The sequence below is a fragment of the Zingiber officinale genome, chromosome 11A, assembly GCF_018446385.1.
Source record: "Zingiber officinale cultivar Zhangliang chromosome 11A, Zo_v1.1, whole genome shotgun sequence".
NCBI lineage: Eukaryota > Viridiplantae > Streptophyta > Magnoliopsida > Zingiberales > Zingiberaceae > Zingiber > Zingiber officinale.
In genome coordinates, this window is record NC_056006.1 from 69582715 (window position 1) to 69654803 (window position 72089).

The following is a 72089-nucleotide window of genomic DNA, read 5'->3' on the forward strand; positions in this document are numbered from 1 at the left end:
AGAAAATTTAGCCAAACGTGACGTGGTGCATTGCGTTGTAACGGGGATAAAGTTTTATCCCCCTAGAGGTGCCTGGAACCCTTCCAGGTGCCCCGACCATGGCTATAAATACAGCTCTAGTCCCAGAAGGTCAGAACAACACTTGTAATTTATTTCTTTTCAATCTTGTTCTATAACTGAGCGCTTCAACTGTTGTAAGAGGCTTCTCCGCCTGAAGGAGACGTTAGTGCGCTTTCAACTTCCTTGGATTAACAACTTTTCCGATTGTAACCAAGTAAACTCTTTTGTGCTTCTTCCTTTCTTTATCTAGTCTCTTATTTATTTTATGCAAGTGTTAATTCTTGTAAAGCTATAAAGTTCAAGGAAGGTTCATTTTTTTTTTGTAGGGCTATTCACCCCCTCTAGCCGGCTGCCAAGGGTCTAACAGTTCACAACCTCACTCGTTGTTCACAACACTACAATGAAGGTCTCATACCCTTCATTGTTTCCAATGCTCGCTCACTCTTGAGCATTAACCACTTTACAATGCTCATCCTATGACATTCATCACTATGAAGGTTTTACTCCCTTCCAAAGTTTTGTGAAAAATAATTTTCATGTCTTTAAAGAGTGGCTCCCCATAAACACATGCTCCAAACTTCTGTCATTGTACCAACAATGACTTGGAATTCCTAAGACTTTAGGAAACCCAAAAATTTGAAGTTTTGAGGTTCAAATATCAATATTTGACTACAAACCTCAACCTAAACTCCAACTTAGTCTTCCTTAATCAATTCAATCTTGTTTTCATCAAGAAAACCACCCCTATATATATATATATATATATATATATATATATATATATATATATATATATATATATATATATATATGTATGTATGTATGTATGTATGTATTTTAAGGGGTTATGAATGGTTAACATGACTAAAAATGACTTAGTGTGCTGAAATTAGACATTTTCAGTTAAAATCAACCTTTTCAATCGATTGAAGTTGGGATGCAATCGATTGAAGTCATTCAATCGATCTACTGATCGATTTCATAAGCTTCTGTTCATAGAAAATGCCCTTGAATCGCAATTGGTTGATCCAGGCATAGTTGAATCGATAGGCTGATCGATTCCATGAGCTTCTGCTCATGAGAAAACCCAGTTCAATCGATTGACTGATCGATCGAACTTTCCCAATTGATCGGCTGATCAATTAGATTTCTAAATTTCTGAAGTCAAATTTCAACCAAAATTCGGAAATGCCCCAATAATTCTACAAAATTTTAAAAATCATGAAAATTCTTGTAGACATTATTTAAGACATATACTATCAAGGAAAATTCATCAAAGTTGGGTTAACTACCCTTCCAATTTGAGTTGACACTCTCTAACCCATCTAGGTGTAGAGAATATACTCTTAGGAATCCAAAATCTATTGGTGCTCCTTGAGTATTCTAGGTACTCACTAGAGATAACTTTCCTAAATACCTTCCTAATGACCTTTCTAGTCTTCGTAGAAGCCTTAGTCATACTCGACTCCTCTAGGTCAATTCTAGGGATAGCTTCCCTTGTAACCTTCTTAGTGACTTTCTTAGGCTTCTTATAAGCCTTAGTCATGTTGGTCTTGGCAAAAATACTTCTAGAGATAACTTCCCTTTTATTTTTGACTTGACCCCTAGACCTAGGGTTGGTTTTATAGCTATATGGAACCCTATGATAAGAGGTCACATCCTTCTTTTCCTTAGGCTTGTATCCCAAACCTCTATGGTCAATGGATGACTCTTGATATCCTAAACCTAGGTTTTGCTCATTTGACCCCTTAAGGATATTTTCCATTCTTTTTAGGTCTTTTCTAATTTATCAAGCCTTGACCTCGATGCTTGATTCTCTATCCTTAAATCCTTATATTTTGATTTTTCATTTAGTCCTTGAGCATTTCTATTTCTAGGCATATATCTAAAATTCTTATAATTTTTACCTATATTATTATCTACCTTCCTAACCTTAGGCGAGGTAGTCGTGGTATGAAGAGCTATATATTTTTCTTTGATCCTATCATGCCTTCTATTCACATGATAGATAGCATTAAAATGATATAAATTATTTCTAGCATGCTTTCTATTATTATTCAAAGGAATTGACTCAATAAATGACACCTTGGGTTTCCCTTTAGAAGCTCCCCCTTTGACTCGAACTTCCTCCTTTGAGCTTGGTCGGTTTCTTTACCTCTGGACATTGGCTCTGGTAATGCCCATTTTGTTTGTACAAGAAGCACACAATGTGCTCCTTGCCCTTGCATACCATGGGGCCGACATTCTTGGGCTTCTCCTTTCCCTTTGGTGTCACTTGGCCCTTCTTCTTGGCCAATTTGGGACACTTTCTCTTATAGTGCCCATGTTCCCTACACTCAAAGAAAATTATATGATTTTTATTATTTACAATTAAAATTGTTATACCTTTGCTTGTAGGGGTGGCACATGATCCTCCATTTGATTTTTCTTGACTTGTGGAGATAACATCCTACTCCTCTCCATTTAACCCAGAAGTAGAAGCTTCTTCTTGCCCCGGAGTCAATGAGTGACGTGAAGGCGCTGGAATTCCGTTCTATTTTAATTTACCCTGTACAAAAATTGTATAAGTACAGAACTTTTTCTAGCAACCCACATGTTCGATCAAACATGTGTTTAACCAATCAAGCAAGTTCTTGACGGATCAAAGAACACCTTGATCGAAGCACAAGATCGATGGCCTCTTGTGTTGGTATTCAGGATCCATACAAAGAAAACTAAACTAATTACACAACGGAATTAAAGAACTAGTTGTACCTTTCCTTTGTAGCCAAAGACCTTTTGATCTTCTGCTGTATTCCTCTCCTCTTCTTGGACGTCGTGTGGGTGACGATCTACCAAGACAAAAACCACCCTTCTCTTCTTTGTTTCCAAGTTGCCAGCTACCAAAAGAGAAGCTCTAGGATGGGGCGCCTCTTCCACTTCTTCCTCTCCTCCAAGCCGCCGACCACAACTAGGTGAGGAAGAACTTGCCGCCGCCCCTAGCTAGGGTTGGAATCCCTTTGTTGCCGCTGGCCCTAGCAATGGGTGGAGGAAAATTGTGGAAAGTTATATTTAGGGGGCGCCACCTTCCCTTTGTATAACCCTTGCCGTCGGTTACAAAGAAAGAAAAAATAACAAAATTCTGTTTTGAAAAAATCTCCCTTTTATAACCAAATTCTGTTGGGGTGGATGCGAGGCTTTACATAGAGCCTACAATAGGAACCTAGAGGAGGAATTGGTTTAGGCCTCCTGATGGGCTTGGGCTTCCTGTGTTGGGCCCAAACACCCAACTTAAGTCCATCAATAATAACCTATACCACTAAAGGATTATTATTGAACTACCGCACCAATCCCATATTACAATATGGGCTTATTCTTATCATGAGTGCATTAATCTCTCTGTGTTTAAGATATCGTATGTCCATTAATTAAATGAGTTACTGACAACTCAATTAATTAACATCTGATTCCAAGAGTAGTATCACCCAACTTTATTATCATGCCGGACTAAGTCCACCTGTAGGGTTTACATGATAATCCTTATAAGCTCCTCAAGGGAACATCATCAGCCTAAATAATTAGGACACAAATTGCTTCTATAATCAACAATATACCATATAAACAGTATTATCTACCAACTCATCGGGCCTATTGATTTAATGAATAAATCTCACCCATTGATAAGTTAAAGAAATAAATACTTAGTATACGTGCTTGTTATTATATAGGGAATAAGAGGACGTACATCCATAATAACAGAGGTTATGTTCTTTTATGTAGTCAGTATAAATCGAACAACCTCAAATGGTCATTCTCAATACACACATAGTGTACTAGTGTAATTTTATAGTCAAGACAGACTAATACCAAATTACACTATAACCATTCCAATGGTTTATCCCAATCTATCTTGGTTGTGAGCTATTATTTATAATTTATAAGGAACTGATAACATGATCTTCTATGTGGCACCACACACCATATTATCTATAATATAAATTAAATGGACAACTGCATTGACATATATATAAATATAAAATGTAAACATTTGACCAAAATGATTCTCATTTCAAAATATTTCAAAAATAGATGTTCATACAAAAGTTAGGCTTATAGTATGCATCTCAACAATCTCCCACTTATACTAAAAGACTATGTTGTCATAAATGTTGCCATACATCTGATTCCCATCCCCTCAACATGCCTATCAAAAGCTCTTGCCGGAAGGGCTTTAGTGAAAGGATCTTCCAGGTTATCTGCTGATGTAATCTTAGCGACAATAACTTCTCCTCGTTTTACGATATCTCGTATCAGATGGTACTTGCGCTCAATATGTTTACTTGCCTTATGGGCTCATGGCTCCTTCGAGTTTGCTACTACATCACTGTTATAATAATAAATTATGATAACTTTGGGCAAACTAGGAATCACATCTAAGTCCATCAAGAAGTTTCTAAGCCATACAGCTTCTTTGGTTGTCTCAGAGGCTGTCATACACTCAGCTTCCATGGTGGAGTCTGAAATGCATTTCTGCTTAACACTCCTCCATGTTATAACTCCACCTCCGAAAGTAAACACATATCCCGAGTTTGATTTACTATTGTCCCTATCTGATTGGAAGTCAGAATCCATGTAACCCACATGGAGCAAATCATCTGCCTGGTAAACCAGTATATAATCTCTAGTTCTTTTCAGGTATTGTAATATATGCTTTACGACAGCTCAATGTCCCTGTCCTGAGTTACTTTGATATCTGCTAACTATTTCTACGGCAAAATAGATATCCGGTCTCATACATAGCATCGCATACATTAGGCTTCCTACAGCTGAAGAATAAGAAACTGCCTTCATCTCATATATCTCTTTTGGTGTCTTAGGACACATATCTTTAGATAAAGGTACTCCATGCTGAAAAGGTAGAAAACCTTTCTTGGAATTTTGCATGCTAAAACGAACTAGGATAATATCGATGTATAAAGCTTGGGATAAGCACAACATCCTTTTCTTGCGATTCCTTATTACTTTGATCCCAAGAATATGTCCACATTCTCCCAAGTCCTTCATATCAAACTGCTTGGATAACCATACCCTTACGTCTGACAACACTTTGACATTGTTGTCAATGAGCAAAATGTCATCTACGTATAGTACAAGAAATATCACCACGTTTCCGTCACTTTTCTTGTATACACAAGACTCATCCGGATACTGAATGAATCCATAATATTAGGATGTATACTAAAAACCTAGCTTTTGGTATAAACATTTATTTTGAAATTAGAATTACATTGGTTAAATGTCTGCATTTATGATAAATGTAGTTGTCCATTTTAGTTTATATTGTAGATAACATGGTGTGTGGTGTCACACACAGAAGATCATGTTATCAAGTTCCTTATAAATTATAAATAGTAGCTCACGACCAAAAATGGAAAGGGACAAACCATTGGTACGGTTGTAGTGTAATTTGATATTAGTTTATCTTAGCTATAAAATTACACTAGCTAGTATACTCTGAGTATATTGAGCAGGACCATTTGAGGTAGTTTCTTTTAATACTGACTAAATAAAAGAACAAGACCTCTGTTATTATGGAAGTGTGTGCTTTAATCCTAATATAATAACAAGCACATATATTTAGTATTTATTTCTTTAATTTATCAATGGGTGAGATTTAGTTTGATAAATCAATAGGCTCGAAAAGTTGGGAAATAATATTATTTATAGTGTGTGTTGTTGATTATAGAAGGAAACTGTGTCCTAGTGATCTAGGTCGATAATGTCCCCAAGAGGAGCTCATAAGGATTGTCATGTAAACCCTGCAGGTGGACTTAATCCGACATGACGATAAGGTTGAGTGGTACTACTCTTGGAGCTAGATATTAATTAAGTGAGTTGTCAGTAACTCATTTAATTAATGGGCATTCGATATCTTAAACACAGATAGACTAACACACTCATGATAAGAAGGAGCCCAAAATGTAATTTGGGATTGGTGCGGTAGTTCAATAATAATTCTTTAGTGGTATGAATTATTATTGATGAAATTAAGTTGGGTGTTTGGGGTGAACACGGGAAGCTTAATTTCATCGGGAGACCAAAATCAATTCCTCCTCTAGGTCCCTATTGTAGCCTCTTATTTATAAAGAATTATACCCACCAAATACCCAACCTCCTACCTACCCTTAGGTGGCGGCCAAGCAAGCTTGGAGCCCAAGCTTGGGCCAGCCAAGCCAAAGGATGAGCCAAGTAAAGGTTGCCGACCCTAGCTTGGAGCCCAAGCTTGGTGTGGCCAACCATATAAAAATTAAAGGGATTTTATTTTAAAATCTTTCATTATGTGGAAGCCATGATTTTAAAAGAAAGTTTAAAATTTAAATCTTTCCTTTTATAGATTTCTACAAAATATTAAGAGAAAGATTAGATATCTTTCCTTATTTGTAGTAAAAAGGAATATTTTAATTTTGGCGAAAACTTTCCTTGTTTGTAAATTATCCACATGTTTTAAAAGAGATATTTTAATTTCTTTTATAACCAACCATGAAGGGAATTAAAAAGAGAAATTTATGTTTTAAAATTTTCCGGAAACAAATAAGGAAGTTTAATTTTGTGTTCAAAATTTTCCTTATTTGGAGCTCTTGTAGGGGGGCGGCCATAGCATGGTTAAAAGGAATTTTTTAATTAAATTTTCCTTATTAACCAATGGCAAGGAAAATAAGGAAGTTTTAATTATAATTAAATTTCCTTATTTGTCATGACCAAGGATATAAAAGAGAGGGTAGGGGTGCCTTCAGGAGATAACAACTCTTTTCTATTCCTCTCCTCTCTTCCTTGGTGGTGGCCGACTCTCATATTTCCTCTTCTTCTCTTCTTTGGTGGCCGGCGGCATCAACAACTTCTTGGAGCTTGTGGTGGCCGGATCTTACTTGGAGAAGAAGGAGAGAAAGGAGGCATAGTTTCTAGAATCCCTTGGAGCTTGGAGCTTGGAAGTTGGTGGCCGAAACTTGCAAGGAGGAAGGTGGCTTGGTGATTCTCATCTCGGTAGATCGTCGCCCACACAATGTCCGAGATAAGAAGAGGAATACGATAGAAAATCAAGAGGTTGTTGCTTACAAAGAAAGGTATAACTAGTAATTCTATTCCGCATCATACTAGTTTTCTTTGTATGAATACCAAACACAAGAGGCTTATGATTCTAGGTTTTGAATTTACGATTCGATTTTGTGTTTCTTTTTATTTTCGATCTTGTGATTTGATTGTTCTTAGTGGTTAAACCTAGGGTTACTAGAAGAAGGTTAAATATTAAATTTCTTTGAAAGTCTTTGTCTAGGCAGTGGTGGATGATCTCATATCCAAGAAGGCCAAGTGTCTCGTCACGTTTGTCCTGGGAGCCGATCCTTGAAATTAATATTTGATCAACTTTGTAACATGGGGTTGACTTGGATCAATAGTGTTAAGTTCTGCTTGCGATCCAAGTCTAAACCTCTAAGAACAGATAAGTTAAACTTAGAATCAATAGTGTTAAGTTCCGCTTGCGATACAAGTTTAATTTCTAAAGAACACATGGTAGCTAGGAAAAGGTTCAGACCTTGTACAAAATTTTTGTACAGGGGAACCAGTAGGTATTCCGAGTAGCAACAAACACATAAGACTGGATCACTTCATCAAACGGGATGTTCCAAGATCTCGAATCTTGCTTTAGTCCATAAATGGACCGATTTAGCTTACATACAAGATGCTCTTTGCCCTTCGCAGTGAAGCCCTCTAGTTGCTTCATATAGATGTTTTCTTCAAGACTTCCATTAAGAAAAGCTATCTTGACATCTATTTGCCAAATCTCATAATCCATATGAGCAGCAATAGATAAAAGAATTCGGATAGACTTAAGCATGCTACCGACGAAAAAGTTTTCTCATAATCGATTCCCTCTTTCTGACTATACCCCTTCGCAACAAGCCTTGCTTTAAAAGTTTCCACCTTCCCATCTGCTCCACTTTTCCTTTTGTATACCCGTTTACATCTAATAGATTTTACACCATTTGGTGGTTCTATAAGCTCCCAGACCTGATTAGAATACATAGATTCCATTTCAGAGTTCATTGCACTTTGCCAAGATGCTGCATCTTTATCTTGTAGTGCTTCATCATATGTCCAGGGATCAGCTTCACATTCACCGGGGATCAAGTCCGAGGACTCTCCCAAAAACATGAAGGCACTACCTGTAATTGTGAATCATTTGTGACACGTGTTGCAGTTACTTGTGGTATCTCATCTTGTACCGTTGGTACTGAAGTAGAAGTGTCCTCTCTTATTTCCTCAAGAATAATTTTACTCATGGGCTTGTGGTTCATTACATAATCCTCTTCTAAAAATTGGGCTTTGGTGCTAACAATGACCTTCTGATCTTTAGGACTATAAAACAAACCACCTTTCGTTCCCCTAGGATAACCCACAAACAAGCAAACTTCTATACGTGATTCCAACTTATCAGCATCTCCCTTCAGTACATGTTCTGGACTACCCAAATCCGAATGTGTTTCAGACTAGGCTTACGCTCATTCCACAATTCTGTGGGAGTAGAGGGTTACTGACTTAGAAGGTACCAAGTTCAGAATGTACGCCGCCATTTCCAGAGCATATCCCCAAAATGAATTTGGTAATTCTGAATAACTCATCATTGATCTAACTATTTCCATAAGAGTTCTATTCCTTCATTCCACTACACTATTCTGTTGGGTGTACTAGGTGCAAACAATTGAGATTGAATCCTAGCCCCTGATAAGTAATTCCTAAACTCTCCTAAGAGGTACTCTCCACCACGATCTGACCGTAGTGTCTTGATATTTTATCATGACGTTTCTCCATATTAGTCTTGTACTCTTTGAACTTATCAAAGCACTCAAACTTGTGGCGCATCAAGTAAGTGTACCCATATCTCGAATAGTCATCTATAAAAGAGATAAAATATTTGAAACCGCCTCTTGCCTGGATAGTCATAGGCCCACACAAATCAGAATGAACCAATTCCAACACTTCTTTGGCTCTATACCCCTTTACCTTAAAAGGCCTCTTGGTCATTTTTCCTTCCAAGCAAGACTCGCAGGTTAGAAACTTTTCCACCACCAATGAACCCAAAAGTCCATCAGCTATTAACCTTTGAATCCTACTCAAGTTAATTTGACTCAACCTTAAATGCCAAAGATATATTTGGTTCATTTTTGAAGGTTACTTTCTCTTATTAGAATCAGAAAATGTGTTATTAATTTTCATTTGTTGCATCGTGGGAGTTATTGGATTAAGAGTATATAAATTTCCAACCAACGCACCAGAACAGATAACCACCCTATTTTTCTTGACAACCACTTTATCATCAAAAGAAACAGAATATCCATCCATAAATAATTTAGAAACTGAAATCAAGTTCTTTCTAAAACATAGTACGTAAAGACAATTTCTCAAAATCAAAGTTTTATTCCTATCAAAAGATAAATAAATATCTCCCACTACAACAGCCGCCACTTTCGTAGCATTGCCCATGTAGACAATGATCTCCCCTTCATGTAGTCGTTTGGTTTCCTGGAACCCTTGCAATGAATTGCAGACATGATCAGTGGCTCTCATATCTACACACAAAGTACCGGTAGATAACACCACTAAACATGTCTCAACAACTCCTGAATAAAATATACCTTTATTGTTCTCCTTTCTGCGAGGACAGTCCACCTTCCAATGTCCAGACTGCTTGCATGTGAAGCACTTGCCCTTCGGCTTCTTCACACCTCCTTGCAGCCCAGTCCCTTGAGGTCGAATCACTCACTTTCTTTGCTGAACCAATTTGTTTCTTCTTCATCTTTCTGCCTTTCGGCTTAGAAGCAGAAACGTTTTTAGCAATGTGAACTTGAGAACTTTGATGAAATAGCCCTTCTACCGTTTGGAGTTATGTTAGAAGATCCGCCAACAAATAAACTCTTTTGTTCATGATGTAGTTCAGGTGAAACTGCTCAAAACTCTTGGGTAGCGTTTGCAGAATGATATCGACTTGAGTTTCCCCATCGATTTCAGCTCCAAGGACTTTCATCTCATTCAAATGAGACATCATCTTAAGGATATGATCCCTAACGGGTGTCCCCTCAGTCATGGTGGTCGTCATTAAGTTTCTCATGGCCTCTTGCCTGGCAGCCCGATTCTGGTGTCCGAAGAGTTCCTTGAGATTGAGCATCATGTCATAGGCAGCAGGTATGACCTGATGTTGATGTTGCAACACATTTGACATAGAAGCCAAAATGTAACACCGTGCCATCTCATCTGCCTTGACCCATTTCCTATGTCTCTCTTTCTCCTCTTCACTAGACACACTATAAATAATATCATTTCCCAACTTATCGGGCTTCTTGATTTATCGAACTAAATATCACCCATTAATATGTCAAAGAAATAAATATTAGATATATGTGCTTGTTATTATATCAGGATTAAGAACACACACTTCTATAATAACAAAGGTCTTGTTCTTTTATTCAGTCAGTATAAAAAGAACTTCCCTTAAATGATCCTGCTCAATACACTCAAAGTGTACTAGTGTAACTTTATAGTCAAGATAAACTAATACCAAATTACACTATGACTATTCCAATGGTTTGTTCCTATCCATCTTAGTCGTGAGCTACTATTTATAATTTATAAAAAACTGATAACATAATCTTCTGTGTGTGACACCACACACCATATTATCTACAATATAAATTAATTGAACAACTACACTTAGAATATAAATGTAGACATTTGACCAATGTGATTCTTTATTTCAAAAATAAATATTTACAAAAAAGCTAGGCTTTTAGTATATACTCTAGCAATCTCTCACTTATACTAAAAGACTATGCTGTCATATACCTTGACATACATCTGATTCCCAACCCTTCAACATGTCCATTAAAAGCTCTTGCCTTAAGGGCCTTAGTGAAAGGATCTCCTAGGTTATCATCTGATGCAATCTAGGCAGCAACAACTTCTCCTCGTTATACGATGTCTCGTATTGGGTGGTACTTGCGTTGTATGTGTTTACTTGCCTTATGGGCTCGTGGTTCCTTCGAGTTTGCTACTGCATCAATTATTATCACAATACACTTAATAATTTTGGGCAAACTAGGAATCACGTCTAAATCCATCATGAAGTTTCTGAGCCATACAGCTTCTATGATTGCCATAGAGGCTGCCACATACTCAGATTCTATGGTGGAGTCCGAAAAAATACCTATGCTTAAGACTCCTCAATTGTTACGGCTTTACCTCTTAAAGTAAACATAAAACCCCGAGGTCGACTTACTATTGTCCCTATTTGATTAGAAGTCAAAATCCATGTAACCTATAGGGAGCAAATCATCTGCTTGGTAAACCAGCATATAATCTCTAGTACTTTCTCAGGTACTTCAATATATGCTTTACGACAGTCCAATGTCCCTCCCCAGGGTTACTTTGATATCTGCTAACCATGCCGACGGTAAAACAGATATCCGGTCTCGTACATAACATAGCATACATTAGGCTTCCGATTTGGCGAAGCATAAGGAACTGCCTTCATGTCCTCTATCTCCTTTGATGTCTTCGGAGACATCTCTTTAGATAAAGCTACTCCATGCCTAAAAGGTAGAAAACCTTTCTTGGAGTCTTGCATGCTAAAACGAGCAAGGATTGTTTTGATATATGAAGCTTGGGACAAGCACAACATCCTTTTCTTGCGATCCCTTATTACTTTGATCCCAAGAATATGTGTGCATTCTCCTAAGTCCTTCATATTGAATTGCTTGGACAGTCATACCCTTACTTCCGACAACACTTTGATATTATTTCCAACTAACAAAATGTCATCTACGTATAGTACAAGAAATACCACCACGTTTCTATCACACTTCTTGTATATACAAGACTCATCCGAGCACTGAATAAATCCATATGACTGGATTACTTCATTAAACCAGATGTCCCAAGACCTTGAAGCTTGCTTCAGTCCATAAATAGACCGATTGAACTTACATACTAGATGCTCTTTGCTCTTTGTAATAAACCTTTCTGGTTGCTTCATATGGATGTTTTCTTCAAGACTTTCCTTAAGGAAAGTTGTTTTGACATCCATTTGCCAAACCTCATAATTCATATGAGTAGCAATAGATAAGAGTATCCGGATAGACTTAAGCATGACCACTGGGGAAAAAGTTTCCTCATAATCGATTCCCTCTTTCTGAGTATATCCTTTCGCAACAAGCCTTGCTTTGAAGGTTTCCACCTTCCCATCTGTCCCTCTTTTCCTTTTGTAGATCCACTTACATCCAACGGCTTTTACACCATTTGGTGGTTCTACAAGCTCCCAGACCTTCTTAGAATACATAGATTTTATTTCTAAATTCATTACTTTTTGCCAAGATTCTACATCTATATCTTGGAGTGTTTCGTCATATGTTCGGGGATCAGGTTTATGTTTACCTGGGACCAAGTCCGACGACTCTCCCAAAAACATGAATCTCTCAGGTTGCCTTACAACCCTCCCACTACGATGAGACACTGTCTGTGGTTGTGTATCATTTGTGATACGTGTTGCAGTTTCTTATGATATTTCATCTTGCACTGTTGGTACTAAAGTAGGCGTGTCCTCTCACATTTCTTCTAGAACAATTTAACTCATGGGTTTATGCTTTATTACATAATCTTCCTCTAAAAATCGAGCATTGGTGCTAACAATGATCTTCTGATTTTTAGGATTATAAAACAAACCACCTTTCGTTCCCCTAGGATATCCTACAAACAGACAAACTTCTGTACATGATTCCAACTTGTCAGTATCTCTCTTCAGCACATGTGCTAGACTACCCCATATCCGAATATGACTCAGACTAGGCTTACGCTCATTTCATAATTCCATGAGAGTAGAGGGTATTGATTTAGAAGGTACCATATTCAGAATGTACACTGTTGTTTCCAGAGCATATCCCCAAAATGAATCTGGTAATTCTGAATAACTCATCATCGATCTAACTATTTCCATAAGAGTCTTATTCCTTCATTCTGCCACACCATTCTATTGGGGTGTACCCAACCTCTGATAAGTAATTCCTAAACTCTCCAAAGAGGTATTCGCCACCATGATCAGATCGTAGTGTCTTGATACTTTTACCATGACATTTCTCCACATCAGCCTTGTACTCTTTGAACTTATCAAAGCATTCAGACTTGCGGCGCATCAAGTAAATGTACCCATATCTTGAATAGTCATCTATAAAATAAACAAAATATTTGAAACTACCTCTTGCCTGGATAGTTATAGTATCACACAAATCAGAATGAACCAGTTCCAATACATCTTTGGCTCTATATCCCTTGGCCTTAAAAGGTCTCTTGGTCATTTTTCTTTCCAAGCAAGATTCGCAAGTTGAAAAGTTTTCCAGCACTAATGAACCCAAGAGTCCTTTGAATCCTACTCAAGTTAATATGACCAAGCCTTAGATGCCAAAGATGTCTTTGGTTCATTTCCGAAGGTTCCTCTCTCTTTTTAGATTTAGAAGATGTGTTATTAATTTTCATTTGTTGCATCGTGGGAGTTTATTGGATTTAGAGTATACAAATTGCCAACGAACGTACCAGAACAGATAACTTCCCTATTTATCTTGATAACACCTTTGCTATCATAAATAGACAGAATATTCATCCTTGTATTATTTAGAAACTGAAATTAAGTTCTTTCTAAAACTTGGTACGTAAAGATAATTTCTTAAAACCAATATTTTATTCCTATAAACATCTCCCACTGCAATAGCTACTACTTCTGTAGCATTGCCCATGTAAATAGTGATTTCTCCTTCGTGTAGTTGTCGGGTTTCCTGGATACACGCCAGGTACCGGTAGATAACACCACTAATCATGTTCCAACTACTAGAGAATAAGATATACCAATATTGCTCTCTTCCTACGAGGGTAGTCCGCCTATAAATGTCCAGACTGCTTGCAAATGAACCACTTGCCTTTCGGCTTCTTCATTCATGATTTTAGTCCAATACCTAGAGATCATACAGTCTTGCCTGTCAGCTTGATCCTAGTGTCCGAAGAGTTCCTTGAGATTGTATATCATGTCATGGCTAGTAGGCATGGTCTGATGCTAATGTTGCAACACATTTGATATAAAAGCCAAATGTAACTCCGTGTCATCTCATCTGCCTTGACCCATTTTCTATGATTCTGAATCTCCTCTTCACTAGAATCTCTATTAGGCACATTAGGGTAGACCTCTAACAGTACAAACTTATAGCCTTCAGCAGTTAGAACAATGTCCAGGTTTCTTTTCCAATCTATGTAATTGGGACCAATAAGTTTGTTCTCTTTCAGTATAATAGCCAATGGGTTGAAAGTTATCATAAGAATCACAAAATAAACTTTGGTCAAGACTCTAAATTTAGAATAATATTGATTCCTCAAACAATATTATTTAAATTTAACAACACCTCAAACACCGTGAATTTTGCATGCCATGATAGTGTGGACGTATACAAAATCAAACATTTGTAAAAGGAGGTTTTACCCATTAATTTCATTCTTGTCAACCTAACTTTATGACAAATAAAATTAATAATTGATTTTTCCTTCGGTCGCACAAATAATAGCAGTGACTCCGATGGGGAGGATACTATTAAATGTGCCTAAGTGTATACCATTATTTGATACTTAGTCCATTAAATAGGATTGTGCCCCTTCAGATGGAGAAGATCACACGTTCCTAAATAATTTCCTATAACCATCCATAAAGGAAGTTTGATCTAGTGATCTGTAAACAAACTCATCCGATGGGGAGGGAGACACTCAGAGCCAACACGTAAGTTTGTCGCATCACTTACAAACCAGTAATGGAGACCGTGGAATTTATTTACTAATCTCTCTCCCACTTAGTTATTTAAGGTGAGGAATTTTAACCATGCAAGCACACATCACATGCACACACACATCACAGTAAATAAAAGCAATAAATATGAAAATTAATTTTCCAACTATTATGACTTCTTCCATCACTGTCCTCCGTGTGCTGCCAACCCTAGCTGCTATCATCTTTAGCCATCGCAATCGGATCTAGTCGCCGCATCTAACTTGCTTCTTTTTCCACTGCACCTCTGGTCCACAAAAAGTACCACACCTTGCAAGGGTACGATCCGTGACAAAAATAGAATTTTACATATATTGATCATATATTCCATAAAGGAATGTACATGTAATCTAGATCGAAACAAAAATGTAAAATCTTAAAACTAATATAGCTCCTGCTGTATTTAATATATATAATCAAGCATACACAAAAATGCCCTTGACATGTCCAAGGGTCCAATCACACACAATATCTATAAGTCATAATAGTTGGAGCCTGCAACCACAGAGTTAGAACAACCAACTATTATCCTGCCTAAATTATGTATGACATGTACATAATTAAACTGAAAACCAAACACACAGAGGCAAACCCTAGCTCTGATATCAATTGTTGGTTGATACTCGGAATATCGTACTGGTTCCCCTGTACAAAAATTTTGTATAAGTCCTGAACCATTCCTAACAACCTATTGTGTTCTTTAGAAATTAAATTAGGAATCGCAAGCAAAACTTAACATTATTAATTATAAATTTAACTTATCTGTTTTTAGAGGTTTAGACTTGGATCGCAAACGATACTTAACACTATTGATCCAAATCCACCAATGTTACAAATTCAATTAAATATTAATTTCAGAAATTGGCTTCCAGGTTAAACATGGCGAGGCACTAGGCCTTCTTGGGTATGGGAGCTTCCACCACTTCCTAGACAAAGCCTTTCAACGAAATTTAATATTTAATTTCCTTATAGTAACTCTAGGTTTAACTAAAAGGAACAATCGAATCGTAAGATCAAAAAAAAAATAAAAGAACACAAACTCGAATCACAAATTCGAAACCTAGAATCATATGCCTCTTGTGTTTGGTATTTCAAAATCTATACAAAGAAAACTAGTATGATGTGGAATAGAATTACTAGTTATACCTTTCTTTGTAAGCAACAACTACTTGATCTTCTATCGTATTCCTCTTCTTATCTCGGACGTCGTGTGGGCGACGATCTACCGAGACGAGAACCACCCAAGCTTCCTTCTTCTCCTAGCAAGTTTCGACCACCACAAGAACTCCAAGAGAAGATGAGGTTCGGCCACCACCAAGCTCCAAGGGATGCTAAGAAACAAGACGTCCTATCTCTCCTTCTTCCTTTAGCAAGATCCGGTCACCAACCAAGCTCCTTGAGATGAAGATGCCACCGGCCATGGAAGAAGAATAGGAGAGGGAGAAGAAGAGAGGGGTCGGCCACCAACCAAGGAAGAGAGGAAATAATAGAAGAGATATTGTTATGAGGTGAGGCACCTCTACCCTATCTTTTATATTCCTTGGTCTTAGCAAATAAGGAATGTTTTATTAAAACTTATTTATTCTCTTTGCCAATGAAAGGAAAGTTTAATAAAATTTTCCTTTCAAACTATATATGGTCGGCCACCTTAATCCCTCCAAATAAGGAAAGTTTTAAACACAAAATTAAAATTTCCTAATTTGTTTCCGGAAATTTTTAAATAAAAATTTCTCTTTTGAAAATTCCCTTCATGGTTGGTCATAAAAGGAAACTTTTATAAATTAAAATCTCTCTATTAAAACATGTAGATGATTTACAAAAAAGGAAAGTTTTCTCTAAAATTAAAATCTTCCTTTCAATCTACAAATAAGGAAAGATATCAAATCTTTTCTTAATCTTTTGTAGAAACTATAAAAGGAAAGATTTAATTTCAAAACTCTCTTTTAAAATCATTAGGATGGTTACAAAAAGGAAAGTTTTATCAAAAATTAAAATCTTCCTTTTAACTACAAATAAGGAAAGATATCAAACCTTTCACTTAATCTTTTGTTGAAAACTATAAAAGGAAATATTTAAATCTTAAACTCTCTTTTAAAACCATGACTTCCGCATAAGAAAGATTTTAAAAAATAAAAAATCTTTTAATTTATTGTGGTCGGCCACACCAAGCTTGGGTTCAAGCTAGGGCCGACCACCTAATGAAACCAACTCACCTTGGTTTGGTCGACCCTAGCTTAGGCTCCAAGCTTGGCTTGGTCGGCCACCTTAAGGTGGGTAAGAAGGTGGGTATGAGCGGGTATGACACTTTATAAATAAGATGCTACGATAGGGACCGAGAGGAGGAATTGGTTTTGGTCTCCCGATGAACTTGAGCTTCCCGTGTTCGCCTCGAACACCCAACTCGAGTTCATCAATAATATCTCTTTCCACTAAAGAGTTATTATTGAACTACTGCACCAATCCCATATTACTATATGGGCTCCTTCTTATCATAAGTGTGTTAGTCTCCCTATGTTTAAGATATAGAATGCTCACTAATTAAATGAGTTACTAATAACTCACTTAATTAATATCTAGTTACAAGAGTAGTACCACTCAACTTCATCGTCATGTCAGACTAAGTCCACCTGTAGGGTTTACATGACAATCCTTATGAGCTCCTCTTGGGGACATCATCAACCTAGATTACTAGGACACAATTTCCTTCTATAATCAACAACACACACTATAAATAATATCATTTCCTAACTTATCGAGCCTCTTGATTTATCGAACTAAATCTCACCCATTGATAAGTCAAAGAAATAAATACTAGATATATGTGCTTGTTATTATATCAGGATTAAGAGCACACACTTCCATAATAACAAAAGTCTTGTTCTTTTATTCAATCAGTATAAAAAGAACTTACCTTAAATGGTCCTGCTCAATACACTCAGAGTGTACTAGTGTAATTTTATAGTTAAGATAAACTAATACCAAATTACATTACGACTATTCCAATGGTTTGTTCCTTTCCATTTTAGTCGTGAGCTACTGTTTATAATTTATAAGGAATTGATAACATGATCTTCTGTGTGTGACACAACACACCATGTTATCTATAATAAAAATTAATTGAACAACTACACTTAGCATATAAATGTAGACATTTGACCAATGTGATTCTTTATTTCAAAATAAAATGTTTACAAAAAGCTAGGTTTTTAGTATACACTCTAACAATTGTATCCTTCAATCATAGTAGGATATCTGATATAGTACAATTTATATTCACGAGTATATTTTAAATACCTCAGTACTTTTATTATCCCTTTCCAGTGTTCAACATCGAGATTACTCATGTATCTACTCAATTTAATTACTGCATAGGCTAAGTCCGATCGTGTACAACTCATTAAGTACATTAGCCTTCCAATCACTTAAGAGTATTATATTTGTGAGATACTTTCTTCTCAATTTTTTGATTGATATTAACTCATATCTATAGGCGTTCATGCCAATGCATTATCACCCTTGGTGATTTTCTCAAGAATCTTATCCACGTAATGAGACTGACTAAGAACAAGTCATTCTCTTGTTCTATGAATTTTGATTCATAAAATCAAATCAGTTAAACCCATAACTTTAATGTCAAATCTTGAGTTCAATATATCTTTAGTGGATTTGATTATATTATCATTACTTCTAATGATAAATATATCCTCTACATATAGACACAATATGACATAGTCATTTTATATGATTTTTATATAGACACATTTATTACATTCGTTAATTTTGAATCCACATTCTTTCATGACATTATCAAATTTCTCATACCACTACTTTAGTGCTTGTTTTAAGTCGTATAATGACTTCATCAATTTACAAAAATTATTATTCTACCCTAACACAGAAAACCTTTTAGGTTACTTCATGTAAATTTTCTCTTCAAAATCTCCGTTTAGAAAAATTATCTTCACATCGATCTGATTTATTTCTAAATTCCATTGAATAAAAATAGCTAACAATATTATAATGGAAGTTAGTCTAAATACCAAAGAATAAATATCAAAGTGATCAAGATCTTCTCTTTGTTTGCAACCTTTAATTACCATTTTAACCCTGTACTTATCAATTGTGTCATCTAATTTTATTTTCTTCTTAATGATACACTTACAACCTAGTAGTTTACTTTCTTGAGGAAGATCCATTAGTTTTTAAGTGTGATTTTACAAGATAGAGTTTATCTCAGATGCAATAGTCTCTTTCCACTAAGGTTCATCAGAAGAGCTTACTATTTTTGAATAACTCTGGAGCTCACTTTCCAATATGAAAGTGATAAAATTCATTCCGTAGGATTTTTCCACCCTTTTTTTATTTAGTTTGAGCTCAACCTCAACTAGTTCATTATCTTTCTTCTCTCGTATTTCATATACTTGTTTTCAGAACTTGCTTCATCTCGGGTCTTATACTGAAACATATGCTTAAAGAACAAGACATTTCTCGATTCTTTTATCGAATTATATGTATATTCAGTATTTGTAACTTATACATAAAAAACTGATATGTACTGCTATTATGTGCATATCCAATAAATATGTTATCAATAATTTTTTGTCCTATCTTAATCCTTTTCAGTTTAGACACCAAAGCTTTGATAATACCCTCACATTCACAAATATTTATAGGATGATTGTCTTCTATTCCACAACTCATAAGGACTCTTATCTAATTTCTTTAGGACACTTTATTTAAAAAGTAATGAGATATTAATATAACTTCCCCCGCATGAACTCTGGCAGTCTAAAGCTCAATAGAAGAGTATTCATCATCTCCTTTAAAGTGTGATTTTTTTGCTCAACAACTCCATTTTACCGAGGAGTATAACAAACTATTATTTCGTATTTGATCCCATGTTCAACACTCAACTCAGCGAATGATGATATATATTCACCATCTTGGTTACTTCAAATTGTCTTAATCCTTTTATTAAGTTAATTTTCAGCCTCATTCTTTTAGAGAACAAATTTCTCTATAACTTCATCCTTACTTTTGAAAAAATACATATAATAGTATTTTGGATTATCATCTACAAAAATGATAAAGTACTTATTCCCACCATCTGTCGGTGTACCTTTTTAAGTCACACACATCAGTGTGAATTAAGCTGAGTGGTTCGTTGCTTCTTTCTACATGTTGAAAGAATAACTTTGTCATTTTCGCTTCAACACAAATCTCACACTTCTGTTTCAGGTCAAGGTGGAATGAAAATATGCATTACATGTTAATTAATCTATGCAATACATCGTAGTTAATTAACATGTCCTAGTTTACCATGACACAAACACAAAGAATTAAACATATAAACGGAAGCGTTTTTCAATGTTATTAACCTTAGGCCTAATAGCTATTATACTAAGCTTGAATAACCATTGATTACATAGGTATTTCCTAAGAATACTCCATTTTTAGATAGAACAACTCTGTCCAACCTAAAATAATGCTGAAGTCATATTTGCTTAATAGTGATTTGATATTAGATTCTTTCGAATCTTCGGAATATACAACACATTATTAAGAGTCAACTCTATAACCAAGGTCATCTTCATCATAACTTTTTCTTGGCCCATGATGTTTGAGGTTGTTGAGCTTCCCATGAATAGTTTATCCCCATCTTTGATTACTTCAAAGTTATGAAGCAGCTCCTTGTTGCAACATATATATCTGGTGGCACTAATATCGATCCACCATTATTGCTAGTTTGAATCCACCAGGTTTAGTTTGGAGACCACGACATAGAGGTCATTTATAGTCCCTCATTCAGGTTGGCCTCCTGCTTCTTCTTCGTCTTTCTGCACTTCGAATATTTATGATCGACTTTTCCATAGTTGAAGCACTTCCTAAAGAACTTTTATTTACTTATGTCTCCTTTGGTCCAGTCTTGGAAGACTGGAGATTTTTCCATTTAAGTTTTGAGAGAACAACTTTCTCTCGGAACTCTTGTTGTCTTCCTTAATTCAAAGTCTAACAATGAGTTCTCTATGTTCATCTCCTTGTGATCTGAGCATCAGTAGTATCATCAGCATGCTTAGGAGGTTCCTCGATCAAGAACCGAGCCAGATTAAGCATGGCCAAGTAGAAGAGCATCTTATGTTACCATCACTTGAAGTTCAACCTAGTTAACTTCTTTGGCCTTTACTTGTGGTTGATTGAAACATTTCCAATTGAGACAGAGGGGGTCATCACGTGTTGAGGTTGTTGCACCTCAACACTCTTCATGGTCATCTTAATAGAAATGAGTTTGTTTTAAGACTGTTAGATAATCTTTGTTGCTGGAGATACAAGGAGTGTAATCCAAATTAGATTTATCTGTTGAGCAGCCTGAGCTAATAATCTTAAGTTGTCAACCTTGAAGGTAGGACTGTAAATGAACTAAGCATTCGTGAACAAGTTTGGTATTCGACTTGGTAAGAGCTTATTTTTGTTCGTTCAATATATACCAGATTAATTAAAAAAATAAGTTTAAACAGCTCGTTAAACTAAATAAATAAGCTTGAACACATATGTGTTCCGCTTGTTAACGTTCATGAACAACATTTGTGAACAATGTTTGTGAACAACGTTCATGAACAATGTTCGTGAATAATGTTCATGAATCATATTCATTAATAAAACTCTTTTCAATATACTAAATAAATAATAAAATAAACAAATAAGTTTGAATTATCAAGCTCAATAAGTAATCAAACAATCAAACAAACTTAAATTGAGAGCTTGATAATATCTAAACAAAACAAACTCAAGTCAAGCTCGAACCAAGTTTAAGTTGAGAGCTCGATAACATCTAAATGAACCAAGCTCAAGCCAAGCTTCAAATAAGCTCAAGCTCATAAAAAATAAACTAAGTCATGTTTGAACAATCATTTCAAAAGTTTGGTTCATTTTAAGCTCGTCTCAGCTCGGCTCGGTTATCTTATCAAACAAGCTTAAACACCCAAAAACTTGACTCGGCTCTTTACAACCCTACTTGAAGGTTAGGCTAAGCTGCTAGGTTGTTCGCACACAAGTGGGACCTCTCTGATCGCGGTCAAGGTCTCCCGAGTAAAGCGAGGTTTGCTACTCCAATGTTTCCTAAGTCTGAATGGGATGTCGGTTGAGTACCCCGAGTATTAGGTCAGCTGAGTATGCCAAGTGTTGAGTCACCGAGTCTAGAGAGTTCGCCAACTTTTGAGTGGATCGTCAAACACCTAGTACTCAGGAAATTTCTTAAGGCGGTCGAGATGCTTGAGTGCTCTCGTTGAATGAAGTGTTATTGAGTCCGAGAAGATGTGTGCTTGACGAAGTGCTTAGGAAGTTTTCCTGAGTGGATGTCGCAACTGAATCTGGAGTGAGATCGCCTGACTGCTTAAATCAGGAAGAAATGATGTCAAGGCTTGTGTATAACCTAGTGCCCTTAAAATATATTTGTCACACCTCCAGTTGTGCTTCAAGGTTGTCGTGGGTCATTTGTTTCTTAGAATACAACAGTAAACCATGATCTCCACCAAGCACTAGTAGTACGGTGAATTAAAAGGTACCCGAATGCTATCACGGGTATTCTGCTGAGCAAAAGATGCACTATAGAGAAGATGAGAGCGAGAGGGAATATAGGTCGATGAAGATTATCTTCTTTGCTATAGCTTTTGTTACTTTTCTTTGCTTATGATCTTGCCTCCTTATATAGGTGCACTCACCTCCTGTTGTGTTGAATGACCAAGTAATGACTATTCAACGCCTAAGTTAAATGATAGCTACTAACTATCAATGATTGACTATTACTATCTGAAAGGTTAGAGAATCATCATTAAATTTTGATTTATGCTTCTGTTACCATACTTAAGCAGTAGCAAAAATAATTCACGTGACAAAATGTTAGTTGTTCCACTTAGATAAATTTTGCCCTAATTGATTTGACATTCAACACACATAGATTGTACTTACACACTAGTCAACTTAATTTAGTGCAATCCGGACTTTGTATTTGCATCCCACGGGGCCACGCGTAAGAGAATCTTTCCTTATACATTTGTTCACAACTATAATATTTATGATACAATATAAATCAACAACCTTACCTTAAAACATCTCATGTAGAATTAAAGCTCATTCCTTACAATCAATTTCCAAGTTATGTGAAAAAACGTAAATCATGGGATTAACTTATAACTGATCACCAAGTCATTAGAGGATGGAAGGAGTTTTTGTGAGGATATACATCTACCAAAATTTGATTTTTATCTCATTATAATAAATTTATCACCCTAGCCCTCCAATTTTGGACATTATACAACTATAAAGAGTTGATATAATAACTATAACCCCCAAAGCTTATTTGACGGATTTAACTTTACAAAATATAATCACAACTATGGCCCAAAACAATGATTAGAGCCTCCAATTTATAAGTATTTTTAATACAAAATAGGGAGTAGAATGTTTTTTTAATTTTTTTATTTTAGGAACATCTATATCTAGTCGAACGTCCTTTTAAACTTTTTTATTTTTATTTTTAAAGAAACACCTATTTGATACAATTTGTTATAAAAGGGCCGACTTATACGAAGAACAAAAGCATGTTATAGAACAATTTGTTTTAGAGTGCATGAGAAGATACAAGGGAAGACCCATTTCAATAGCTTCGAGCAGATAAAGGTACCAATTTTAAATCATCACAAGCCGAAGTAAACACAAAAATGGATGCTTTGTTGGAAAATGAAAGCCCAAACAGGGAACTCGAAGATTTAACTACATTCGAACACTAACAAATGTAGCAAGTGTTTATGGAAAAAAGAACAGAAATCAAATAGCCTTCCAGGAGAGTAATCATCAATGTGCCTCAGCATAAAAGAGAAACTCATGGAACCAACAAGCTTACTTGATCTTCTTCTTAGGCCTCAACTGCAAAATAGTTAACACAAAAGACTAATTCCAAAATAGATAAACACACGAATCTGGCTCGGTTACAAGAGGATCACAATGGATACAATCAGGATTGACAACAACAATCTACTGCATTTCAAAAATGGCATCAAAGCATACAAAAGAAATTGATGATTGGTTACCTGATTGCTATGGCCACACTTCTTTTTACGGCAATTAACAGCCCTTGGGTGCAGGCGAGCATAACACCTAACAGGCAGAAGAAATAGTTAAGACAGCCACTATTTAACAATGGCATCAAAAGTTTAGTTGAAAAAATTTGCAGCCAAGAGCATCTAACCAAAAGGATTGTGTTGTGCATGATGCTAAGCTTAATGACACCTTAGATCGAGGAAAAAGGAAATACTGATTGCATTGAAACGGAAAGTAGGCATTAACTCAGCATAGAATGCTAACTAGCAGGCAGGTCAGAAATTAATTATGCCTCAAAAGTTTAGCTCATTAGACAAACTTTCATTCACACATCTAATTGATTCATCACCCCTGCCACACCTAGTCTACACAGATTATCATACTTGGAAACAATAAAATGGAAGGTTTACCAACAGGAGAGCAAAATATGAGACACAGTAAAATTCTGAAAAAGACTATCAATCCATGGAACTGCATTATGAAACAGTAATAAAAAGTAAAAAATTTGAAGCTGAAGATGGCAAACCCAATAGAATAGTATAATATCGTTTTGCCTTATCTATCATTCTTAAGTATACTCCGTTGCTAAATTGATGCATATGTTCTACAGAACTACCACCACCAGATGATGTACAATGCAGATATCTATTTGAGACAGACCATCTTACTAGCTAATGGTTTGAGCTCATAAAAAACAAGAATGCACAAGATGATAAAGTCTAAACAATATATTAGCGCAGGAATGTGTTAGTAGAGGAATGTGTTACTACTAACACATAAAAATAATTTCAAATGCATGGTATGTTGGAATTTAACTATAAAACAAGACACAGAATCATAAAACAGGAGGGTGGGGGCCAACATTTGGATTTAGAACAAGCTTGAGATCAAGGGAAAATTTAAAAACCAATATTCTATCTCAAGTAAATATCATACGAGAAAATGGTGCTTGAGATGCCACGTTATTTTTACAATGGTCAGAAATATGTGCATTCTACATATTTCATTCAGGAGCCATATTTCGCATTTAAAAGGTAACATGTTCCACCTATGAAAACCAGCTTCCAATTGATAAAGGACAGCTGATGGAGTATAAGAGACTAGATCTACGGACCCGTGGCAGGCTCTACAGCATAATAAAGTACGGAGGCTCTAAGCCATAGTTCCATTTTACACTGACGGTTACTGTTGCTAACGGTAAACAAAACTCCAATCAAAACATGTATTCATCATCAATAAGAATCAAGGAATCAAAGTATCAATAAACAACTAAACGATACTGCACAATGAACAAAGAAGATATGCAACTTAAAAAGATAGTTTCTTCACAAAAAAAAAAAAAGGGAAGGCCGTTGGGTGCTTACTTTCTGCAGATCATCTTTTCCTGGTTGTACTTTCTGGCAAGAGCCATAAGAGAAGGCTCAATGATTCCACCCCTAAGTCTCAGCACCAGATGCAATGTCGACTCTAATAAAACCATTGAATTAACAGAGGAAACCCCAATAGAGCTCGGAGAAAAGAGAATCAAAATCGAACCTTTTTGAATGTTATAATCTGCTAGCGTTCGTCCATCCTCGAGCTGCTTCCCGGCAAAGATCAGCCTCTGCTGGTCAGGTGGAATACCTAAAAACGGACCAAAATGAGAAAATCAAATAAAATAAAGAAAAAGGAAACAAACAAGAAGCAACACGAAGATAAAAGAACAAAAAATATATAGGTTTATCGGAAAAGATGTATCACCTTCTTTGTCTTGGATCTTGGCCTTGACATTGTCGATTGTATCGCTGCTCTCGACCTCAAGAGTGATGGTTTTCCCCGTCAACGTCTTCACAAAGATCTGCATCCTCGCCGATATTAATTTCCTCACCTCTCCTCTCTTGTCTTCTCGGCGAACCAACTTATATAGTATTCATGTGAATCTAGGGTTTCCGTTCATCCATAAATTGACTAAATTACCCCTAATTTTTGGATCCTTCATATTATAATTTTGCTCTCTTGTTTGGAGAAATACTCCCCGGAACGACTGTCAAATGAAATTGAAAAGTCTGATAGGACACATTTTAGTGTACCCATGGTTCAAATTATGTAAGAAATGTCCATCATCAAATTATAATGCTCATTTTAATTTCACGTTGTATGATGGTCAGCGATAGCTCACTGCCCTCCTCCGCGTCCTCATGCCCTGTTTATTTGCAAGCGCAAACGAGAGAGGGAGAGAAAGAAATACGCATCCACTCTTTGTCAAAAAAAAAAAAAAAAAAAAAAAAAAAAAAAAGAATTATGTATAATTGTTTATTTTTTATATCCTTGAACGAACTTTCATTTTTTTCCTTGCAACTCGTAGCTTTGCTTCAATCTCTTGCAGCAGTGTTGCGAGATGCCTCGCGGATATCTTGCCCATTGAGTGTTGAGTGTAGATCCAATAATAAAATTATTATCATGTGCATGAGCAGAGCTTGCAATTGCATAGGCCCGGGGCAGCTGCCCACACTGGCCATTAGTTACTATTGCAATTATACTGTGCCAATTAAATAAATTTATAATTAATAAGAAATTAAAAGGATATGAAATAAAATTAATCTAATATAATAAAAGATATTTTTTTTGTCTTCATTTTGTAGAAAGCTTGCAAAGAAAAATAACATCTACTTGAACTCAAAGTCGGAGATATGGAGTAAACAAGTTTTAGACCACATCCAGGGCGAGAAAAGGTGGACTTTATCTAGTCTCCACAAGAATGATACAATGGTAAAGTCTGTAGCGGATTAAAATTAAAATATGAATGAACATTCTGAAGATCTTAATATATATAAATAAATTATGTCTCTATCTCCGAGATTAATTAGATTAATGTGGGGAAGCCTAAACACCTAGATTATCAAAAGTAAATAAAGTGAGCTTTATCTAGACTAAAAAGGCATCTACAAAGGATAGTGTAAAGCATCCAAACCGCTAGCTTGGAAAAGCTTGAATCCAGACCTAGATGGGGAACACCAAATTTTTTCATACCAAGGCAATCACCCCAAGGAAGAGAGCAAGGATACAATGACTTAAAACTGAATGCAGCGCTAAATTGTAGAAGCAAGTTGTCCATTAGTCGCAAAGGAAGGAAGCAGAGGGTGGAGGATGCTTCATGCTTAAGGCAAATATGACAGAGAAAGTAAAAGAAGCTTTGAAAGCCCTGAAACCCATGGAAGCTCTAGGCCAAATTAATCGGTTCCACACCGTACACCAAAATTTGGGAGGTGGATCGCAGATTCATCATGGAGTTCATGAGGAATCGCTTCAAGGATGAGAATAATCTTGGCGAGTTCAACAAAACCTTCTAGGCCGAAAACTATAATCACTCCCAAGTCTTTTCTAATGTTCCATACTCTCACAAAAATCATGATCAATCATGGCAAGTCTCATTCCAGAGAAGCAAGCATGGTGTTGGATCGATAGTGATTTGTTTTTTTTTTAAAAAAAAAAATCATTATTAATATCGAAAATGCCCTCAAGAACCCTAGATGAGTTTTTGCCCTCAAATTGCACAAGAATTATCAGACGGCAGACAAAGTAGAAAATATGAGTTTTTGCACGCAAGGAGAGGATGCTTAAACTGATCATCTCAGCAAATTACCAAGATGTTCAACCTGGCATTTCTTGGCCGGCCCGACCATCGACCCAGATCTGGCCGTCTTGTTCGCAGACGCTATTCTGATGTCCCCGCAGTAAACCCTAATCAAGGTGGTCCCACTCGTCCCCCACAGCCTCTTCTTGAACCAGATCCCCGACTCCACCAGCACCTGGAACACCATGCTATCGCCGCTCGCCCGGTCGTCGGACATCCCCGTCGCCACGTCGGTGCCTACGTAGTCTCCGGCCGCCACTAGAGTCGCCCGAAGCGTTGTGAAGTTTCCAGTGTCCTGGTCGAACGGAGGGAGCGTCGTCGCTGCGAGGATGTAGCCATCGTAGCCCACTTCCACGACGAGCGCTTCGTACCAGAATTTATTCTTCTTATTAGGGTTGGAGATGGAGAGGGCGATGTCGAAGGAGGACAACATCTTCGGATCGGCGTCGGATGGGGAGGATAGGTTGAAGGAGGAGACGGTGGCAGAGGATACAGAGAAGTCGGGGACGCGGGGGCGGAGGATGAACAAGAGGAGGAAGGTGATGGCGAAGATGACGAGGAAGGCGGCGGCCGTGGATAAAAAAATCCAACGGTAGATGGCGTTGCGGGAGGAAGGGGCGGGGCGGCCGTTGTAGCCGCCGCCGAAGGGGATGAAGTAGGGGTTGCGGTTGACATGCGTCGCGGCGGGGTAGGCGGTCACAGGCAATGAAAGGGGCGGCGCACCCGTGTTGGGAGCGGGATAGCCGATGATGGTGGCGGTGGCGATGGGCTTCGGGGGTTGGCTCGCCGTCGTCGCCATTAGAGAGGAGGCGGTGAGTTTTGCCGTTTCTGTTCGAAGCAGAAGAGTTAAAAACAAAAAACAGGTAAACATGTCGAGGAGCAAGAAAGATCGTGTCCTTTCCTTTTTTTTATATCGAATGGAGGCCGTCCGATGCAGTGGAAGGTATTAAAAAAAAATAGGATTACGTGGTCGACTTCTATGTTTTTCGTGAGTGGGAATTGGATCGATTTCATATTTCCAATCCTTATCCTTATTTATTATATTCATCCCCAAAGTCTAGTGATTCACTTTGACACATAATTGGGCCTCGGCCCATTTTGTGGCCTGCTTTATGTCTACTCTCACTCTCTCAGTTCTCAGCTGAGATTATTGAGAAAGATGGGGAAGGTGGGGACGACGACGGGGGTACCCGTGCCGGCCGCCATTGCTAGGGATTATGAGGTGATGGAGAGGCTGGCAGACGAGAGGTCTGCATCGACTTTGTGGCGAGCGGTGCAGCGGTCGAGTGGGCAGGCGGTGGTATTGAAGCAGGTAAAGCTCTCTGGGCTCAGCCGGAATCTGAGAGACTGCCTCGATTGCGAGCTGAGATTCCTGGCGAGCGTTAGACACCCAAATATCATCCGCCTGATCGACTCCATACAGGTCAATTTCTTCAACTTCTATTGATTTGTTTTGTTGTTTTGCCAGTGGCAGCCCGCCGAAGTAGGGTTTTGAAGCTTTTAGTTTGGGAAATAGAAAAACACCTTTTGCATAACAAAGTTAAGAGTTTTTGCTTCATGTAGTGATTTTGGAAGAGATAGAATATATTTTCTTTGGTAATTGACTAGCCATAGACTATGAACCAATTTGCTAGTGATAAAATCCCATAGACAATTGTCAACTGCGAATTTTAATGATATATGGCCATATATATACTATTTTTAATTATCAGAAAATGGATCTGAACAAATTTGCCTTCTGGATACAACTCAGGCTACCTTTGCTGCTCTAGTGTGATAGTTTGTTGGCATCTTGTAATTGTGCCACGCCGCCTAACTCGCTGAAGCTTATGAATGAATCCTGTTTGTCTTCAGTGGATACATGACCAAAGGAATTTCAGAACATGTTTCTTGAAGAAATGTGAGAACCGTGACCAAGCAACGGCTATTTGCCTTCTGTGAATTACTATTATCAACCAATATCAATATTGACTGAGCTAGTTAGTTGCTACTCATTAATTCGCATTTACAATTGACTCCTTTGTTGGTGTACCTTGTAAGTGAAGGATAAAAGTTTGATCCTCCAAATATATCTTTCCTTAAATTTGAGATCCTTAATATATGATTTAGAAATTATGGGTTAACTCGATATTATTAGTAGGTATGACTACTTGACTATCTTAACTAACAACTAGATATATTGCCCATATTATATGTGGGTTTTAGCCTCTATATTGATGCTTCGCAATGTGGTCATGCACAAAACTTCTCAGTACTTATTTGGAACATCAGCATGGAGAAGTATGGAATATCTGAGATGCTCAGTCTAAATTATAGGTGGTATTACCCATTCTAATGGTTATATAACAGAGAGATTTCCTGAAAATCTTATGCTACTGCTACTGGTAGAATTCAACATAGGTGTTGTTGGATTATCTTTCAAATTAGTTACAAATGCCAAATTTCTTCTGTAAAATTGTTTAGGAAATCAAACAATTTTTACTAGCAGATGAAGGAGATGGAATTATATGGTGGGAATATTGCCATGTTACTAGATAATCCCTACATGTTTTTCAATATTTCTCAGTATTATCTATAACTTGATAACTTCCAAAAAATAAGGAAGAGAGACGCAAAATAATGGAGCACATCAATGTGGCATTCCTGAACATCTCTATATGGAAATGAGTAACTAGATTTACTTTTGTTGGAATCATTGAAATGTTAGAAGGAACACGTACTTTAAATCCTTAATTTTATTTAATTTCACCAAATTGTTTGAAGTCTTTCTTAATACTATTTCAGGTCGAGGAATCCATATTTCTAATCATGGAATTCTGCCCTGGGGGAGATTTGGCCACTTTCATCAAGCACACTGGTCATCTTGATGAGGATACAACTATAAAATTCATGAAACAGCTAGGTATGTGGGTTTCTTAATAGACTAAACTGTCTGAAGAGGTGGTTCTTATAGTTGTGCCAACACTATGGAGGGACATTAGTATCTCCTCATATTGCAGGAGCTGGTTTGGAGGTGATGCATATTCACCACATCATTCATAGGGATTTGAAACCTGAGGTGCAGGATATTATATTCGTATTTATTTAGTTACTAGTTTCCTATTTTGCTCACAACTGAATTTATGATGAACAGAATATACTGCTCTCAGCTCCCAGTTCTGATGCTGTGCTAAAGATAGCTGATTTCGATCTGGCAAGGTACAATGACAAGAAACTAAGTGTTAATACAAACTATTTTTGCACAAAACAAGAATGCTTGTCCAATATCCAAGACTTTTGGACAGAGTTATTCATCCCGGTGAGTATGCCAACATGGTCTGTGGAACACCTTTCTACATGGCTCCAGAAGTCATGAAGTTCCAGAAATATGATAATAAGGTAAAGAAATCCAGATGCACCCCCTTTTTGATACAGAATTAACTTATTATTCTGGATGCAGGTTGATTTGTGGAGTGTCGGTGCAGTTTTTTTTGAACTTCTGAATGGTTTTCCACCTTTCTGTGGCAAAAACAATGTTCAGGTACCTTATTTCCGATAATATGCTTACCATTGTTAACTTGGATATTGCATTGTTATTTTTTTACACTCTATCTTTCAGCTTCTGCGAAATATAGAAGAGACGAATACACTTCCATTTTCGCAACAAATTCTCTCGAGCATACGTGTAGATTCCCTAGATCTATGTACTAGGCTGCTGCGCAAGAATCCTAGTGTGTCTTCGACTACTGTACTTTTATCATGAAAAGTGATGTTATACACCATTTTATGATATTCCCCTTATCTTTTTTTGTCTTGTTGTTTTTTCAGTGCAACGGATTTCCTTTGATGAGTTTTATCACCACAGTTTCTTTGGCTGATCCAAGCTCAAGATTGTTCTGAGATTAACTGACACAATGATAAGCTTGTATGGCCAATCAGAATGGTAAGCTTGATTCGCAAATTGGATCATATTCCGATCACATCATTCATGGAGGCATTTGCGCAGAATTTTGGTATGCGAAGAGTGTACGTATGATGTGTATAAATGCTTTTGTACCCGTAAGGATGTTATAAAAGAAAACAAGTAGTTTGTGGTCTGTAGACATACAAATGTGTTAACATAGTAATGAAGGTATTTTGATTGAATTGGATTACAGACCAAATATATTTGGTAGATTATACAAAACTGCCATGCTCGAAAGTTATCTCAGTCACTTATTACTAAATAATTGAAAATATGAATATAATATAATTATCCAGTCAACAAAGTGGACCTTGATATAACCATTAACCACCGTCCGTAATTCGACAGGATTGGGTCCGACCTCGTCTCCCAACCGGCCACGTGGCATCTCCTCCTTTTTCCTTTCTTTGTCGGTCTTGCGACACCGTTCCATTTACTGATCCGCTTTACGTTCCAGTTTTTATCCTCCGATATCTTCAAATCCACAGATTTCTCACCGGAGTCGAAGAATTGTCGAGAGAAATTGTTCCGGTTGGGTGACGCGACCATGCCGGCCACGGATTTCCAAGGTTCCTCCGTGCCCTTCGCTTCCATCGGCCGCTCCATCTTGAGCATCCGCCGCGACCAGGTCCACGGCGTCGACGGCCATCACCACGATTCCCCTGCCGGCGGGGCCTCCCATGACCTCGAACTCGAGGTGTTCCAAAAGCACGTGTCTGACCTCTTCCACGATCTATCTTCCGGCGGCGGTGCAGATGATTTGCTCTCCCTCTCTTGGGTCCGCAAGCTGCTCGACAGTTTCCTCATCTGCCAGGAAGAGTTCCGGGTGATCCTCTTCAGCTGCAGCAAGGGGCAGCAGCAGCAGGCTCACCTCGCCCGCCCTCCCCTCGACCGCTTCCTCTCCGACTTCTTTGACCGCGCCGTCAAGGCGCTCGACCTCTGCAACGCCGTCCGCGACGGCGTCGACCAGCTCCGCCTGTGGCGCCAGCACCTCGAGATCGCCCTCGCCGCACTCGACGGCGGTCAACCTCTCGGCGAGGGACAGGTTCGCCGCGCCCAGAAGGCCCTCGCCGACCTCTACATCCTCATGCTCGACGAGAAGGAGACCCCTTCCTCCGGAGGCGGCTCGATCCTCCTCTACCACCGCAACCGCTCCTTCGGCCGCTCTGTCAAGGAACCCCCACCGCAGCGCGGAGGCGGCGGGTCCGTCGCCTCGGCGGCCCACTTCCGCTACCTCACTTGGAGCGTCTCCCGGTCGTGGTCCGCCGCGCGGCAGCTCCAGGGGATCGGGAACAACCTCTACGCTCCGAGGGGCAACGAGGTCAGTTCGACCGGCGGCCTCGCCGTCCCCGTCTACACCATGAGCTCGGTGCTCTTCTTCGTGATGTGGTCGCTCGTGGCCGCCGTGCCGTGCCAGGACCGCGGTCTGCAGACCCACCCCTCGGTCCCCCGCAGCTTCCTGTGGGCGGCGCCGATGACGTCCATGCACGAGAAGATCTTCGAGGAATCAAAGAAGAAAGAGAGGAAGAACACGTCGGGGCTGTTGAAGGAGATCTACCAGATGGAGAAATGCAGCCGCCATTTGACGGAATTCCTGGACACGGTGGAGCTGCCGCTGGCGGAGGAGAAGGAGGTGGAGCTGAAGCAGGAGGTGCAAGAGTTGGCGGAGGTGTGCAACGCCATGAAGGAGAACTTAGATCCATTGGAGCGGCAGGTGAGGGAGGTCTTCCTCAGGATCGTGAGGAGCAGAACCGAAATCCTCGAGTTACTCAACAAATCCCACAATCCAGAGTGACTTCACACTGAAAGATGGAGAAAAATATATAATCAAAATTCAATTATATTTTATTTTACCTACTGCTTTCTATTTTCATGTCCATTATGTTTGCTTTTCTTTAGGACTGGTTGTTTTTATCTAAATTTTGTCAAAGATGTACAATTTTAAGGTATGAAGATTCAAGAACTAGTCCGTGAACTTTTGAATTTTTTTTGAAGACCATCTTGACCTACTTTCTCTGTCATACATTTGATCATCTTTCACTTGTCTGCCTCTTTTTCTTTCATGCCTAGTTACTTAGCAGCATGTCTCAACTACTGTCAAACATCTTATATGTGTTAATTAATTAGCTATTTTATTTGTATAAATAAACTATCATTTTCTGTATTAATGTCAATTATTTTATTAAAAAAATACAGCATTATATGTTTTTTTGTGGGCCCAAAACTAGCAAGGTACGATTGCTTTCTATAGCAAAGACGGATATTATTTTTATTTATATGAATATAATTATTTTTAAAAAAATAATAGTAATGTGTTTATTCTGAATTCTATTATATATATAATATTTTAAAAAAATCTTGAAAAATTTAAATTAAAATATATTTATTTATTTATTTTTGAAGAAGCCCTCTCTACTTGCCATTTCTTCTACCATGAGCGTGAGCTTCAGGTCGCCGGCGGAGCATTTGTTTCGCTGCACGGCCTCCGTAGGAAGGCCTTTGGCCTCGAAAACAGATGGATCAAGCACAGCCTGGCGGCCTCTTCGGCTTCCTACTCCGGCGGGATCGGCGAGAATGGGGCGAATGAGTATCTCGTGTTCAGGATCCGGGTCAGAGGTACGCGGGCTCACTTACAAAGATGCCGGTGTGGACATCGACGCTGGTTCAGAGCTGGTTCGGAGGATCGCCAAGATGGCGCCCGGAATCGGAGGGTTCGGCGGCCTTTATCCGTTAGGTAATTTCTATATCTCTTGGGCCTCGTTTGACATGAAAGTTCTATTTTCCGCGCGGTTTGATGGGATTTGGATAGTAATTAGTAATAACATCCTCTGTGTGGTACGGTGGGATTTGATAGGATTATTAATTCCATTTGGAGTGAGATGTCACATACCTCCGTACGAGAGATGAGATTTTTGCTCAGAATCCTCACTGCTCAAATATTCAACCACCGAAGTTTTGTTTTGGAGATCCAATTGTGTGTTTTCCAGCATAATATTTATCAAGGTTCTAAAATTCGCTAGGTGCTAATCTGACGGCAGACTAGCGCCTAACACCTAGACCGTCTAGGTGGAGACTAGGCGCCGCTAGGCGGATTCCTCGGTATCCCTTGATTTATGTGGACATATGCAAATATGAATGTTGTCAAGGTTATTACAGGCAATGGAGATCTAACTATGTCTTAAACTATCTCTTGAGATTACAAAAGTGCTAAATTCAATGAATGGCATGGATTAAATAAACAGTAAGTGCTAAAACAACTTTTGTCAAGATCAACTAGAATGAAATTTAACTGAATCATTCATTTAAATTTACAAGCAATTCTCAAGTAGTTCATATTCATTTAAATTCACAAGCAGTTCTCAAGCAATTCATATTCATTTAAATACCAAGCAGTTCACAAACATTTAAATTCCTTGGTATCCCTTGAATGGAGTGGATTTATGAATGTCATGAAAATATGAGATTAAATAAACAAATGTAGTTCACAAGCATAATACATTTCAGTAAGTGCTAAAACAGTAAGTACTAAATTCAGTGAATGACATGGATCAACTAGAGTGCATTTCATCGTTGTCATGTTAAGTGAAAGAAAAAATAAACTATAAGTGCTAAATTCACAAATACAGTTCACAAGCAAACATATTGTGAACCAGTCAGTGCAAAAATTCACAAATGCATTTCACAAAATTACATCATTGTGAACCACTAAGCAAAATATAATTGTCGAATAACATAAGTCATGCCTTAACAAAATGAGCTCAAAATTATACAACTAATAATATATTAATATCTCATAGACTCATATTTATTTTACTTCTTCTTCTCCATAATTTTCAATAATTTGTTCTTCATCGGACACAAAGTCAATATTATCATTGTGATCCTCCTCTTCTTCTTCGAATGCAAAATCATCTTCATGGAGTTCTCTCACTCTAGAACTTCTTGGGAGTTGTAGATTTTTATTTGCTCCACTTGCTTTATCAACCATTTGCCAAGTGCGCCCGGAACCTAGTTCAACTTCATCATCTTCACCACCATCCACAATCCGACTTTGTGCATTAGAAGCATCTTTTGCAAGAAGAACATCAACATTCCATTCTTTTTCTCTTTTTTGTTTGTTTAACAATCTAGCATAATTGGACAAATACTAGATTGTTCAACTTGATGACATCCAACCTATTTCTTTTGTTTATATGAATCTAAAAAATGAGAGTAAATATTATAGTTAGTAATATGAATATAAACTTTAAAAATTAATATTTTACATTTTTACTTTAATTAAAGACTTAAAGTTAAAAGCTTATCCCTTCAAATGCACTCCAATTTTTTTCACACCCAGATGAACTTGTAGTTAATGAGAGTATCCTCAATGCCACTCTTAGCAAGTTGGGAGTGTGAGCATCGTATGTACTCCACCATGCACATGGATTAAATGTATCATCCTTTTTTTCACATGCTTTTGCTGCCAATGCTTTTCCAAATAACCCAGTCTTCTCTCTATATTTTGCAAGCTCCTTGTTAATAGCTGTATCTTGTATATCAAACTCATTGGAATGCATAACTTCCATGCATTCAAATACCCCTGTCGCGACCTCCTCATAAAGAGCAATAAGACTATCTTTATAATAAAAATAGGGATTCAACAAAAAAAGCAGTGATATGTAGTGATGTATCAAGTCTATCCTTCATTTTTGACACAATAATCACTATAATAGGCTGATAGTTTGATTCCATGTTGTTTCACCTTGATATCTTCTTTAGCTTGAAGAAGCACCTCATATAGAAACCCCAAAGATGACTTTCTATCTCCATCTACCAATTGAAGAACTCCCACTTAAGAAGCAAATCTTTTCAAACAAAGTGTCACACCATTCCAAAAACTCATGCTCATCACAGTAGAGTAAGCTAATTTTCCTTTGTTTGTTTTTGACCATTTACATGTCTCCTATAAATCACTTGTAAACATGACCCTTAAACTAGATTTTTTTTTCAATTAAACTTTGCAATGTGAGGAAATTTGATGTGAACCTGTATGTCTCTCTTCTTCGTGAAACTTCTCATCAATGACAAAGTCTTATGATGAGCATAAATGAAAATGGTAAAAGACTTGGATTACTCAATTACCCTTTTATATCGTGGAAGCTTGCCAATACTTTCAAGTATGAGATTAACAGTATGAGTTGCACATGAACTCCAAAAAATTCCAGGTCACTTTTCTCTCATCAATTTAGCTGCAGTCATATTGTTTGTGATATTGTTTGTTACAATCTGAACAATATTCTGAGCTCCTACTTGTTCAACACATTTGTCAACATACTCAAAAATATGTTCAGCTGTATATGTCTCGTCTGAAGACTCCTTGGACTCTAAAAATGTAGGACCCGTCTTGCAATTAACACACAACTTTAAGATGCTTCTTCTTTTTTATCACTCCATGCATCGATCATGATCGAGCGCTCATTCTTTACCCATTCTTCTTCATGTTTCTTCAACAGTTGCTTTGTTCTTTTAACTTCAGTTTTCAGCAGTGGCTCCCTAAGTTGATATTGAGTTGGAGGCTTGAATCTTGGTCCAAATTGACCACTGCCTCCATTAGTTGCTTGAAGTTATCATTATCAACAACATTGAATGAGATTGCATTTTCATAAACTCATCTCCCAACATATTATTGAACTTGTTGAGTTCTCTCTTTGAAAAGAGCCTCATTTATATTTTTTTGACGAAGCACTTTACTCACACTTGAACCCACATTTTTTTGAGCAATTACTAATGTATATCTATCCATGGGGCCAAGTGCATGAGGTTTTTTAATTCCATCTATCCTTTCAATTTCAAGAACTTCTTCTTCATCTGGAGAAATAGCTATGTTGCACGGATACAGATACAAGTATCGTATTGGATACGACACGGATATGGCGATACGAAAAATTTTAAAAATATAAGACACGATACGGCTAGGATACGACGATTATTAAAAAATAAAAAATATTATATATATATATATATATCGTATTAAAAATTAAAAAATCCTAGAATAGAAAACTATGTTCATATTAGATCAACCATAATATCCGTTGCGAGCGACGGCGGGCTGTTGCGAGCAGCGATAGGCTTCTATGAGCAGCGCCGGGCTGCTGCTGGCTTCTGCTTCTGCTTCTGCTGGCTTCTGCGAGGGTTGCTGTTGAGCAGGCGACGCCGGGCTTCTGCGAGCAGCGGCGAGCTGCTGCTGGGTTCTGCGAGCAGCGGCGAGCTATTGCTGGGTTCTGCGAGCAGTGGTGCTGTGGCAGACTTCTGCGAGCAGCGGCAGACGACGAAGACGCTGGCGAACAGTGGAGAGCGTTGGCGGCGAAAGCGCAGGAGATGGTTGCGTGAAACAGTTCTGTCGCGATGGAAAAAAAGAATCGGTAGTGGGGAGAGTAAGTTACGGCTTTTTTCTGTTTGAATAAGTAGTCCTCGTAATTTTATTATTTTTCAATTTTACCCTCAAAATTTTTTTTTTTTTTTTTTACAATTGTGCCCAAACGTGTCCGGAAACGTGTCTCATCCGTGTCCTAGCCGTGTCTGACTGGTCAAACTTGTAAAAAGTCAATGACACGGTTTTTGCCGTGTCCGACACGCGTATTTGCGTGTCGTGTCCGTGTCCTTGTCCGACACCTCCAAAAAAATATTTTTTGGAGTGTCCGTACTACACTGAGAAATAGTTACCTCTAATCCCAATTTTGTTCTTCCATTAGTAATCAATTTTTTATCTACTATGTGGTTTAAGCATTTTGTTCAGAAAATATCTTCATAAACTGATCTTAGGATTCCTATTCTTGTACTAGTAATACTCGGTTTTTTCCATCTTCCCTCCCTTAAATTTGTATTTCTTTATATAATCAAAATTTGTTATTTTTTATTTGTTGCAACCAAGCAAAACTTACAGTGATTGTGTGAATTTTAATATATATATATATATATATATATAGTTTGGGCAAAATTTTCATATTTGACTTCGGGATCATTCTTTCTTTTGTATTTTTGGCTTGCTTTGTAATGTATAATGCTTTGAAGATTGTCAAGTGTTTTTTGTTATGATTTTGGACATCATGTTTGTTGATAACATTGTTTAAAATGTTTTGTAAATTTGTACTTTTCTATATGAATTGTATTAAGCATTTACTGTTTTACTCATTGTTAAATTAGTTAGTTTTGCATTATTATTATTATTATTAACTTTTGTAACCTGAATAAGCACAATAGAAATGATCGTCAATTTGGAGTTAGAAATCCTAGTTTTCAAGATATGATTTAGCGGCTATCATGGTTAAGTGGCTTTGAGTTTCTTGTATAGACTCCCTATCTTGGGATATTTAGATATAATCATGTGATTGTGTTTTCATTAAAGTATAATATTTATATATGTATTTATATATAATAAGACATGCCATATTTGTTATGAAACTTGGTTATGGCCTTTCATTGATAAAGGCCTAGGTTTTGTTCAAATATAAGCTAGTATGCTTAGATTAGCATCCGTGTGAAGTTTCTATCATGTGACCTTGTGGTCACAGATTCGAGCCATGGAAACAACCTTTTGCAGTGCAAAGGTTGTGTACAATATATCCAATGTGGTCCAACCCTACCCTGGGACCCATATTGGAGAAGCCTCATACACCAGGTTGTCCTTTATGCTTAGATTAGCATCCCAAGGATTGCCTAAGAGGAACTCTCATTTCTTTTATTAATCTACTTGGCGAATATAGTGACCTACCTAATTGGACTTTTGAATTATGTTTATGCTTGTATTCACTTTGGAGCACAAAGAAACTTTAATATATTTTTGTAGTTAAACATCTTCAATGTTTTTTATCCCATTAGTTGGACAGTTATAGTATGCCTGTGTTGATTGCTACTTTCTCCATCATTGCTTCATTTTGGCATGAGGCCTAATATGACTCAACCACCAAGGTGATTACTGACTTCTTATATATGGAAACTGCCCTTCATATTAGTCCATATATGGCTTGATTTGATGTTATATTTTTGCATTCCTACTTTCCTAGTCTCAGTAGCCTGGTTCTAGGCTAAACCAGGCTTATGGCCGTTTGTGTCTATGTATCCTTAGTGTATCCTTTTGTTCCCTTAACTATGTTCCTGTTAATCGCTGTAAAGAATAGGTTTGCTTTTAGATTTTTTTCACTGAGAAAATAGCAATAACCTTTATTAGATAAGGCATGTTTATAACCCAAGAAAACGCCATGCCTGGTAATCCCTTTGTGACACAAGCTGGCTTCTTATTCAGCCTCCATCTATTTTACAGGTGACTCCTACCTTGTCGCTGGCACTGATGGTGTTGGCACCAAACTGAAGCTTGCATTTGAGACTGGTATCCATGACACAATTGGGATTGATCTGGTAAAAAGCCATCATTGCTTGCTTGGTTCAATTACCATATATGTTAAGCTGACCTTGCATTATGCGTTTTGACAGGTGGCTATGAGTGTGAATGACATAGTTACTTCTGGAGCAAAACCATTGTTCTTCCTTGATTACTTTGCAACCAGTAATCTTGATGTTGACCTTGCTGAAAAGGTATTACCATCGATCATCAAAATTTTGAAATTTCTTTCCAGATTTTTTGAAATACTACAGTTTAACTTTTCTTGAACATAGCGTATTAGGAACTTTTGACATCTCTATGAATCTATGTAGGTGATAAAGGGAATTGTTCATGGATGTCAGCAATCTGATTGTGTCCTATTGGGAGGGGAGGTAATCCTTGCAAGACTGTCCTTGATCATTACCTTCTAGTTCAAAGTTAGTCCATGCACTTGATAACATAGTGATCATGCATTTTTCTTTAAAAAATACTTTATTTAGAATGTTGTTGTTTTGACTTGTTCAGACCATATCCTCTCCATATTTCGCCTTTGATCATTTCCAACTGAATATAATGGGAGAAACTGCTGTATCTTTTGGCACTGCCATCACTATTCTATTGGCAGTAAAAGGTCACAATTTCTTTTCTGTGTTCAGACTGCAGAGATGCCTGATTTCTACGCCAAAGGAGAATACGACTTGAGTGGATTTGCTGTTGGCATTGTTGAGAAAAATAAGGTCATCAATGGGAAGAGCATTGAGGCTGGAGACATTCTTATCGGTCTTCCAGCTAGTGGTGTGCACTCTAATGGCTTCTCTCTGGTCAGAAGGTTGGTAATCATATCATATTCTTGGCCTTCTTAATTTTTTAGAAACAATTAATTATCTAGATAAGAGGTGATCTTTTATTAGTGATGAGTTCTACCATCAGCCGGAGTGTCCATGTGTCAGAACTGATTAATGTACTCTCATATAGATGGCAGCTAACATTTACCTATGCAGCTGCTAATTACATCATCTAAATACAATAATGTTCAAGTTCTTGTGAAGTTCATCAATATAACTGAAAGTTGTTGACACCCCTATTGTTTCATAGGGTTCTGTCACAGAGTGGTCTTTCGTTAAATGACCAGCTTCAAAACAACAACGGCAAAAGCATCACATTAGGTGAAGCTTTAATGGCACCCACCGTCATCTATGTCAAGCAGGTTTATCCTAGAAATTGCTGTTCCTTTTTGTGCATTTTTAAGGCACCCAAACTTTGATTTCTCAAGTCTCTTGCGTATGTGATACAGGTGTTGGACATTCTCAGTGAGTGGGATGTAAAAGGAATAGCTCACATCACTGGAGGCGGGTTTACTGATAACATCCCAAGAGTATTTCCTTCCGGACTCGGAGCTAAAATTTTTACAGATTCTTGGGAGATTCCTGCTCTATTCAAATGGCTAAAAGAGGTAATAATAATGTTTTTACAAGCATTGTGCACGATAGTTATTCTCCATGCCCTTATCAATCAAAATAGTTAGATTCTGCTTCTACTTTCTTGTTGGATTTAACTTCATATCACATGTATAATATCTATTTACTTTTATCATTTAATATCAGATGCAAAAGTACTTGAGAAATTAACAATGTCTAATCGTGTTTAGGCTGGAGATATCGAGGACTCCGAGATGAGACGTACTTTTAACATGGGAATTGGCATGGTTCTTGTAGTGAGCAAGGATACGGCACCAGGAATTCTATTAGAATGCCAAGGTTCTTCTGGAGCTTATCGCATTGGGGAGGTCGTAGTTGGCGAAGGCGTCCAATATGTGTGACTCAAGAATGTCCTGGTTGTCATACTAATTTTGTTGTGAAATCACCAAGAATTTAGGAGAGACAGCGTAATTTGATAAATAAATGGGGATCTTTATTATACGTTTGTTTTTGTTGAATATATCTTGCCTTTGTTTTGAGATGTGCAATCAGATGGAATTGGCTGGTTCAAATTAGGACCGTAAATAGCTCAAATCGAGCTAAATTTTATGTTCTAGTTTATTTGAAAAAAACAACCAAGTTAATTAAGTCATATCAAATTTAAAATGAATTAAGTGGTTGAAATGGTTGTTTAAAATTGATTTGATTTTTTGTTCATGAGCTTATTCATTTATCGAGTTCATTTTTCATTTTATTTAATGACTTTGATATTATAAATTTATTTATTTGTTTTGAGAGTTTATTTGATTATTTATAAGATTTGATAATATGGTTTAGAACTTTTATTCTTGAATATTGTTTTAAATATTAATGAGTCAAATATATAAATTTATTTTTTATTTGATTGTTTTTATATCAAATGGATATAACTAAATTTTTATCAACTCAAGCTGCTCACATGATCAAAGTCAATTTATTCCGGTTAAATTAAATTAATTTATTCCGGTCAATTTATTTGATTATTGATTGTTTGATATTGTTTTATATCATTTAAATTAAATATCAAAGTCAATTTATTCCGGTTAAAATTGTAAAAAAAAATTCTGTCGTCTCAGAATTTTGACCTATTCATTCCTCTAAATCAATAAAGTTTTTTTTTTAATTTGTGGTTTTCTTTTTGCTTGTTTGGAAAAAATTCCGTGGGACAGATGGAAAATTTCCGTGAGTAGCCTAAGTTCGATGTTATCTGTTCATCAACTTTTTCTAAAAAAAAATATTAAAATTGGGATTAAAAATGAAAAATCTTAAAATTTTCTGATAGCATTGTACACATAAAATGTCTTATCTCATAGCATTGTACACATAAAATGTCTTATCTCCTTGAGAGAGAAAAAAAAATGAGAGCCCGTAGGCTTCTGTCACCGCCGACCTTGACAAGGGCAAGGTGGTAAAAGAATGTGGCTCCTCCAAACCCTGATTAGGAATAGATCTAGAATTTTAAATTTGAGAGCAGGATTGATGTGTCTCCTAGCTATAGGATGACTTGCTCTATGAAGACGTCATCACAGAGCAATGTGATTAGCCTTTCGCCCGACAACCCAAACTCTTCCTCTGCTGCTTGTTATTTCACATTTACTTCATCCGTCCATCACATACTACTAATAAACACATTACTTGATCTACTTTTTACACATTCACTCTCATTGGGTGTCAATTTGAATGGATCAAATTGAGCTCAGGTCAGATTGAATTTTTTTTTAAATCTCAACCCGAACTCAAATACAATCCAAAACTCCTAAACTTGAATCTAATCAATCCGACTAATCTGAACCTGACCCGAATAAACCAAATAACCTGTCAATTTTTTTTTTTACCATTTTTCTTATAATTCTATACTTTTATCTTAACACTCTAATATTATTATACTAATATTGATATTAATATATATATATATATAAAAGTATCCTAATTTTTATAATAAAATTTGATTTAATCCTAAAAATCCACTAAATCCTAAATTCGGATCAACCTAGGTCAATCCGGACCCGACTCAATCCAAAAAAATTTAACCCGAAAATTCTTCAACTTGAACTTGAAAATATCAAACCTAAACTTGATATTTTTTGGATCCACTTAGATTTAGTCGTCTGATTTGATTCATTTTTGATACCCCTATTCATTTCCTTTGCTAATGAAAATTTCTCACAGCTTTAACGCTCAATAATTTAAGGATGAAAATGAAGGAAAATACCCACTCGTTATATAACAAATTTTAGTACTCTCATTATGGCAAGATAGGAGGCACAAAAAGATCCTAAGACAGGAGCAGTGTCATTATTTGAGGTCATACTAGCTCAAAGATAAGAAAGTCATCAACATCGAATTCGGCGAACTCTTTGTCCACCGTTGCCTGCTCCCCACTTGGGAGGTAGAGCACTGGAAAGTGGAGTGGAGGATCGACGTTGAGGCTGAAGGCGTCGACTTTGCTGAAGCTGAAGAAGTCAAAAGGCGTGGGGTCCGACATGTAGCGGAGGATAGAGGTAGGGGAGGAGAAGGGATTGTCGGAGGAGGAATCATCCCGAGCGGAGGAGTTGTTGATGGCGGCAGAGGCAGGGCTAACTTTGTTATAGGAGAAGTTGGTCATAGCCTTGCCACCTCTGAGCTTGATGGTGGCATCGTCGTACACAGTTGTGGCTTCCTCCGTGTCTTAGGTCCTGAGCTAGAGTCGTTTCCTCCGAGAAGGGTTGCGGATCGGATCTCTGTGGCCCTAACTCTTCCTCTACCTTGGAAGGTCGTGCCCCCCCCCCCCCCGTCCTACAATAGATCCGCTCCTACAGATGATTGATGGCTATACGTAGTACTTGATGTAAACGAGTCCAGCTGAGTTAAATGAAACAAGCTGAATCAAGTTTCAAAATATTCAAATTTATTTAATAAGATAATCAAGTTAAATTAAGTTAAGCCTAAAATGAATTAAGTCATTGAAATACTTATTTAAGTTTAGCTTATAGGGTTGCAAATGAACTGAATATTCATAAACAAGCTTAGTAAAAGCTTATTTATGTTCATTTAATATACACAAAATCAATTAATTGAACAAGCTTTAACAACTCGTTAAACTAAACAAATAAACTTAAACAGGTGCTCAACTTCTTAATATTCGTGAACAATATAAGTGAACAACGTTTATGAACAATATTCATGAATACTGTTCATAAATAATATTCATCAATAAAACTCTTATTAACAACATGCTAAATAAATAAAAACTTATAAAATGAATAGAACAAGTTTGTATTATCAAGCTCAATAATCAATCAAATAAGCTTAAAATGTAAAAGTTTCAAACAAGCTTAAATTGAGAGTTTGATAATATCTAAACGTATTAAGTTCAAGCTCATAAGAAATAAACTAATCCAAGCTTGAATAATCATTTCAACAGGTTCATTTTAAGCTTGATTTTGCTAGGTTCGGTTACCTTACTAAACAAACTTAAACACCACAAATCTTGACTTTATTTGGCTCATTTACAACCCTATTGGCTTGATTTCTTTTTAACAAGTTTAGCTCAATTCAAGTTTGGCGAGCTTGGATGGAGCTTGGTTCATTTAGATATTATCAAACTTTCAATTTAAGCTTGTTTGATTGTTTAAAAATTTTACCTTTTAAAATTATTTGATTAATTATTAAGCTTGATAATACAAACTTATTTATTTATTTACCATGTTGATGAAAATTTTATTGATGAACATGATTCACAAGTTTTGTTCATGACCATTGTTCATAAACTTTATTCGTGAATATCGTTCATGAATAATTCACAATCTTTGTTCATTGTAGCAAAATGTAATTACACTTACACCCAAGTGTTCCTCATAGCCCGTCTCTAGGTTATGTGAAGGGAGATAAATTATGATATTAACTTATAGCTGACTGTCAAGTGGCTAGAGGTGGAAGGAGTTTTTCTGTGAGGGCATGCATTCATCGAGAAAACCCCTAAACACAATCTTTGTTAGTGAACATTAATAAATTGAACACATATATGTTCAAATTTATTCATTTAATTTATGAACTATTCAAACTTGTTCATTTAATTAATTTTATATATATTGAATAAACATAAACAAACTCTTATCAAGTTAAACATCAATGATCTAGTCAGAAATCTCACTACAATGATGCAGTGACAAAAATCCATCCCACATCAAAGTGATGACATTGAAACTTTTTCTTCACTTTATTTTTTTGACGTGATCTACTTTGTAGAGAATAACACTCGTCAATGGGCTTGTCGGGAGTTACCCAACGAAGCCCCTTCGATGCATAAGTCATTATGGAACTCCAAAAAAAAGTATAAAGCAAAGCAATGATAACCCCCAGGTGTTCCTCATAGCTCGTCTCTAGGTTATGTAAAGGGAAGTAAATTATGAGATTAGCTTATAGATGACTGTCAAGTGGCTAGAGGTGGGAGGAGTTTTTCTGTGAGGGCATGCATCCGTCAAGAAAACCCCTAAACACAATCTTTGTTAATGAACATTAATGAATTGAACACATATATGTTCAAGTTTATTCATTTAATTTAATGAACTATTCAAGCTTGTTCATTTAATTAATTATATATATATATATATATTGAATGAACATAAACAAACTCTTATCAAGCTAAACATCAATGATCCAGTCAAAAATCTCACTACAATGATGCAGTGACAAAAATCCATCCCACATCAAAGTGATGATATTGAAACTTTCTCTTCACTTTATTTTTTTGACGTGATCAACTTTGTAGAGAATAACACTCGTCAATGGGCTTGCCAGGCGTTACCCAATGAGGCCCCTCCGATGCATAAATCATTAAGGAGCTCCAAAAAAAAGTATAAAGCAAAGAAATGATACCCCCCCCCCATTATAACTGTTGAGATATGTCTGATGTGAGTGCATGCTAGAACACTTTTCATAAACATACACAGCAGAAAATAAAATAATAATAATTCCTAATTATTACATCACATACACTACATGCATACAAGTAAATAACATGTCAAACATGATCTCATAATTAAAATTTTTATGGAAAGTAAATTTATGTTAGGTATGCCTTATGGATGACCTATAACAAGAAGGACATCAACTGTAGCGACGTTGTTGAACCTCGCCTCTATTCATATCCACGTCGAGCTCCTTAAGACAACTCCTTAAGTACAAGCCTCTCCTTTGAAAGTTACTAGCCACGAGCGAAGAAAAGGGATCAAGAGGAAGAAGAAGAGAAGCACATAAGGGAGAGTTTTTCTCTCTTGTGGTGGTCACGGTAACAAGAGGGAGCACCCTCTTGTTGGCAGCGAGAGAGAGAGGAGAGGGAGAGGGAGAGGTAGATTTGGTTTCCCAAAACCTAATCAACTAAATAATGAAACTTTTATCTAAGTCTCTCCTAATTACATCTATATATAATCCTCTTTAATGAGTTAGATTAAAAAGCTCAAATCCAACTCATTATCCCTTAACTAAAAATTAACCCATTAACCCCTTAGTTTGGTTCATAATTAAATCAAGTTGGTTCATGACTAATTCATGATTAAACCAAATATAGTTCAACTCTACCATAAGAGATGTAGCTCATTCGCGCTTTTATTATGACAAATATTTCTATATTTGTCTTATGTATGGTCCAACCAAACATTTATCTCTTGATCTAAGAGTCCTATTCTTTAACTTGTTTTACGTCTTTTAGAAATTCGTTGGTGCGTGTGACCCAATAGGTTTCTGATTTATCTTAGTCGTCCATAATTAACTACTTAATTATATAACGATCATGAGTGGCACCTACTAGTACATCATGATCCTCAATTTGCCAGAAAATTATAGTTCTTAGAACTAATTCTAAACCCTTCAGCAGTTACAGTGAGTCGTATATTGTTCCTTTTACTCATCTTATACCCACTTGGTTCAAGACATGATCTATGTGTCTGCCCCCACTAGACTGACTATGTCACGCCTAGCCCAAGTAATACTTCCTCGTTCTATGAATTCAAATTACTCGTACATGTGTCTAAGAGTCTCACACTCTTAACATGTAATGTTTTGGTCAAAGACTTTGAGTAATAATCCTAACGAGTGACTATAGGGTATACATCTCCTAGCAAGGAGCAATGAATCCACTGCGGGCTATCCAAATATCTTAGGGTATTCCGACTTATACCCAATCATCTCGGATCCACACCTTAATGAGGTGCTTGCTTAAGATGTCAAACTATAAGTCTTTATGACCAAGATTACTTGTATACCTCAAGTCGAAGGAAACTTACACTCGAGCTGCAGTAAGAGATTCACAGACATATCCATATATATAGATAACCATATGAAGTCTTACAGCGAGTCACTCCAATGAACTAGTTACCATAACTAGCATCCACGGTTAACTCTCGACATCCCAATGTCTCTAGCCAATGAGAAAATAGTTGCTTGGCAAACCAAGGAGTTTAACTCGTGCTAGTCTTACAGAATTGATGATGTCCAAATGCATCAATTCAATGACTAGGAAATTCCTAATACGTTCATAATTGCACATGTAGAGATAATCACTAGTTGTGATCCTATCACAATTTTTCTCATGTTATTAATTATATCGCGGACATTCAGTAAATGAGTTTAAGACAATTAAACATATAATATGCACTCAAATAGTGTATCTATATTTAGTAAAAATCGTAAGGTAATTACCTTAGGATATCCTCAAAATCTAATAGTAACCACTGCATCCTTTCGCGTTATGGTAACTGTTGGATCCCTTCGCATGTCAGGAGGTCGAATCTGTTAGAGTGTATACTAAAAGTATAACTTTTGTATAAATATTTATTTTGAAATAAGAATCACATTGGTCAAATGCCTACATTTATATGCTAAGTGCAGTTGTTCATTTAAATTATATTGAAGATAACATGGTGTATGGTGTCACACAGAAGATCATGTTATCAGTTCCTTATAAATTATAAATAGTTACTCACAACCAAGATGGAATAGGAAAAATCATTGAAATGGATGTAGTGTAATTTGGTATTAGTTTATCTTGACTATAAAATTACACTAGTACACTTTGAGTATATTGAGCAGGACCATTTGAGGTTGTTCTTTCTGTACTGACTGTTAAAAAGAACAAGACCTCTGTTATTATGGAAGTGTGTACTCTTAATCATGATATAATAACAAACACGTATACTTAATATTTATTTTTTAAATTTATCAAAGGGTGTGATTTAGTTCGTTAAATCAGTAGGCCTGATAAGTTAGGAAATGACATTATTTATATGGTGTGTTATTGATTATAGAATGAAACTATGTCCTAGTAATCTAGGTTGATAATGTCTCCTTGAGGAGCTCATAAGGATTGTCATGTAAACCCCGCAGGTGGACTTAGTCCGACATGACAATAAGGTTGAGTGGTACTACTCTTGGAGATAGATATTAATTAAGTGAATTGTCAGTAACTCATTTAATTAGTAGACATTCGATATCTTAAACACAGGGAGACTAACGCACTCATGATAAGAAGGAGCCCATATTGTAATATGGGATTGGTGCGGTAGTGCAATAATAACTCTTTAGTGGTATGAGTTATTATTGATGAACTCGAGTTAGGTGTTCGGGGCAAACACGGGAAGCTCAAGCTCATCGGGAGACCAAAACTAATTTCTCCTCTAGGTCCCTATTGTAGCCTCTTATTTATAAAGTTTTATATCCACCTAAAGCCCAACTTCTTACCCATCTTGAAGTGGTCGACCAAGCCTAGCTTGGAGACCAAGCTAGGGCCAGCCAAACCAAACCAAGATGGGAGGTATGTTGTGGCCGACCTAGCTTGGAGCCCAAGCAAGGGTGGCCGACCACATTGAAATTAAGAGGGAGTTTTAAATTTTGAAATCTTTTCTATTGTGGAAGCCATGATTTTAAAAGAAAGTTTTAAAATTTTAAATCTTTCCTTTTATAGCTTTCTATAAAGGATTAAGAGAAAGGTTTTTAATCTTTCCTTATTTGTAGTTTAAAAGGAAGAGATTTTAATTTTTGATAAAATTTTCTTTTTTTGTAATCATCCACATGTTTTAAAAGAGATATTTTAATTTCTAAAATTTTCCTTTTATAACCAACCATGAAGGGATTTAAAAGAGAAATTTTTATTTTAAAATTTTTTCTTACCGGAAACAAATAAGGAAGTTTTAATTTTATGTTTAAAACTTTCCTTGTTTGGATCAATAGGGGTGGCCGGCCATGACAAGAAGAAGAGGAAGTTTTAATTTTTTATTTTAAAATTTCCCTTTTTAGTCATAGGCAAGGAAAATAAGGAAGTTTTAATTATGTTTAAAACTTTCCTTATTTGGCAAGACCAAGGATTATAAAAGAGAGGGAGGGTGTGTCTCGAAAAAGAAGAAGACATCTTCTATTCCTCCTCTCTTATTCCTTGTGTCCGACCCTTCCTATTCTCCTTCTCTTCTTCTTTGGTGGCCGGCGGCATCAATCTCTTGGAGTTCCTTTGGTGGTCGGATTTTGCTTGAAGAAGAAGAGGAGAAAGGAGGCATTGTTTCCTAGCATCCCTTGGAGATTGGTTGGTGGCCAAAACTCATCATTCTTTGGAGGTTGTTGGTGGCCGAAACTTGGAAGCAAGAAGAGAAGGCTTGGGTGAATTTCATCTTGGTAGATCGTCACCCACATGACGTCCAAGAGAAGGAGAGGAATACAATAGAAGATCAAGAGGTCTATAAGCTACAAAAGGTATAACTAGTTTTTGTTTCCGCATCATGACTAGTTCATCCTTTTGTATAGATCTTGGAAAACCAAACACAAGAGATTAACGGTTTTATATTATCATTTTTGTTATCAATTTTATTGTTCGATTTCATGTTTTGATATTGTGTTTCTATTGAGGTCTCTATAGTTAAACCTAGTTTACTGTAAGAAGCTAAATATCCAATTTCTTTGAAAGGCTTTGTCTAGGAAGTGGTGGATGATTCTATACCCAAGAAGGCCTAGTGCCTCACCATGTTTAACCTGGAAGTCAATCTTTGAAATAGATATTTGATAACTTCTATAATATGGTTTAATTTAGGAAGATCACATCGGTTAAACTTCAAGTAAAAATGTTAAGTATCGTTTCCAATCCAAGTTTAACTTTTGAAGGATAATTTGGATTAATAATGTTAAGCATCGTTTGCAATCTAAACTTAAATTCAGTAGAGCACATGGGTAGCTAGGATAGTTCTATGCTTGTACAAATTTTTGTACAGGGGAACAAGGACGGTATTTCAAGTAGCAACTAACAGAATCAACGGTAGGTCGAGAGGTCAAACCAGCGATAAGTTGGAATGTCAAGAGGTTGAGAGGTCAAGAAGACGTGTGGTCGAACCAACGACAAGTCAAGAGGTTGGATCATGTCGGCAGGTCAGTTTGACTCAATAGATCAATCGAACTTGGTGTGAAGATGTTGACTCCCTAATTAGGCTAGGGAGAAAACTCGATCCGCAACTAAGTCCTAATTAGGAGAGTATGATAAGTCGACCCTTAGAGAGGGTATGGGGAGTTAAATTAACTATGTCGAGTTGGGAGAGTAAAGGGTGACTCTGTCTCTAATAAAGTAATATATGTACTTGATCCACGACTGTGTTAGAGTTAGGAGAGTATGAGGTGATTTTATCCCTGACATTGGCGACTCTATCCTTGAAAGAGGAATATAAGTAGTTGATCCATAACTATATCTGAATCAAGAGAGTAAAAGATGATTTTGTCCCTAATAGAGAAAAATATAGAAGGTGACCCCATCCTAATGGATGAAAATAAATACTTAATCTGTGACTATGTCTGAGTCAGGAGAGTAAAAATAAATACTCGAAACACGACTATGTTTGAGCCAAAAGAATAAGTGGTAACTATGACCTTGATTAAAAAAAAATGTCAAAGGTTACCCCATCCCTGACAAAGGAAAATAAATGTTCAATCCATGACTATGTTCGAATCAGGAGAGTAAATGGTGACCCCATCCCTGGCGCATAGGGGTGATCAATCAGTTAATAACCGAACTAATAGAAACATTTAAATCAAAATTGAACAAATTGATTTTTTACCTAAGCAAACCAACCGAACTTTCGTACAAAAATCGAACAAACCAAACTCATAAAACATCGATTAAATTGGTCGAAAATCAAAATCACCGAACTTTGGATTAAATCGACACTCGAGATAGGAGGAGAATCACAAATTATGAAATTAAGGATTTTAAACTCTCGATTTCGATTTAGACATAAACAAATTCTGTTTAATCAATTTAACCTAATTGGGATTTTTAAAATCGAGATGGGACCGATTTGATCAAAATAATCGATATTTTAAGAAAAAAACTAATTTTTTTAATTAACTAAAATAAACTTTTAATTTTGATCAATTCGATCTGTTAATTCAGTTTAACAGACCTTTTGCTCACCCCTGCTGATGGAGGAAAATGCTAAATGTGACTCTATCCTTGATGGAGGAAAATAAATATTTGATCCATGACTATGTCTGAGTAGAGAGAATAAGTGGCAACCATGTCGCTAATATAAGAAAATGTTGAAGATGACTCTATTCCTAACAAAAGAATATAAGTACTCGATCTTCAACTTTATCCAAGCCGGAAAAGCAAGAGGCCACTCTATCCCTGATAGAGGAAAACATAGGAGACAACTCTATCCCTAATAAAGAAGCATAAGTACTCAATATGCAATAATGTCTGAGTTGGGAGAGTAAGTGGCAACTCTATCCTTGACAGAAGAAAATGTCAAAGGTCACCCTGTCCTTGACGGAGGAAAATAAATATTTATCTATAACTATGGTTGAGTCGAGAGAGTAAGTGGTGACTCTATTCTTGATAGAGGAAAATGTCAAAGGCAACCTCGTCCCTGACGGAGGAAAATTAATGTTCGATCCACGACTATTTTCGAGTCGAAAGAGTAAGTGGCAACCCTAACCCTAACAAAGGAAAATGTCAGAGTGACTCTATCCCTAACAAAGGAATATAAGCTTGATTCCATAACTCCTGAGTATTCATGGAATCAGGGAAGAATAATGGACTCTATTCCATGACTCCTGACAACCACCAAATCCGCTCTAGCTATGGAAGAATGGACATTGGCATCGCTATGAAGCTTCCATCAGAATCCTTACTAAACTAAGTCATTTTAATTAATAATTAATTTCAAAATCTAATTAATCATAATTAATTTTAAAATATTAATTATTTTCAAATCATAATTAATTTAAAAATCTAATTAATTATAAAATCTCAATTAATTTCAAAATGTTAATCTCAATTTAATTTCAAAATATTAATATTAATTAATTTTAAAATGTTAATTATAATTTAAAAATGTTAATTATTTTTGAATCATAATTAATTTTAAAATATTAATTATTTTCAAATCATAATTAATTTTAAAATGTTAATTATTTTTTAAATTATAATTATTTTCAAATCATAATTAATTTTAAAAAGTTAATTAGTTTCAAATCATAATCAATTTTAAAAGTATAATTAATTTCAATTAATTATAAAATCCTTAATCAAAGTAAATTATTTTCAAATGATTAATTTTTCAAAATCTTAACCATAATTATTTTTAAATATTGTTTAAAAAGTTTTAAAATTCAAAAGTTAGTTACTCAGACGTATATATTTTCAAATTCAAACTTAATTATTATGAAACTCAAATTTAAAATACTTTTGTCTTCAACATTTTGAAATCTTCAAATTCAAACTTATATTTTAAAATCTCAAATTCAGTATTTTTAAAAGATCCAAATTTAACTTAAATTATTTTTCAAATATACTTCTATATCATTTTTCAAAGTTAAAGATAAAATCAACTTAACTTAACTTCATCTCACACACACTCATAAGCTAAATATGCTTGACAACATAGAATGAGTGAGATGAAAAATTAGGAAAATAAATAATAACTTTTATGTTTATTTTACATGCTTGAACTCTATGATCCTCAAACATTTTTGGCATTAATTAAGGGGGAGTGAAAGGAAGGTTAAGACATTAATTTTTATTTATTTATTTATTTTAAACATTGGTTTTAAAAGTTTAACTTTTTAAAAATTCAAAATACTTCTGAAAGAGGAAGTTTAATTTTTTTTTAACTATTTTTGAAAATAAAAATAAATCATTTTTGAAAAGACAGAAACTATATTTTGGATAAATTATTTTTCAAAGAAATCATTTACTTAGCTAAGTATTTTTATCAAAATATTCTTAAAACTAAGTGTTTATCAAAATATTTTTAAAGCTAAAGATTTTATCAAAATATTCTTAAAGCTAAGTGTTTATCAAAATATTTTTAAAGCTAAGTGTTTATCAAAATATTTTTAAAGCTAAAGTATTTTTTATCAAAAGCTTTTTAAGCTAAGTATTTAACTAAGTTTTTATCAACTTCTTTTGAAAGCTAAGTACTTGATAAATTTAGCTAAGCTTTTTTTGGAAAAAGCTAAGATCATTTCAAAACTTAAGATTAGCAAGTTTTCTTTCAGCTAAGTAATTTTCCAAGCTTAAATTTAGCTAAGTTTTTGTTAAAATAGCTAAGTATTTTCAAAGCATTTCTAATTTAGCTAAGTGTTTTTCAGAGCAATTATTTTCAAAAGCTAAGTTTTTTTAAAAAATAAAAAGACTGAGTCATTTTCAACTCTTAAAAATTAGCTAAGTTTCTTTTTGCTACCCTTCAGGGGGGAGCTTAAAATTAAAAAAAGTAAACAATTTTTGTCAAACAATCTTCTCTCATTTTTGATATATGTCAAAGGGGGAGAGAAAATTTAAAAGTTAAGAGTTAAACATAATTTTTATGAAAGGGGGAGCATAAGAGAGTTTTTTACAAATTATTGTATTTATGATCATGCTTAAATTCCTTTATTCATTGTTATGTTTTACTTAACTTTGAACCATGTTGTCATAATCAAAAAGGGAGAAATTGTTAGTGCGGGAAGCATCCGTCGATTGAACCTGGGTTTTGATTATGTCAAAGGGTCCAAAATTAAGTTGTCTGATGATCTAACAAGATTGATTAAGCTTGTAGGAAAGTCCTAAGTTGTCTTAGGCAAAAGTCCTAGTTGCAGTTAGGTAGGTGGAAAACCTTAAGGGGCGGTAACCCTAGGTCTTAGGAGTGGTAACCCTAGGTGATGGAAAGTTCTAGCTGCGGTTAGGCAGGTGGAAAACTCTAGGGGGCGGTAACCCTAGGTCCTGGGGGATGGTAATCCTAGGCAGAAAGTCTTGGCAGGTCAAGCACTTTGGGCAAAATCCTAGAGTCGGGGACTCTAGGTTGAAATCCTGGTGGTCGCGGACTAGGTGGAAGTCTGGGCGGGTCATGGAGTGGACGCCCAACATGAAGACCGAAAGCATCGGGAGCTGAGCAAAAGTCCAGTCGATCTGGAGGACCGGTCTGGCAACAGGTAACTTCTCCTAAGAAGTGTAGGTGAGGACGTGTTCCCCTGTAAGGGAAAAATAGGCATCGGTTCGACCTATGATTTCCAGAGGAAATCCAAAGTCAGAATCGGGCAATCCAAAGGTTGTCAAAGTTATCTATTTACATATTATCTGATATGTGCTAATTCTATTTTACAGGAAGACTAATGATTCTATATATTGATGTTCGTCCTAGACCAGTCGACCGAACCTAGGGATCGATCGATCGAACCTCGGGATCGGTCGACCGAACCGGTGATAAGCGGTGACGTGACCGAGTCGAGTTAATCAGACCATATGTGCTGGGGATCGGTCGACCGAATGGCAAGATTGGTCGATCGAATGAAGAAAGTATATCCGAGCAGAAGAACTGGAAGGCGGTCCGATTCAGGCGGGATCGGTCGACCGATTGACGGTGAGTCAAACCTGCTCCCGAGATCAGGGGATCTATATTGGATCAAGATCTGGTATAAAAGGAGGGCTTGACCAGGTGCTTCGACAATAATTCTTAAAAAACAACTTGAGCTCTTGCGCGCACTCTGAAAACGTCTAAACGCTGCTCCGACGACAATCAAGCTAGAAGTTCTATTTCTCCAAGTCATTGGTAACAAGTTTAATTTTGAGCAATACTTGTAAGCTACATATTCGTACTTATAGTCAATTTATGAATCTATAGTGATTGCCCAACGAAAGTGATCAATGATCGCGGATCTTGGAGGAGGAGTCGCCACAAGCTCCGAACCAAGTAAAAGAAAGCTTGTTAGCATTGCTTGTCTTTTCATTCTTTATTCCATTGCGTATTCTGTGTGTTTTCTGAAACGAGTGAAAAAGCAACGCGTGCTATTCCCCCCCCCCCCCCCCACTAGCACATCTACGATCCTACAGATTAGTGTCATGAAGTTGATTTGGTCTTGATCTTCTAAATTTATCTCTAAGGATAGCTCTCTGGCTTCAGACTTGGATTTGAACTCGCCTTTACCTTGATCTTCTAGTCTTGATGGAGTCTCATGAAGCTAGATCAATTTGGTCCACAACTCAAATGCGTTCTTGTAATTTTCTAATTGACACATAATTTCCTTACGCAAAATATTTATTAACATATTCATTACCTTTGTGTTTGCTTCTAAGTTTCGAGAAGGTTGTCTCAGTGCAATCCAGTTATCGAAATTGTTACTTCCTACAAAACATTCCATCATTCACCTCCAGGAATTGAAGTAGACTTGATTGTACGATGGAGGATCGTAGATGATTCGCCCTTCTAGATAGGAAGTTGACATTCTTGCAAGAAAAAGATATAAAACAAGTTTTCAAGACTTTCATCTTGGGATTAGGAGTGTGGGATAAAGAATAAAAATATTACTTAAGAATTAGAGAAAATACTTTTAAAGAAAAAAAAGTTTTTAAAATTGCTCAAAAAATGGTTAAGTAATTTCAAAGCTACCAGGCTTTAATACCAATTGTAGGATCATAATGAAGTGATTGAGGGGGGTGAATATCGCTCGTTAAAAACACTTTTCTTTTACTCGTAAAAACAGAAGTAGTGCAACGTAAAATAAAGAACTCGTGTGGTTACTTAGTTCAGAGCCTACGTCAACTCCTACTCCAAGACCATGCGATCCTTGATCACACCGTTGGGCAATCCACTAATATTCTTCTTTCTAAAACCTTAAGAAAGAAGCAATGCGTACAGTATGCAAGAATATAAGATAGTAACAACCTACTATCTTATGTGAATTTAAGTACAAATAAAGCTTTAAATTAAATGTATATCGACACTATATGGGAGATGAAACTTGGTCAGCACTTGAACGAAGTAGACGCTTGCTTAAAGACGGGTTGCAGAGTAGTAGCATGAATAGAGAGTTTCCACATAGATGAACTAACAACTTTATTCCAGCCTTAAACCTCGAGCTCCACTTTTATAAGAATCAGTACCATTCAGTCAACCGATCCTTGGGTTTGATTGACCGAACCCACTCCCTGCCTTCTTTACTAAGATCTGATCCTCGAGCGTAAATGATGTTTAATGATTTGGTCGTCCGATCCCATTATTCGATCGATCGAAAGGTGAGCTTTGCTCGTTCGTCGAGATTCTTCATTAATGCGTCATTAATGTCTTTATTGTTCGGTCGATCGATCCCTAGTTCAATCGACTGATAAGGCAATCTTCCTTCTTTGCTTAGGCTCGATCTGATTTGTACTGAGTCATCAGGGTTCAGTCGACTGATCAGTTTGTTCGGTTGACTGATTTGTTCGGTTGACCGAACAAGCTTAGATCCGAAGATGTGTTTTGTTTAGTTCTGATCTAGTCTGAGTCAACCTGGTTTGGTCGATCGATCCCTGTGTTCAGTCGACCGATCAGGCCAGATCTACAAAATAGTGTTAGGCATATAATCCTGCAACACAGAAGTTAGTACAGTAATATTATATTTGATGCGTGAGTAGTATTAGACAATAGAACTATCTTGATCTCAACTTGGAAACCTTCCTGGTTTCTTCAGTTGAATCAGCAACCTTAGGTTGTTCCTTTCAGGAACATGACATCACTATCGCTCCTCTAGTTGCTTACCTCAACCTACCTGTCAAACATGGTCCTCCAGACTTGTTTGAACTTTCTCTACTCAGTGTCTGATCACCTAATCCACTAAGACTTTTCCTACAATACTACATTACCCAACAACAATAATAATAATAATATAGAATGTCATGGTAAAACTAAACTTAGAATCACCAAGATTCTCTAGTCCGGTCGACCGTGCGCGGTCGATCGGAAACCATCTGATCAACCTTGCTTGGAGTTCACTCCTCCAAGACCTAAGGTTATCTCCGCCTAGGATTTTCACCATCTGGCTTCACTCACCAGAACCTAAGGTTACTGTTGGTGCAATTTCCAGTAGGTCAAGGTTGACCTAGTTGACCAAGCGTAAACTTTGGTCATGGTTTTGATGTTTGACAATACAGAAATACATGTAGACATGGACAATGCAGGTGCAGTTGTCCATACGGAGAGATACTGATCAAGGTCTGATCAGGTTGAATGAAGAAGAGTCAAGTAGGTCAAGGTTTACCGGATACTTGACTGGGAAGTCCTAACTGGGATGTTAGGTAGAATGAAAATCCTAGTGAGTGAAGCTATGTGAAAGGGAAAGTCCTGGAGAGTGAAGCCAGGCAGTTGGAAAAGTCCTGGTGAGTGAAGCCAGGAAGTTCGAAAAGTCCTGGTGAGTGAAACCAGGCAGTTCGGAAAGTCCTGGTGAGTGAAGCCAGGCAGTTGGAAAGTCCTGGTGAGTGAAGCCGGGCAGATTGGAAAACCTAGTGAGTGAAGCCAGGTGAAAACTCTAGTGAGTGAAGCTAGGTGAAAGTCCTGGTGAGTGAAGCCGGGCAAGGGAAAATCCAGATGGATCAAGGGTGATCAGACATCTGGTATTGTGAAGGTCAAGTAGGTCAAGGGAGTGACCGGATACTTGACACGAAGAGAAAAGTCCAAGTGGGTCAAAGGGATTGATCGGACACTTGGTGGGGAGTCTTAGCAAGTCAAGGGAGTGACCGGATGCTAAGCATGATGTACCAATAGGTCAAGGTTGACTGAATGTTGGTTTGGAAGGTTTGGGACTTGGTTTGGGCAAAAAACCAAGCTCTGGATCGATCAGTGGATCGATCCAGTGATACACTGGGTATCTGGATCGGTCTGGTGACCGATCAGTAACCAAACAGTAGCCTACTGAGTGTTATCTGATCGGTCTGCAGACCAATCAGGAAACAACGATCAGAAGGCAAAAAGTTCGGGAGAAAAGGAAGGGAATGCATGCTGATCGGTCCCTGGACCGATCCGATCAGAGGTATCCTGGACCGATCAGGCTTCAGCCTGATCGGTCCAGAACTATCCGTTGTGAGCCAACGGTCTCCTGTCTTCTGGTTTCTTCTTCGCAGGTGGATGCAGGTATAAGAGGGCTGAGGGCTTCTATAATGCGGAAACTCTCTCACTCTTCTTCTAGTCCGAAGCTTCTGCTTCTTCACTGCTGTGCTCTTGAGCTTTGCTGAGCTCCGAAGCTTCAGGTGAGCTTCTTTGACTGAGTTGCTTGTTGGCATTCATCCGTGAAGTTGGTGCTTCATCCGGGACTTCAGTCGACGAGAAGGCAAGCGAGTATTTGTACATTCATTGTGTATTTTATTCTTGCTCTTCTTTGTATTTCCATATTGCTGTTGCAAGTTATTGTGGTGAGGTTTCTCCACCCACAAGGAGTACTTATTAGCTGGTTCTCCGGGGACTCATCCACCGACGGATTGATAGGGCTCATCCACCTTACGGACACGCCGAGGAGTAGGAGTATCACCTCCGAACCTCGTTACATCCATCGAGTTTGAGGTTTGTTTTCTTCCTTTTCGTTTCTACGTTTCATTTCCGTTGCGCTAACCCTAATCGTAGGAAGAAACGCGAAGGATTTGGGGCGGCTATTCACACCCCCCCCTCTCTAGCCGAGATCATCGGTCCTAACAAGTGGTATCAGAGCAAGGTTGCTCTTCGTCGGATTAACACCCGGGGGAGCACAAGCTAGAGAATGGATCAACTTGGAGAAGACGTCACGATTCCACCCTTCTACGATCGCGACGACTTCGCGTTTTGGAAGGTAAGGATGAAGTATTTTCTTATGACTAACCTAGTTCATTGGAGTTGTGTGCAAGTAGGGTTTACCCATCCGGTGGATAAAGACGAAAAAACCCTAGAGAAGAATAAGTGGACGAATGAGCAAATCCACCAATCAACCATCAATGATGAGGTAACGAAAATCATTGAATTTTCTTTACCTAATGATGTTTTGTGTAGGATAGGTGGATATAACGATGCCAAGGAGTTGTGGAATAACTTGGCAAAGTTCCATGAGGAGAACCCCACTTCAAGTCATGAAGAGGAGTCAAGTGAGCCAAGTAGCTCACATCATGGAGGCATGGATTTAGAGGTTGAGGGCTACTCAACATCTAAGGAAGAAGAGGAGGAGAGTTCCTCTTCAAGATCGGAGTAAGAAGAAGAAGCTTCTATCTCCGGAAGGGATGAAGAAGAGAGCTCACATCCATCCTCAACCCTAGGTAACTCAAGCCATTTAATTTCAAATAAATTACACATAATGTGCTTTGAGTGTAGGGAATTTGGGCATTACAAGAGTAAGTGTCCAAAGAGGGTTAGGAAGACTCCACCGGCGCCAAAGATCAAGGAAGCCGGAGTCCCGATACGCAAGAGCAAGGAGCACGTGGTGTGCTTCCAATGCAAGCGAAGGGGACACTATAGGAGTCAATGTCCGAGGGGGAGGCAACCTCACAAGGACAAGAAGACGAGCACATCGATAGGGGGAGCTAAGGCAAACCCTAAGGTAATCTCTAAGGCACATTATTGCAATAATAATAGGACACATGCTAGTAGCCTTATTGCTATTGTTAATAATGGTAAGCATGATAACATTAGAAATCGATACACATGCTTAGGTGCCAAACATGTGAGCCTAGATAAGGATAACACTAGGAAAGCCAACCCTAGAATTAACCCATCTAAGGCTAAGGAAAACCTAGGTAGGAATCCCAAATCAACTAGACACATGCCTAGGAATGCCTCAAAGAAAAATGACAAATCAAGTCTTGAGATATTAAAGAAGGAAAATTAAGTCTTGAGGTCAAGACTTAACATGTTAGAAAAGACCCTTAAAAATTTGGAAAAGTCAAATATAGGGTCTAAGGGGAAAAAACCAAAGCCCAAGGACATGAAAGGTTTGGGTCACAAACCTAAGTCCCAAGTGGTCAAGCCCACTTATCACAATGTTCCATTAGATTATGGAACAAAATCTAGGGCAAGGAAGACCATCACCAAGGTCACAAGGGGAGTCACCCCTAGAGTTGATCTTGATGAGTCCCAAATGACCAAGGCTTCAAAGCCTAGGAGGGTCATTAGAAGGGTTGCTAGGGAAGTCATCCCTAGTGAATACTTAGTGAACCCAATGAGCTCCAATAGGTATTGGGTTCCTAGGAGCGTGATTTCATCACGCTAGATGAGTTAGGGTGTGCCAACCTTACTTGAATAGGTAGTTAACCTAATCATGGCAAAAGGTGGCACTTTAGGAATTTTCAAGGTGTAATCAAGCCTTGGAAATGAAATGGAAAATTATTCCTAAGGTGTTTAGGATGTGCCAATCACAATTGAAGAGTTTTCTAGGGTCAATCTAATTGGCACATAGTGATCTAAAAATCCTTAGTATATGATTTTAGGTTTAATACACTTAGGAATATGGATTTTATGGCAAAATGATCAAAAATGGCAACTAAGACTAGAGTTAGGTATTTTCTATACCTTTACGTGTTATTTGCCATATATTGCTTGCCATATGTCATGTCATGACATCATATTTATTTTATGATCATTTAAAATGTCATGATAATGCTTAGGTTGTTTAAATGTCATGCTTTATTTAAGTTTCATACTTTATGCCATGACATCATGACACTGGCACATGTTATTATGTATGATATCATTTTATGTCATGCCATCTTCTCTTGCATTTATAATCAATGAAATTGATTTAAGATTAAAAACACAATTTGATATGGAGATCAAATTGATGTTTAGAAAATGCATAAGACCTTAGCCTAAGATAACCTAAACCCATATCTCACATCAAAATTGACTTGGATGTGTTTGATACACCTTAGATGTGTGTGAGATATTAGGATGATGAGTTAGGAACAAGGTGCATACTTCTTGTACCTAGATGAGCCTAATTCAAAATCGGTCCAGAACTATCCGTTGTGAGCCAACGGTCTCCTATCTTCTGGCTTCTTCTTCGCAGGTGGATGCAGGTATAAGAGGGCTGAGGGCTTCTACAGTGCGGAAACTCTCTCACTCTTCTTCTGGTCCGAAGCTTCTGCTTCTTCACTGCTGTGCTCTTGAGCTTTGCTGAGCTCCGAAGCTTCGGGTGAGCTTCTTCGACTGAGTTGCTTGTTGGCATTCGTCCGTGAAGTTGGTGCTTCATCCGGGACTTCAGTCGACGAGAAGGCAAGCGAGTATTTGTACATTCATTGTGTATTTTATTCTTGCTCTTCTTTGTATTTCCATATTGCTGTTGTAAGTTATTATGGCGAGGTTTCTCCACCCACAAGGAGTACTTATTAGCCGGTTCTCCGGGGACTCATCCACCGACGGATTAATAGGGCTCGTCCACCTTACGGACACGCCGAGGAGTAGGAGTATCACCTCCGAACCTCGTTACATCCATCGAGTTTGAGGTTTGTTTTCTTCCTTTTCGTTTCTACGTTTCATTTTCGCTGCGCTAACCCTAATCGTAGGAAGAAACGCGAAGGATTTGGGGCGGCTATTCACACCCCCCCCCCTCTCTAGCCGAGATCATCGGTCCTAATAGTTACGATCCCCTAGGGTTTTCTCCACTAGCTTCACTCACCAAGACTCAATATTCGACTACCCAAGGATCAGGTCCTCCAGACCTATCGAATCCACCTGGCTTCCATAAGCTACTGATATTTCCCTTGCCAAGCCTACAACTAGGACCTTTCATGCATAACCAAGACTCAGTATTCGGCTACCCAGGGATCAGGTCCTCCAGACCTATCGAATCCACCTAGCTTCCACAATCTACCGAGTTTTTCCTTGCCTAGTCTACAACTAGAACGTTCCATGATCAAGCTTTATTAAACATATTTAAACATATTTGTTTGAAATTAAAATATTGGAGGACGATTGCATCAACAATCTTAAGATGGCATAGATCTATAGGCAGCTTGTTACTCTACATAGGGCCAAGCTGTCACTCAGACGAGTCTTGCCAACATTCGATCAGATATCACATCACTGTACAATCTAGTCTGTTCCTAGACCATCGGCCCACTGATTTGACCTCCTCCTCTTGATGGTGGTGTCTTCGCTGCCGATGTTGGTACTTCGGGAGCAGTTGTTCCTCCGATCGATGGTAGTGTTTCTATAGTCAACGATGATGTTATGCAATTTTTGTATCTACACGGTAGGGACTATTTGATGTATGTGATATGTTTGGATACTTTGCTTTCTCTATGTATATTTTGATTTTATCTATAGATTTTTGGCGAGAGAGTGCCTAGGTGTTCCTTTCTTGGTTGATTGCATGTGCTTAGGGAGAGTGCCCCTATTGTGTTTATGCTTCTTGCATTTGTTTATGGGGAGTACTTGTTGGTGCAATCGACCCAAGTTTGATCGGTACGATCATGGTTTTGATGTGTGTGTCAAAGAGTTTAAGTTAGGCTTTCATATGTGTTTGATATGTGTGTTTGAGTCTTGTAGGACTTGGTGAAACACACATGAGGAGCTTGGTGCAACTAAGCTTGGGAAGCTCATCCTAGGGCTCGGATCCTTGAGTCGGTGAAGGATGGTGTGAAAGGCATCCGAGGGACCGCCGGACGAGGATCAACGGAGTGGAGCCGAGGGAAGTAGACTTCAAGGCAACGTGACGGATGTCACAGAGAGGAGCCCCGGGCTCAGGTGAATCTGAGGGACGAAGGCCGAGGAAGAGGACATCAAGGGCGACTCCGGAGAGAATGAGTGTGAGTGTGTAACAAGGTGCAGTCCAGTCGGCTGCAACTTTTAACAGTCAACTGCACCAGTCGACTGTATATTTTAGCAGTCAACTGCACCAGTCGATTGCGCAGTCGATTGGCAGCGAATAGAAGCATTCTGTTCGCTCAACAAATAGCTCCCAGTCGACTGCTAGTTTTAGCAATCGACTGGTAAATGACTGTTGGTGCTGCAAAGTAGCCGTTAGCTACCTTCAACAGTAGCACTAGTCGATTGATGGTTTTACCAGTCGACTGGTGTCGAGATGAGTTGATATGATGATCAACTGTCTCCTCTTATTTAAGGGAAGCTTTGGGGCTTGAAGGAGGTTACTCATGCTTGTTGAATAACTCCTTAGCAATTGTCCAAACCTTCCAAGTCATTCTCTTCCTCCTAATCTAAGTCTTCATCTTGTAAGAGGAAGAGAGCTTTGTGAGAGGTTGTATTCCACCGAAAAGGAGTAAGAGCTAGCCGGAGATTGCCGGGGATTGATCCACTGAAGGATCAAGGGTTCCTCCACCTCAAGGAAACGCCGTGGAGTAGGAGCAAAAAATCTCCGAACCACGTAAAGGATTTGTGTTAGTATTTGCTCTTACTTGTTTATTTTCATTGCTTTAGTTTTCGTATTCCTCTTGCGTAACTAACCTTGTAGAGAAGAATGGAAATTGGAGGTGACCTAGCTATCCAACCCCCCTTCTAGCCTGCCACCGATCCCTTACAAGTGGTATCAGAGCGAGGACGCCCTTCAACGGACTAATCGCCGAGAAAAGCACTTCATCAAAATGGCCGGCTCAAACATTTATCCACCCAAATTCGAAGGGGGCTTCTCTTGGTGGAAGAAGAGAATAGAGGTATTTTTTGAAACCGATTTTGACATAATCCTAATCATGGAAAATGATTTTGAAGTGCCTAGGGATCAAGACAATAAGATACTTGAGAAAACAAGGTGGAGTAAGAAGCAAAGGGAAGAACATTTAGCAAATTCTAAAGCCATACATCATCTACACAATGTTCTTCCCCAACAAGAAATAACAAGGGTTGGAACCTACTCAAGCGCCAAGGAGTTATGGGAAAAGCTAGTGGAGCTTCATGAAGGGACATCGGAAGCGAAATTGGCAAGAAGAGACCTCCTTCGAACTCAACTCAACAATATTAAGCTTAAGAAAAGAGAAAAGGTATCAATTTTACATTCTAGAATTAAGGAAATTATTAATGGACTAACAAGTGTAGGTGAGACACTTTCAAATCGAGACTTGATGATGAAAGCCCTAAATGCTTTCCCAAGAACCACAACTTGGAGCTCCATTGTAGATTCATACTACATATCAAAGGACCTAGAGAAATCCTCTCTAGATGAACTCTTCTCAACAATAGAGCTTCACGAAACAAGAGTTGAAGGGTTAGATGGAGAAGCTCATAGATCAAGAGGAGTAGCCCTTGTGGCAAACAAGGGAAAGGGAAAGAAGAAGACATCTTCATCTCCACCATCCTCCGACTCCGAAGAATCAAGCGCCTCAATGGATAGAGATCAAGAGGCGTATGGTAAGGAAAATGAGAAGGGCATTTAAAAAGTTTTCAACTAACAAATCTCATGCTAGGAAAATCTCAAGAAGCAAAAGTAGAGCAAGAAGGGTCATTTGCTATAACTGTCAAGGAGAAGGACACATAAGAGATGATTGCCCTCTCTTGAAGAAGAAGGAAGGGAAGAAGAAGGAGGAGAAGAAGACAAAAGAAAAAGGAAAGAAGGCTCAAAACCTAAAAGCAACATGGGATGATCCATCATCATCATTGGAGGAAGAAGAGCACCATGTAGTCAATTTTGCTCTAATGGGAATTGATGATGTAGCCTCCACCTCATCCGAAAATGAAGAGGGAAAGAGCTCAAGTGAAGACAAAGAAGGGAGCTCAAGTGAAGGGGGAGGTCAAACATCATATTCGGACGTCTCGGTAAGTGAGGTACATAATCTTCCTCCTCATGTCTTAATTAAAATTATTTCAAGCACAAATGATGATTTGTTTAAGGCAAAAAGAAAGAACAAATCCTTGAAAATGATATTTGCATGCTTAAGGAAAAAATTAGAATCCATGACTATTAAGGATAATGATATGCATGCTTCTTCTACAAATTTAAATGATTCATGTTTAGAAGAAGAAAATAAGGCTTTAAGGGAAAAGGTAGAATACCTTACCACTACCCTTAGAAAATTTGAAATTGGCTCTAAAACCCTAAACATGATTATTGGGAGCCAAATGACAAGTTTTAAGAAAAATGTGTTAGGATACAATGAACCCAACAATGAAAAGACCTACCATTATCTACTTGCTAGGGACAATCAAAAACCAAGACCATAGATAGAAAAAGGATCCCCAAGAAATATTTGGTTAACCCAATTAGAAAGAATTTCTATTGGATGCCAAAATCAATCCTCAAGGGTTATAGGATTTTAGGTCAAGTCAACCATAAGAAACAATTATTCAAATACTTGAAAGATGGTTGACTTGAGATCTTAAGGGGGAGCACTTAGCCTTGATAGAAAGTCATGATCAAGGGGGGTTAAGTAAAGGTTACCATTATACCTTATCTCACAATGACTTGCATGATTTTCTAACCATAAATGTGAGATAATGGGATGATACTAATAATTCACTTATACTTATGGCATTTTGATTAGTTATGTGATGTATCAATTTTTAGTGATCATAGGCCAACTATGGGGAAAATAAATGTTTAATTAATGAACATCTTGCCCATAGATCATAGTTGGAGATTTCAAATGTTTTGAAAATAATTCTATGTTTTATTTACAGTGGATAGTTAATTTGAAATATATGAATTCAAAACTAGGGTTTAATTTGATACAAACTTAAGTGTTTTTCAAGGTGTTTGAGTTTTTATCAAAACTTCAAAAATATGATGAATTTTCATGGAAACATATTTTTCCTTGTTAAAGAACATTATAAGAAAAATGTGTTCAAAATTTCATGATTTTTTGAATTTTCTAGAATTTTTTATGCATTTCTGAAGTTGACTTCGGAAAGTTGAAATTCAGCCTAATAATGTGCCAGTCGACTGCAACAGATGGCAGTCGACTGGTACCCGTTTTCCAGCACTGTCGAGAGCTGATTTTGGGAAATTTTAAGTCCACATTGATACCTTGGTATGTGTACATGTTTGATACAATTTTTGATGGTGTCAAAGGGGGAGAAATGGGTAGGTTTAAGTTAGAAACCTAATTGTGTGCAAAATTTGAAAATTAAGGTTGAAGAGCATATGTTAAGGGGGAGCTTGGGAATTATGCTTCATGTTTACATATTGCTTTTAATTTTCATGTTGTTATTAATATCTAACTTAAACATATTACCACACATAAAAAAAGGGGAGATTGTTGGTGCAATCGACCCAAGTTTGATCGATACGATCATGGTTTTGATGTGTGTGTCAAAGAGTTTAAGTTAGGCTTTCATATGTGTTTGATATGTGTGTTTGAGTCTTGCAGGACTTGGTGAAACACACATGAGGAGCTTGGTGCAACTAAGTTTGGGAAGCTCATCCTAGGGCTCGGATCCTTGAGTCGGTGAAGGATGGTATGGAAGGCATCCGAGGGATCGCCGGACGAGGAGCACCGGAGTGGAGCCGAGGGAAGTAGACTTCAAGGCAACGTGAAAGATGACACAGAGAGGAGCCGCAGGCTCAGGTGCATCTGAGGGACGAAGGCCGAGGAAGAGGACTTCAAGGGCGACTCCGGAGAGGATGAGTGTGAGTGTGTAACAATGTACAGTCCAGTCGGTTGCAACTATTAGCAGTCAACTGCACCAGTCGACTGCATGCTTTAGCAGTCGACTGCACTAGTCGATTACGCAGTAGACTATGCAGTAGACTAGCAGCGAACAGAAGCATTCTGTTTGCTCAGCAAATAGCTACCAGTCGACTGCTAGTTTTAGCAATCGACTGGTAAATGACCATTGGCAGACCGTTGGTGCTGCAAAGTAGCCGTTGGCTACCTTCAATAGTAGCACCAGTCGACTGATGGTTTTACCAGTCGACTGGTGCCGAGATGAGTTGATATGATAATCAACTCTCTCCTCTTATTTAAGGGAAGCTTTGGGGTTTGAAGGAGGTTACTCATGCTTGTTGAATAACTCCTTAGCAATTGTCCAAAGCTTCTAAGTCATTCTCTTCCTCCTAATCTAAGTCTTCATCTTGTAAGAGGAAGAGAGCTTTGTGAGAGGTTGTACTCCACCGAAAAAGGGTAAGAGCTAGCCGAAGATTGCTAGGGATTGATCCACCGAAGGATCAAGGGTTCGTCCACCTCAAGGACACGTCGTGGAGTAGGAGCAAGCAATCTCCGAACCACGTAAAGGATTTGTGTTAGCGTTTGCTCTTAATTGTTTATTTTCATTGCTTTAGTTTTCGTATTCCGCTTGCGTAACTAACCTTGTAGATAAAAAAGTCGAAATTGGGGGTGACCTAGTTATCCAACCCCCCTTATAGCCGGCCACCGATCCCTTACAGTACTCATTTCCTGTTTCCCTTGTAGAGATCTGGATTATATGCATATGTTCCTTTAGACATGCATGGCTTAAGGGGGAGCTTCGCTTCTTTCATTTATATTTCTTCCCTTGTGCATTTATTTTTGATATTTACTAAAGAGGGAGAAAATATTGTATTTAAGTTTCATGTAACATATTATTTATGTTATGCTGGAAATAAGTCTAAACTTAAATAGATTGTCAAACATTAAAAAATGGAAGATTGTTGGTGAAATCATGCCCTAAATAAGAATTTCTGATGATTGACAATTGTATAAGTTTAGGGTAATACGTTGGATCTAAGATGAATTACAAATTTATAGGATAACAGAATGTTGGTGCAATATCCCTAGGACAAGGTTGACCTAGTTGACTAAGATTGAGTTGGCTCAAACTTGAGTCTTGATGTTTGGGTTTCAATGTTTTACAATACATGGAAATTACAGATACAATCGTCTGATTGAGAAGATTGTTGATACAATTCCCCTCTGATCTAGGGATGACCAGTTTGATGTAAAGAAGAGTCAAGTGGGTCAAGATTGACCGAATACTTGACTGAAAGAATCATAACTGGAGGTTAGGTAAGGGAAAATATTGATGAGTGAAGTCAGGTGAAAGACCTAGTGAGTGAAGCTAGGTAGGTGAAAGTCCTGGTGAGCGAAGCCCGGCAGTGGAAAATTCTGGTGAGTGAAGCCAGGTGAAAACCCTAGTGAGTGAAGCCAGGTGAAAGTCCTAGTGAGTGAAGCCAGGCAGATGGAAATCCCTAATGAGTGAGTGAAGCTAGGCAGATGGAAATACCTAGTAGTGAAGTCAGGCACATGGAGATCTAGGTGGGTCAAGGTTGACCGGACACCTAGTGGTGGGAAACCCAAGTAGGTCAAAGGATTGACCGGATACTTGGCACGAGAAAATCCAGATAGGTCAAGGGTGACCGGACATCTGGTGGAAGTCCAAGTGGGTCATAGAGGACCGGACACTTAGCACAAGACGGTAAGTCCAAGTGGGTCAAGGTTGACCAGACAATTGGCACGAAGGGAAAAGTCCAAGTGGGTCAAAGGATTGGCTAGACACTTGGTGAAAAAGTCCCAACAAGTCAAGGTTGACTGAATGCTAGGCATGAGGAGTTCCAACAGGTCAGGGTTGACCGGATATTGGAGTTGGGGACCTTAGACTTGGTTTAAGCAAGTCAAAGGGAAGTCAATCGATCAACTGATCTATTGAACTGTGGTTCAATCGATCAACCGATCGATTGAACTGTGTCGTGAGTGAAGGTTGACCCAACCGATCGAGTGATTGATTGGGAAGTGAAATCGCGACCACATAAGCTTCCCCAATCAATTGGGCACCGCCAATCGATCAGTCGATCGATTGGAGGACTGAAAATTATGCGAGTCACGATAAGTGTTGAATCGATCAGTCCATCAATTCAGGTCTTATTTCAGATAGCACAAAGGCACTCTAAATCAATCAACCGATCGATTCAAGCCTCCCCAATCGATTGGTCAATCGATTGGGATGTAACCGTTGCGCAGGTTAAAGCCGTTGGCGAGTGATTTCTTCGGTAGATCTTCGCCAACTTCTTCCCGATCTTCACACAAGCTTCTCCACAACTCTCTGCCAGTTCTTGAAGCTTTCTTGGAACAAAGTGTTGCTGCACTTCTAAGGTCAAGAGGTGTTCCACACAAGGAGAAGAAGAGAGCTAGGGTTTTCATTTGTGTAAATCTTGTAAGAGATTCTGTGTATTTGCTTTTTCCTCTCTTCTTGTTGTATTGAGAATTTGTGTAAAGCTTCTCCACCTTCGATATTTACCGTAAAGGAGTGTTTTCATAGTGGATGAGCATGTCATGTGTGGATCCTTCGATTAGTCACCTCTTCTTGAGGTGAATACCAAGTAAATCCTTGTGTTAGCATTGTAAGTATTGCTTCGAGTTCTATCCGTTGCACATCAACAACACTGAAGCAATCCAACGAAGCGCGATGAGCTATTCAACCCCCCCCCCCCCAACCCCTCTAGCACAAATCGACCCTAACAGAGAAGTTCAAAAAGATCGAAGATCGGATTCTTGGCAAGAAAAGCCCTTGCAAGTCGAAAAATCGGATACAAGGTAAGAGAAGTCCAAGAAGGTTGAGGATTGGATTCTTGGCAATGGTAAAACCCCAGTAGATCATGAGATTAGATGTTGGGTAGTTGAAGAGTTGGAGATGAGGTACCTCCAGGCACAAAGTCCAAAGAACAGAAGGTTTGTCTGACATTAGGTACTTGGTATTGGTACAAATCAGTAAATGGATAATGTGCCAATTGATTTGCCAAAACCTTTAATCGCTTAAGGGAGTGTTAAGAAATTAAGGCATCACTTAAAAAGCCTACTGTTCGAAACATAAGGTTTCCAAATCAATTGTTGTAATTGATTTGGATACCGTAAGCGATTGGAGTAATCGCTTACAGAACCTTCTATTGGAAACAGAAGGTTTCCAAATCGATTGTTGTAATTGATTTAGAGACTGTAAGTGATTAGAACAATCGCTTACCAAACCTTCTGTTTGAAACAGAAGGTTCCCAAATTGATTAGGGTAACTGATTACCCTAAGTTTAAGTGATTAGGGTAAGCGATATAGAGAAGTAGCATTTGAGCAAAAACTACCAAATTGATTACTCTAATCGCTTAAGACCGGTAAGTGATTGATCTCTTTTCCTGGATCGCTTAAGACCAGTAAGTGATTGATCTCTTTTCCTGGATCGCTTAAGACCAGTAAGTGATTGATCTCTTTTCCTGGATCGCTTAAGATTCAAATAGATGAATCATTGTCGTCGATTTGGGGAAAGTGATCGTTCAACGGATAAATTAGAGATTCTTAAGTGATCAAAAGAAAAATCTTAAACGATTACTAGTCACAAAATGATAAGAAAAATGGCTCATTTTGAAAGGGTTTAAGAAGGGTTTCAAACACAATTGAAGATACTTTTTTCCACAATTGTTTCATTGCTCACAAGTGCTCAAGTTTAAGTGCTCAAGCTCTCATCCTTGCTACATCCTCAAGCTACTAAAGAAGGAGAAGTTGTACCAAAACTATAATTTCTTCTCTTCTTTTTCCTTGTGAGCTATTAATTTGAGAGAGAGAGTTGTAAACTGTGTAAGGTTTATCCATCTTTGGCATTATTCTGAGGAGAAGTTTCATAGTGGATGTTGTGACCATGGCAGGGATCTTTGGATTAGTCACATCAAGGAGGTGGATACCAAGTAAACACAAGGAGTTAGAATTACTTTCAAGTTTCATCTACGCAATCAAGAAGATCAAGAAATCAAATCAAGCTATTCAACCCCCCCCCCCCCTCTAACTCAACCAGCCCTAACAAAACAACTTGGTCTCCTTTGCCAGTTAATTCAATACTACAATATCCATTTTCGTTAGTCTTGTAGAATTATTTTGACTAATCTAAAACTTAAGAGATGCCAATAGACATGGAAGAGATGTCTTGAACTTGGGATAGTTTAAGAGGCTCCAATAGACATGGAAGAGATGTCTAGTTTGGAATCATAGTCAATTACTCATAAGGATGAAACAATATATGGTTATGTAATTACCTACAAGCAAGACTAGTAGCCAAAGGCTTTCGTCAAAAATAAACTATTGACTATGATGAAACATTATCACCAGAAGTCATGCTTAAGTCTATTCAGATAATCCTGGTCATAACAACTCATTATGATTATGGGATATGGAAAATGGATATGAAATAACTTTTCTTAATGGAAATCTATCCAAAGATGTGTATATGATACAACCTAAGGATTTCACATCTGTTGACAAAAATAAAATATGCAAGCTTTAACGATCCATTTATGAATTAAAGCAAGTATCATAAGTTAGAACATCTATTTTGATAAGGCGATCAGAGAGTTTGATTTCTCACAAAATCCTGATAAACCCTGAATGTATATGAAGGTTAGTGGGAGTGCGGTCATGTTTTAGTATTATATGTAGATGGCATATTGCTCATAGGAAATGAAGTGTCTATTCTACATTCAGTCAAAGTTTGGTTATCCAATACATTCTCCATGAAAGACATGAGAGAAATAATTTATATCCTTGGGATTAAGATTTATAGAGATAGATCGATATGGTTTCTTGGTCTAA

At 37.6% G+C, this 72089-nt stretch overlaps 6 protein-coding genes and 1 non-coding gene across 7 annotated transcripts; 3 read left to right on the forward strand and 4 right to left on the reverse strand.

The window, feature by feature from the left end:
* Positions 1-23570: 23570 nt before the first annotated feature.
* LOC122031172 (ubiquitin-60S ribosomal protein L40) lies at positions 23571-25935 on the reverse strand. The gene is made up of 5 exons (XM_042590303.1): positions 25778-25935; positions 25574-25660; positions 25402-25504; positions 24028-24094; positions 23571-23863 (listed from the first exon to the last, which is right to left on the reverse strand). Exons 1-5 carry the CDS (start codon positions 25878-25880, stop codon positions 23837-23839), a joined length of 387 nt encoding a protein of 128 aa, XP_042446237.1. The 5' UTR covers positions 25881-25935; the 3' UTR covers positions 23571-23836.
* LOC122033219 lies at positions 24303-24398 on the reverse strand. Its single transcript, XR_006126458.1, has one exon. It is a non-coding gene; the product is annotated as a small nucleolar RNA Z266 (small nucleolar RNA).
* Positions 25936-27642: 1707 nt separating the features above from the next.
* On the reverse strand, positions 27643-28449 carry LOC122031438. The gene has a single exon (XM_042590555.1). It carries the CDS (start codon positions 28447-28449, stop codon positions 27643-27645), a length of 807 nt encoding a protein of 268 aa, XP_042446489.1.
* Positions 28450-28567: 118 nt separating this feature from the next.
* On the forward strand, positions 28568-31529 carry LOC122031439 (serine/threonine-protein kinase ATG1t-like). The gene is made up of 10 exons (XM_042590557.1): positions 28568-28593; positions 28785-29073; positions 29119-29133; positions 30435-30552; positions 30650-30708; positions 30784-30848; positions 30935-31028; positions 31090-31170; positions 31249-31377; positions 31458-31529. The coding sequence occupies exons 1-10, from the start codon at positions 28568-28570 to the stop codon at positions 31527-31529; spliced, it is 948 nt and encodes a 315-aa protein (XP_042446491.1).
* On the forward strand, positions 31068-33559 carry LOC122031171 (protein ROH1-like). The gene is made up of 3 exons (XM_042590302.1): positions 31068-31170; positions 31249-31360; positions 31458-33559. Exon 3 carries the CDS (start codon positions 32141-32143, stop codon positions 33386-33388), a length of 1248 nt encoding a protein of 415 aa, XP_042446236.1. The 5' UTR covers positions 31068-31170; positions 31249-31360; positions 31458-32140; the 3' UTR covers positions 33389-33559.
* Positions 33560-33998: 439 nt separating this feature from the next.
* LOC122032776 (phosphoribosylformylglycinamidine cyclo-ligase, chloroplastic/mitochondrial-like) lies at positions 33999-41909 on the forward strand. Its single transcript, XM_042592086.1, has 8 exons — positions 33999-34327; positions 39896-39990; positions 40066-40167; positions 40288-40347; positions 40612-40784; positions 41051-41162; positions 41250-41408; positions 41604-41909. Exons 1-8 carry the CDS (start codon positions 34027-34029, stop codon positions 41772-41774), a joined length of 1173 nt encoding a protein of 390 aa, XP_042448020.1. The 5' UTR covers positions 33999-34026; the 3' UTR covers positions 41775-41909.
* A 1808-nt stretch (positions 41910-43717) lies between these two features.
* On the reverse strand, positions 43718-44017 carry LOC122031440 (pathogenesis-related genes transcriptional activator PTI6-like). Its single transcript, XM_042590558.1, has one exon. The coding sequence runs from the start codon at positions 44015-44017 to the stop codon at positions 43718-43720; it is 300 nt and encodes a 99-aa protein (XP_042446492.1).
* Positions 44018-72089: the final 28072 nt, after the last annotated feature.

Excerpts from the sequence above, each read along its gene's own strand:
- LOC122031439 (XM_042590557.1), top strand. The coding sequence starts at position 28,568 with ATGGAGGCCGTCCGATGCAGTGGAAG. Across the intron at positions 30,849-30,934 it reads GCTGATTTCGATCTGGCAAG|AGTTATTCATCCCGGTGAGT; the intron begins GTACAATGACAA and ends ACTTTTGGACAG. Across the intron at positions 31,171-31,248 it reads GTGGCAAAAACAATGTTCAG|CTTCTGCGAAATATAGAAGA; the intron begins GTACCTTATTTC and ends TCTATCTTTCAG.
- LOC122031438 (XM_042590555.1), bottom strand. The coding sequence starts at position 28,449 with ATGGCGACGACGGCGAGCCAACCCCCGAAGCCCATCGCCACCGCCACC.
- LOC122032776 (XM_042592086.1), top strand. The coding sequence starts at position 34,027 with ATGAGCGTGAGCTTCAGGTCGCCGGCGGAGCATTTGTTTCGCTGCACG. Across the intron at positions 34,328-39,895 it reads CGGCGGCCTTTATCCGTTAG|GTGACTCCTACCTTGTCGCT; the intron begins GTAATTTCTATA and ends TCTATTTTACAG. Across the intron at positions 39,991-40,065 it reads ACACAATTGGGATTGATCTG|GTGGCTATGAGTGTGAATGA; the intron begins GTAAAAAGCCAT and ends GCGTTTTGACAG.
- LOC122031171 (XM_042590302.1), top strand. The coding sequence starts at position 32,141 with ATGCCGGCCACGGATTTCCAAGGTTCCTCCGTGCCCTTCGCTTCCATC.
- LOC122031440 (XM_042590558.1), bottom strand. The coding sequence starts at position 44,017 with ATGACCAACTTCTCCTATAACAAAGTTAGCCCTGCCTCTGCCGCCATC.
- LOC122031172 (XM_042590303.1), bottom strand. The coding sequence starts at position 25,880 with ATGCAGATCTTTGTGAAGACGTTGACGGGGAAAACCATCACTCTTGAG. Across the intron at positions 25,505-25,573 it reads AGATTATAACATTCAAAAAG|AGTCGACATTGCATCTGGTG; the intron begins GTTCGATTTTGA and ends TGGTTTTATTAG. Across the intron at positions 24,095-25,401 it reads GAAAAGATGATCTGCAGAAA|GTGTTATGCTCGCCTGCACC; the intron begins GTAAGCACCCAA and ends TCTGCCTGTTAG.